This window comes from Drosophila simulans, unplaced genomic scaffold (assembly GCF_016746395.2).
Source record: "Drosophila simulans strain w501 unplaced genomic scaffold, Prin_Dsim_3.1 Segkk87_quiver_pilon, whole genome shotgun sequence".
In the NCBI taxonomy this organism is placed as follows: Eukaryota; Metazoa; Arthropoda; class Insecta; order Diptera; family Drosophilidae; genus Drosophila; species Drosophila simulans.
Genome location: NW_025416883.1, coordinates 904,118 through 976,206, shown reverse-complemented (window position 1 = coordinate 976,206; position 72,089 = coordinate 904,118). Strand labels below are relative to the sequence as shown.

The 72,089-nt window shown below is 38.4% G+C and overlaps 4 protein-coding genes across 7 annotated transcripts; 3 read left to right on the top strand and 1 right to left on the bottom strand.

Moving 5' to 3' along the window:
* Nucleotides 1-1,612: 1,612 nt before the first annotated feature.
* Nucleotides 1,613-2,329, top strand: LOC123327444. Its single transcript, XM_044923865.1, has one exon. The coding sequence runs from the start codon at nucleotides 1,613-1,615 to the stop codon at nucleotides 2,327-2,329; it is 717 nt and encodes a 238-aa protein (XP_044779800.1).
* A 33,729-nt stretch (nucleotides 2,330-36,058) lies between these two features.
* Nucleotides 36,059-45,637, top strand: LOC120284217. 3 transcript variants are annotated; one of them, XM_039298312.2, is made up of 4 exons: nucleotides 36,059-36,235; nucleotides 37,525-37,894; nucleotides 37,950-38,122; nucleotides 38,897-39,592. In XM_039298312.2, exons 2-4 carry the CDS (start codon nucleotides 37,530-37,532, stop codon nucleotides 39,421-39,423), a joined length of 1,065 nt encoding a protein of 354 aa, XP_039154246.1. In that variant the 5' UTR covers nucleotides 36,059-36,235; nucleotides 37,525-37,529; the 3' UTR covers nucleotides 39,424-39,592. The 3 variants fall into 3 exon arrangements, with proteins under 3 accessions (XP_039154246.1, XP_044779796.1, XP_044779795.1); XM_044923861.1 differs by lacking the exons at nucleotides 36,059-36,235; nucleotides 38,897-39,592 and adding an exon at nucleotides 45,273-45,637 and having other exon boundaries at nucleotides 37,439-37,894; XM_044923860.1 differs by lacking the exon at nucleotides 36,059-36,235 and having other exon boundaries at nucleotides 37,439-37,894.
* Nucleotides 44,346-47,882, top strand: LOC27206198. 2 transcript variants are annotated; one of them, XM_016168977.3, is made up of 4 exons: nucleotides 44,346-44,525; nucleotides 45,815-46,184; nucleotides 46,240-46,412; nucleotides 47,187-47,882. In XM_016168977.3, the coding sequence occupies exons 2-4, from the start codon at nucleotides 45,820-45,822 to the stop codon at nucleotides 47,711-47,713; spliced, it is 1,065 nt and encodes a 354-aa protein (XP_016022832.1). In that variant the 5' UTR covers nucleotides 44,346-44,525; nucleotides 45,815-45,819; the 3' UTR covers nucleotides 47,714-47,882. The 2 variants fall into 2 exon arrangements, with proteins under 2 accessions (XP_016022832.1, XP_039154243.2); XM_039298309.2 differs by lacking the exon at nucleotides 44,346-44,525 and having other exon boundaries at nucleotides 45,729-46,184.
* A 19,846-nt stretch (nucleotides 47,883-67,728) lies between these two features.
* LOC27208286 (cytochrome b-c1 complex subunit 6, mitochondrial) lies at nucleotides 67,729-68,344 on the bottom strand. The gene is made up of 3 exons (XM_016183877.3): nucleotides 68,206-68,344; nucleotides 68,039-68,130; nucleotides 67,729-67,980 (listed from the first exon to the last, which is right to left on the bottom strand). The coding sequence occupies exons 2-3, from the start codon at nucleotides 68,120-68,122 to the stop codon at nucleotides 67,807-67,809; spliced, it is 258 nt and encodes an 85-aa protein (XP_016025863.1). The 5' UTR covers nucleotides 68,123-68,130; nucleotides 68,206-68,344; the 3' UTR covers nucleotides 67,729-67,806.
* Between the last annotated feature and the right edge of the window lie 3,745 nt (nucleotides 68,345-72,089).

The following is a 72,089-nucleotide window of genomic DNA, read 5'->3' as shown; positions in this document are numbered from 1 at the left end:
TGCGTAGGTCAGATAAAGTTGTTGCCAGGACTGCCCCTGCTTCAAAAAACTCGTCTGGGCTGGGTTGTGTCTGGAGGCTGCGCGCGCCCTTGCGGTAGCGCCTTAATAGCTTCATGCGTTCCTTCTTCAGCCAGCATTGATGTTGATTCACTTCTGCAGCGCTTTTGAGAGGTAGAAAATTGTCCCGGCCCAATAGTTCAAGCCACTAAGAAGGAGCTAGATTGCGAGGCCCACTTTGTTAAAAATTACACCCGACTGCCAGCTGGCGATTACTCGGTACGGTTGCCGCTAAAACTCCATTTGGACTCTTTAGGAGATTCCTATCCCCAGGCTTTGCAGAGATTCTTGTCGCTGGAAAGGAAGCTTACAAAGCACCCTGGCTTGAGGGTTAAATATGCGGCCTTCATTAAGAAATATCATGATCTGGGACATATGTCGCCTGTGCCTGCCTCCGAGGTCAGCTCGTGCCGATATTTTTTGCCACATCACTGCGTCATGAAGGAGGATAGCACTACCACCAAGCTTCGCGTTGTCTTAGACGGATCAGCTGCCACTTCCACTGGTTACTCGCTTAACGATGTGTTAATAGCTGGCCCGGTCATCAAGCCCAAGCACATCATCATCACATCCTAGTTCGATTTCGCTCACACCCAGTTGCCGTTACAGGAGACATATGTAAAATGTACCCATGTGTAAGGGTCTCGCAAGAAGATAGCTATTTGCAGTGCATTGTATGGAGGGGCTCCCCGATCGATGACCTTCAAGTATACAAACTCGACACAGTTACCTACGGCACCAAACCAGCCTCCTTCTTGTCCGTAAGGGCTATGCAGCAGTTGTCAATCGATGAGCAGGCATCGCTTCCCATTGGATCAGAAATTCTTCGGCGTGATTTCTACGTGGATGATCTTATCTCCGGCTCAGGCACGGTAAAGGATGCTATTACCATAATGCAACAGACGGCTGGCATTCTTGCGAAGGGCAAGCTCAAGCTAAGGAAATGGTGCTCTAACATTCCGCTTGTGCTGGAGGGTGTGCGCTTAGCATAGCGCATAGCTCCGTTGAAGACCATAACAGTACCAAAGCTGGAGCTTTGTGGTGCGGATCTTCTGGCTAAAATCATGAGGGAAATAGTTGGCTTGAAAGTATTTAAAGGACGCTACTATTGTTGGTGCGACTCGACGTGGAACTTTCCTGGATCCGAGATGAGCCCGGCAGGTTCAACATATTTGTGGCAAATAGAGTTGCTGCCATTCAGGAGCTGACAGATGTCACGGCTTGGCGTTATGTTCCAACAGCGTTAAATCCGGCTGACATCTTATCCAGAGGATCCCTGCCGTCTGAGCTTAGCGAATCGTCACTCTGGTCGCATGGACCCGCCTATCTTACGGAGCCTGAAAGAGATTGGCCAACAGCTGTTTGTCCTGACAAACCGGTTGAGCTTCGTCGAAGTGTGTTCATCGTAAAGTCGCCGTACGTGGATGTAATTGCTAGCTCCAAATTTGCAAATTCTTACCCCTCACTGCAACGAGTGTTTGCATACATTTACAAATTTTGTAATGGAATTCGTCATCCTGGGCTCACCGTCGCACACATTCAAGAGGGTACTCATATGATGCTGCGGTTGGTGCAGCGCGCGCATTTATGGGAGGACCTGCAGTCCCATAAAACGCTGGGAAGAGTTTCCTCGTCTAGTCCCATATCATCGCTCTTGCCGTTCCTGGATCAATTTGGACTTCTTAGAGTAGGCGGTCGCCTCCGGAATTCGTCATTGGAATTTGATGGCCGCCACCCGAAAATCCTTCCAAGGTCCCATCCGGTGACTCTAGCAATTATCTCGCATTACCATGAAAGCAATCTTCATGCCGGACCTCGAGCTCTTCTGGGTGCAATTCGATCCCAATATTGGCCTATTGGGGGGAGGAAGACGGTTACTAAGGCCGTGAACAGGTGCATCAGATGTTTTCGGATTAAGCCGCGGCTGACAGAGCACATAATGGCGGACCTTCCCAAGGAGCGCTTGGAAGGATCTCACGCTTTTGAGGTTGCTGGTATAGACTTCTGTGGACCCTTCTTTCACAAGTCGGATACTCGCAACAAACCCGCGGTTAAATGCTACGTCTGCGTATTTATATGCTTTGCAACCAAGGCACTGCACCTGGAGCTGATCAAGGATCTCTCGACAGTTGCGTTTCTGTGCGGACTCAAGAGGTTCATATGCATCCGGCGGACGCCGAAGCAAATTTGGTCAGACAACGCCACCAACTTTGTCGGCGCCAAAAATGAACTTCTGGAACTTCGAAGGTTATTTCTCAGCAGCGAGCATTAAGGCTCCGTTCAGAATTTTTGCCTTTCGGAGACGATTTACTGGCGGTTCATCCCTCCACGGTCGCCCCATTTCGGTGGACTTTGGGAAGCAGCGGTGAAAACGGCCAAACATCATTTCTACCGCGCTGTGGTTCCCATTTCAGAGAACCCTTCCGACCACCAATGGTGGTCCGCCTTCGTCGTTTGACGAGCCAGATATAACGGGCCTAAACTATAATCGGCTTGACTCTTGGCAGCGCATCTCCTTTCTTCAGCATATAATTTGGTCGCGACGGAAGGAAGAATACTTGACGTTGCTCCAGCAGCGCTCCAAGTGGCGCACCTTAAAACCTGGCGTAGCCGTGGACAACGTCGTTCTTGTTAAGGACGAGAATCTACCCCCAATGAGATGGCCTTTGGCGAGAGTCATGCAGTTGATTCCTGACAGAGACGGCGTCGCTCGAGTTGCAGAATTGAGGACCGCGTCTGGAGTAATAAGGCGGGCAGTGAACAAGCTGTGTCTGCTTCCCCATGAGGACTCTGTTGGAATCCAAGCTTCCAACGGAAAGGTCATGCATGTTGGGTCATGCAGCCGCCAAAACTGTGCAGTAGACTAATCTCATACTCTTTAATATTGTAAGCCGAATTAGTCAGTGATATCATTTGCGATGCCCATAGTGCAAACCGCTGTTCTCGCACGCATTTATCTGAACGGCGCTCATTCCTTGTTCTTTTTGTTATCTACCTACGTTAAGCTTGGGCTCTGCATTTCGGCTGTCTGTCCCGCCAATTTGCCACTTCTTCGTGTTTCGGAAAAGACTAAACTTGTGTATTCGATATAGCGCCGTAAACAATTCGCAAAATAAACAGTATCGTAAAATAAACAAACTTTCTTCGGCTTTTTATTATTCGCAACAGCTATTGAAAAAGTTCAATAGCTAAACAAAAACAAATAATACATTTCAAATAATTACAATTACTAATATAATCTTAGTTGTCATAATAATATTTTATTATATTTATAAATATTAAACGTGTTTACAGCGCAGAGGTTTATTGGTAACTAAATTCAAATTATGTATACTTGCTGCACACAGGCAGCGTCAAAATATGCGAACAAAGAGTGATCGCCGATTAGTAGCGAAAACACTCAAAACGGAATTAACCGTTGCTCGCATGCGACTTGAGTGTTTGAGTACACAAGTACTTGAGTGATTCTTACATAAATACATACATCGTTGTTCATTATACATATATGTTCATTATATATTCAAAACTCCTTCTCAACGTTGTATGTTTACATATTCACTCAAAACATTCCCATTAGCTGAATACATCTATTATGCTTGATTCTACTTAAGTTCTTTGTTAACACATCCGCTATCATGTCTTCAGTGGGAACATAACTAATGTTTATATATATATATATAATGTATATATAATATACATATATAATATATATATAATGTATATATATATATATATATATATATATATATATATATATATATATATATATATATATATATATCATACATATATCTCTTCACTTGATCAGATCCCTTAAGTCCAAAGTCCATATATATATTGTATATTATATATATATATTGTATAGTTCAAGCCTCGGTATCGAGCTTTTCTGATATGGACTTTGGACTTAAGGGATCTGATCGAGTAAAGAGAAAGAGCTTTCGAGTTCCTGACTTTAATTGTCTTTGGATTTCTCTTGGATTCAAGTGCATTCGCTCTTGGATACAAGTGCTCTTAGATTCTCATTGTTTTGTTTATTGAAATCGAATACTTTTGTTTTCGGGATTGCGAGTCCGAGCTCTGAACGTGGGGACATGACGATGGGGTGAGGGCTTAGGCAAGGAATGTTTAAATTATGGGACGGATGTTTAGTCTACCAGTGGGTGACTTATTTGGAGTTGGGAATTTTCCACTCAACCCAATCTTGAGGATCATATTATTCTTATCTGGAATCCATTAGGTACATCCGGAGTAGTGTAGGGGGTATTTCGGTGTGCTGTGTAGGCATGTGCTTAAGTCTTAGGGACTTATGGATATGTCACTATATATATATATATCCTTATATATATATCTCTGACATGATGATACTTAATGTCAATGTGTTTGCTTCTTGCATGGAACCTAGGATTTTTAACTAAGCATTGCGAACTTTGGTTGTCGCTATAGATCTGCACAGTCTTGACATCTCCGAAACCCATTTCGGCAACCAACTTCCTGATATAGACCGCCTCTTTGGCAGCCGAGGAGAGAGCTATATATTCGGCCTCTGTGCTGCTCAGAGCTACAATACTTTTCTTTTTGGACTCCCAACTAAAGGCAGCACCAGCAGCAAAAAACGCCCATCCAGTATATGATTTGCGATCTGAAGAATCGCCAGCCCAGTCTGCATCCACGTAGCAGTGAATGATCTGCCCAGTTCTTCTGTAGTGTAGTCTCTTCTCAGAAGTGCCCCTCAGGTAGCGTAAGATACGCTTGGCAGCCGCCTCGTGCTCCTTATCTGGATCTGCATTCCGCTGTGCCAAATTCACAGTAGAATGCAATATGTCTGATCGAGTCGTCATCGCCAGATACAGAAGGGACCCAATCAATGACTGATAAGATTCCTTATTCACACGATCACATCCCTCGTCGTCGCATTTTATCTGATGGCCAGCCTCCAATGGAATTTGCTATGGAATGGCTTACAATTTTGCATTCCATAATTCTCCACATACTGCTTGTGGCCAATTTTGATACTTCCAGTTTCACGCTCTCTCTCAATTTCCATGCCAAGGAAATGTTTAAGATCGCAGCCGTCGACCACGTCAAACTTCTTGGAGATAAGCAACTTGATCTCGTTTAGGTCATCTTTGTTGGAGCTCGCTATGATCAAGTCATCCACGTACACCACAATTAGACCCAGATTGTCATCAACTTTGCGCACGTACAAACAAGGTTCACTAGGACAAGGATAGCACGGCATTCAGTCTCTCGTTCCATTCGCGTCCACTCTGTTTAAGGCCGTACAGTGATTTGTGGAGTCTCAGAACGCGTCTTGGAAACTGCTCATCTATAAAACCTTCAGGTTGCCTCATGTACACCACATCATGCAATTCGCTATTTAGGTAGGCTGAAGAAATGTGCATCTGGTGCATGAACATGCCATGTTCAACGATGCGATGCGATCACCAATCTTATTGTGGAGTACCTGGCAACGGGAGAAAAAGTTTCGAAATAATTAATACCCTGGCGCTGTGCGCACCCTTTGGCCACCAGTCTCGATTTGAAGCGTTCGATGTGGCCATTCTTGTCTCGTTTTAACGTAAAGACCCATCTAATTTTCTCGCCTTTCGGTAGGTCATCCAGTGACCAAGTTTTGTTTGCTCGCAGGCCATCAATCTCCTTCTGAACAGAAGCTTTCCATTTATCGCTGTGATCACCGTTCATAGCTTCTTCACAACTTCCAGGAACAGCAATGTCCTTAGTCGTCAGGACATTCAGCATCTGATATTCTTTGCGAGGTCGTCCTGGGAGACCAGATCGCACTAACTTCGGTCGTCCAGGAGCTCTTTGTGCTTCTTTTTCTTCAAGCTGTGCGTTTTTTTGGATCCACGTCTTTTGGCTCTTGTTCAATACTTGCTAGTTCGTCATCGCCTGCCTCAGGCTCTACATTAGGAGGATTATTAGACAACTCACCAACCACAAGCGTAGATTTGCCTTGGAGTTTAACCAATTTTAACTCCGTTTCACCAGGCAAGCCACTTCTGCCCAAGTCATCTTCGAAAAACATGACGTCCTGCGCTTCGATCATCTTCCTCTTCTCATGGCTATACAGTCGATACGCCTTTGCCGTTTCGGAGTAGCCAACCAGTATATGCTCCTCACCGTTCGGAGCAAACTTCGTCTTATGTGTCTTGTTCAACACGATGGCTTTGGCACCAAAGACACGGAGGTGCCCAACGTATAGCTTTCTTCCTGTCCATACCTCAATAGGAGTTAAACCAGGCAACGTTGTTGTTTCTGCACGGTTCCTCAAGTAGGATGCTGTCTTGATCGTTTCAGCCTAAAAACTTTCATCAAGGCCAGCACACAGTAACATGGTACGGGCCATTTCCACTAATGTTCTGTTTGCTCTCTCCGCTACACCATTTTGTTGGGGGGTGTGCGGCACTGTTAGCTGCCTTTTAATGCCATGACTAATAAGAAACTGTTCAAACAAGCCACTTAAATATTCACGACCATTGTCATTTCTCAAGATTTTCAATTTTTTACCCGTTTGATTTTCAACAAATGATTTGTATTCTTTAAATTTTTCAAAAACTTCATCTTGCGTTCTCATAAAATACACCGTTACGTTTCTGGATTTGTCATCAATAAAGGTCACAAAGTAACGTGCACCACCATTTGATTTTTTATTAATCAGGCCACAAATATCGGTATGCACTAGACCCAGAATTTCTTTTGCGCGATTTTCACTGGCCTTTGGAAAAAGCTTTACACTAATTTTGCCTTTTGCACACAACTCACAGGCAATGATTTCGTTAAAATTTAACTTCATGCTTTTCATCATATTTTCTTTTATCATTTTATTAAGGCTTCTGAAATTTAAATGTCTGAATCTATTATGCCATAATTGCGATGAATTTTTGTTTTGCACATTGTAACATTTATTCTTGGCATTCTCAAACAGAAACAAATTTTCACGTTTCTCTGCCTTTAGTATTACAGTTCCGTCATTCTTACACTCGCGCCTTTTTCTGAGAATTTCACGCAAAAACCTTTTTCGATCGCCTTCGACACTGACATAAAATTATATTGGAGTTCCTGTACATAAAGAACATCAACCAGCTTTATTTCGAATTATTTCACAATCACTGTGCCTCGGCCAACGGACTCAATACAGTTATTTCCCGCCAATAGAATTTTCTTTATGTTGTTTCAATTCCGAAAAAATTTCTCACTCATAACACAAATGAGCAGTGGCTCCACTATCGAGACACCATGTACCTCGCGACATTTCACTCACACTTGAGCCATAACACACTGCAGAATATGATCTCTGCTTTTTATTATTTTCAGTTTTTCTTTCTCTACACACGACCAGCACTCAAACGATTTTACACTTTGCTTTTGACGTCGTTCGTTGGAACCGTTATTTTTCGTATTGCTCTTCGAGGTAGGCTGTTCAACCCGAGTCACGTATGCCCTTTTCTCGAAAACTTCTTCGCACTCTTCGTTCACCCTAAGTCGTTCAGCTTCTTCGAGAAGCTTCAATTTTACAGTTGAAAACGGGGGCACAGTATCGCGTGTTTTTATGGCAACAACGAAATTTTCAAAGCTTTTTGGAAGTCCAGTTAGCAGCATAATCACTAGGTTATCACCTAGTAAAATATCGTTCTCCCAATTTTCCACATATTTCTACAAATGAATTTACATAGTCTGTCACATTATCACCTTGCTTCATTTTTAAGCGAATGAGTTTTTGATAGAGCTGCATTTGAATTAACGGTCCGACCGGCTTATGTATTTTTCTAAAATGTTCCACGCTTCCTTTGCAGTCACACACGACTTAATGTGCATCATTTGGGACGGTTTTAGATGCAAACTTATGCTCAACAGAGCTTTCGCGTCTTTAGTGTTCCATTTCGTATGCTCTGGCGCATCATCGGGTTCCTTCACACTACCACATACCACGTCCCATAAATCTGAAGCTATCAGTACACTACGCATGGACATTGACCAAATGTCATAATTGCTCTCATCGAGCTTATCAATGTTGACCGTAATACTCATTTTGAATTTTCATTTTTCGTAAAGACAAATTCACTTTTAATAGTCACTTTCCGAATCTTATTTTTTCGTAAAGACAAATTCACTCTAGTTACCGCACCAAACTTGTGTCTGGGCCCATAACCTATTAAACGTGTTTACAGCGCAGAGGTTTATTGGTAACTAAATTCAAATTATGTATACTTGCTGCACACAGGCAGCGTCAAAATATACGAACAAAGAGTGATCGCTGATCGCCGAAAACACTCAAAAAGGAATTAACCGTTGCTCGCAGGAGACTGGAGTGTTTGAGCACACAAGTACTTGAGTGATTCTTACATACATACTTCGTTGTTCATTATACATATATGTTCATTATATATTCAACAATAAATATAGGAATATACCTAAGAAAATTATAATCAAGTTCAAAAAATAGGCACCCACTCCTATCGAACCACCAAATATTGTAAACAATGATGTAATAGAAATCCAAAATAATACGAACCCTATTTTGTATACTAAATTATCCGCCTAAGGACGGGCTAATTTTTTAGGGCTGGGGAAGTAGCATATGTACCATAGTATACCACTTGACTACATGTACTTAGGCACACAATCAACACATACACACATACCTTCGCTACAACTAAATACAAAAAAAAATGAAGGAAGACCCAATTAGATAATAATAAGGATAATTAAACTGAAGGAAGATTCCAACGGAAACTATCGTGAGTAGAAAATAATATTAAGTCTAAAAAAAAATTAATAAGCTAAGATCAGATATAGGGAGTTCTATAAATTTTAAAATTAAAAATTACAAAATCAATTAAAGAAAACAATCTGGAAAATTTAATAGTTTTGAAAATTTAAAATTAACAATGTCAACTGGAGGTTCAGCACCAACATTTTCTGCGCGCGGGATATCCAGCGCCACCAATCTGACATTGGAATTAATTAACCGATTAATAAATGTACAATTGGGTGAAGTGACCAGAAAAATTGAAGGGATAGAAGAGCAGTTAAACTCAGAAATGTAGTGGAAGATTATAGAATCCAAACAATTGACCCAATTACAAAATGGGAAACTATCCTAATCCTCACCAAAGTTCACAGGTGAAATAACCCAATATGTAGGCTGAAGAGAAGCGGAAAAAACTGCCACGAGTCTATATAAAATTCAAAGCGAACAATATTTTATCGCTTTAACAATTCTACGTAATAATCATGGGAGCAGCTCATGATGCTCTAACTAACAATGGTACAGCTTTAAGCTTTCAAGCAATTCTTTCCAGATTGGATTTTATTTATAACGATAAAAGAGCAATCCATATTCTCGAATCAGAATTAGGCATCCTTAGACAGGGACGCTTAAGCATTACAGAATTCTACGAAGTAAACAAGAAAATTACATTACTCATAAATAAAATTGTAATAACATATGGAAAAGATAGCGAAATAACCAAAGATACGAATAAAACAATTAGGAGCAACGCTCTTATAATTTTTATTTCTGGATTGGTTCAATCTCAGAAACACATTTTTTTCCCTAAACCCACCAGGAATTAGAGTCTAACAACCTTCGGAGCCCAATTTGCAAATAGGTATTATGGATTTAGGAATGTAAATGAAAATCAGGGAAACAACCTAAGATTTAATCCAGTAGATTTCAGACAGACTAATAAATCAAATAGAATGAATAATAGTTGGAATTCTAATCAGAATAATAATCAGAACCGCCAAACGGGAACCTTGGACAAAATAATAATTGGAATTCAAAAAACAATTTTAATGTACAGATGCAGGTAGATAGTTCCATAAGGTACCAAAATCGTCCGAGTAATAACTACAATCGTCAGAGTAAGAATTATAAATGGGGCTATAATAATAAAAGCGGAATTTTAATAATTTGTCGGACAAAAAACTGAACCGCAAATCCCATTAAAAAGGGATGCAACTGGCACCGTATATCAACCAGCCCAGAAAGGTATGAGAATACATAACTTTGATGAAGATCATTTTTTAAATCAGAACCCTCATATATCATGAATAGACAGAAATACAAGAAAACAACCAAAAATATTAATTCACATAGGTGCCACATCTTGCTATATCAAAAAGGGAATTTATGAAAATAAAAAGGAATTGCCAACTTACAAGATAGTATCTACAGTTCATGGATACTCAATTACAAAATATTACCATATATTAACGATATTTGAAACAAACATATATTTTATAAAATATAAGGTTTAAAAGCCGACTTATTAATTGGGTACAATTTATTAAGGAAAATTGGAGCTAAGATAGATCCAGAAAAGGGTATATATTGGAATATAATGAAAAAAACGAACAGCTCGAATATTATCACAATGATGAAAAAAACTATTTGTGTTTATATGAGGAAAATAATACTCTTCCATTAAAAGAATATATTATAAAGAAATACTTTGATCAACAAAAAGTTTTAAAAACCGAAACGGTAATGGGTGAAGGTAGTTTATATAGCTTGGGATGACGTTGAATTATCCGTCAACAAAAAAACCAATAGTTTGGAATCCACAAGTCCTGAACACGCCGTCGTTGAATTTTCCGACAAAGAAAAAATTCATTATGTCAAAAAAATTTGAAAACAAATAAAAGATTTCGAAAATAAGATTATAAATAAAATTGAAAAAGAAGCATTCTAAAACAAATCTGCAACTTCCTTTTCGAACAGATATTCGAGGAGAAACAAATACTGATAATGTATAATAAATACTGATAATAGGTCAATTTATAGCAAGCAATATCTAATCTAATATCTAATATTATCTGCTATAAGGATATAGCATAAGGATATTCGATAGAATGTTAAAAGAACAAATTATAAGACCAATTAGAAGCCCTTATAATTCACCAGTCTTAGTGGTGCCCAAAAAGGGTCAAAATGAAGATGGAACGCAAAAGCATCGACTAGTAATTGATTATAAAAAACTAAACGAAAACACAATACCGGACAGAAACCCGATGCAACTCCCGTCTGTAATATTTCTTAGGAAAGTCAATATATTTCTAAACAATTGATTTGGAATCAGGATTCCACCAAATTTTATTGAAAGAGACAGATATTAAAACAGCCTTTGTTATAACAATGGGAAATTGGAATTCCTAAGTATGACATTTGGGTTAACAAAAGCACCTAGAATATTTCAATGAGCAATGGATGATATATTAAGAGAACAAGTCGGAAAAACTTGCCATTATATGCCATTTATATGGATGATATAATAATCTTTTTAAATACAACAACATTATCATCAACATTATACCGATCTTACTCAAATATAATAAATATAATATTTTACAAGCAAATATGAAAATCTATCTTGAAAAATATAAATTCTTAAAATTAGAAACAGCATTTCTTGGTTTCTCGAAATGTAATTAAACAGATACTGAAAATATGTAGACAATTCTGAAGTATCCGTTCCACAAAACATTAGAAAGCTTTGAAGTTTTGTAGGCCTCACTGGATATTACTAAGAATTTAACCAAATACCTTTAACCAAATACTTAGGAGGATGGTAAAATTTCTAGGAGAATGTCTACAAAAATAACAATACAGTTAGATGACCCAACTGTAAAAGCCTTGAACGAACTCAAATATAATTTAATAGCACAAGTTGAATTAGTTTAACCTTATTATAACAAAAAATTCACTTTAACGACAGACGCATCAGATGTAGCTATCGGAGCAGTTTTATCACAGGATAATAAACCAATTACTTTCATATCCAAAACTTTAAATAAAACCGAACAACTTTATGCCACAAATAAAAAAGAATTGTTGGCAATAGTTTGGGCTCTTAAAAATCTCAGGAATTACTTATATGGTGTAATTGGTATAGAAATACAAACAGACCATCAATCTTTATCTTTCACAATCTCAGATAAAAACCCGAACGTAGAAATGAAAATTATTATACTTTAATAGAACGTTTCACCCCAAAAATAATATATAAGCCCGAAACAACAAATGTCGTAGCTGACGCGACTTAGAACAATCAAACTCAGATCAAAATACACAGCATTCTGCTAAAAGTAGTTTTGAAAGTGTAATACTTGAGACCCGTAAACCGTTAAATCAGTTTCAACAACAACTGTTATTAACAACGGTGAGGTATACAATACATGAGTCATTGAGAGTTTTTGATAAGACACGACATATAATCGAATGTTATACACCAGAAAATTTAGTAGGAATATTATGAGAATATCTACGACCAACAATAACGGTAGGAATTCATTGCACTTCAGAAGATCTTTATCATATTAAATTACCTTTAAAAAATAATTTTACTAACAAATTTCTTTTTACCAAAATATTTCAGCAAGACGTAGAGAATAATGAAGATAAGGCTATCATAATAGAAGAAACACATAGTCGAGCTCATAGAGGACTAGACGAAAACTACAAATCAATAGATTATATTATTGGCCAAAGTTATTTATCAAATGAAAGGAATATATTATATTTTATATATATTTTATTTTCTTAGCTTGCATTGACGCGTCATCAAAATACCTAGTACTAAATGAAATTAAAAATAAACTAAATATCGAGAATAAAGTATTGGAATTCATTCAACAATTTCCCCACGCCAAAGTAATTATAAGTGATAACGAACCAAGCTTCATCTCTGCTCAATTTAAGTCCTTTGCACTAGATCAAAAATGGGAATAAATGAGTTAGGCACTGTTTGGAATGGTGGTTAGCTGGAACTCCGGATCACGATGATTTCATTAAAATACAGAATAAATGAGATAAAATCACTTTCCGATCGCCTTAAAAAGATTTTTATTGATCAAGAATTGCCGTTAAGAAAATATCGCTTACGATTGTTAACATTCGACTTGCAAAACATAATTGATACTAACATACCGCAAAAACTGATGTATATAACAGAAAATTGTTTAATAATGAAGAAATTAAAGAAATATTAAATCACCAACAAAAGCCTGTAATTATTGCAAATCTAATGGAAATCTCCGTATTTAATTCCTAATTATTTATATCAAATACCATGTAGTTAATTTTTTTTTTTTTGTTTTTAAGAGCGGCAGAGAGTCAAGATTACAAATAATAGGATAAAGTGTATTATAGTCAGAATATAAAACTTTGTAAGGGTCATGCAACTCATAGTTAGATCTACAATGATTTAAGATAAGGGGTATATAGTTTCTAGAGAATCTACTTGGAACCAAGAAGTTAAGCCGACTAATCAAGTCGGGACTCTCAACATCACCACGAATAAGCTTACAAATAAAGACTGTTCTAAGCATAGCTCTACGGTTAGCTAGGGACGGTAAATTAATTAAAAGTAGTCTACTGGAATAAGGAGGTAATATATGGTTTGCATCCCAATTTAGGCGCCGCAAGGCAAAAAGTAAGAAGTTTTTTTTTACCGATTCAATGCGGTCCGAGTGGACTGCGTATTGTGGACTTCAAACATGTGATCCGTACTCGAGAATCGGACGGACTAACGAAATAAATAAGGTTTTAGTCAATTAAGGGTCAAGTAAGGGTCAAATTCCTTAGACCACCTTTTTATAAAACCAAGCACACCCCTGGCCTTATTGAGAATAGACGAAATATGGTCAGAAAATTTTAGTTTTGGGTCCAGAACACCTCGTGTTATTCTGTCCAGAGAGCACCCACTTAAAGTGTAAGTCGTGCGTATTGGGTTGGCACGACAAAAGGTCATAACTTTACACTTGGAGCCATTTAAGTCTAATATGTTATCACGGCACCATATTTGAAATCGGTCTAGATCGGATTGTAAGTCCAAATGGCAAGAAGTGTCCTTGTACTGGAGGCATAATTTAACATCGTCTGCGTACATACACGCGAATGTTTTATTATTAAGGGGAGGTCGTTAATGAATAAGGTAAAAAGAAGCGGACCAAGATGGCTCCCTTGTGGGACACCGGATGTGACTCGGAGAATAGAAGATAAAGAATTTTTAAAGAGGACTTGTTGTGTCCTGCCATTCAGATAGCTTGAAATCCAATTTAGAAGATCAACAGGGAAACCTATAAGGTCAATTTTTTTTATTAGAAGGTAATGATTAACAGAGTCAAATGCTTTACTAAAATCAGTGTAGATGACATCTGTTTGAAGATTATTTTTGAAACCCTGTATTACAAAAGAAGTTAGCTCCAAGAGGCTAGTGGTTGTAGATCTACGTTTCATAAAACCGTGTTGACACGGTGATATGATTGATCTACAAAGGTGCTGCAAATGAGGAGTGATAACATTTTCGAAAAGTTTTGGGATAGCCGACAATTTAGAGATTCCTCTGTAATTGCTTGCATCCAGCTTGCTACCTTTTTTGTGAAGAGGAATCACAAAGGACCCCTTCCATATATGAGGGAATTGTGAAGATTCCAAAGATAAGGTAAACAGTTTCAGTAGAGGCTTGCACAAGGCTTCCGCACAGAATCTGAGCACACAGCCAGGGATTCCATCGGGACCTGGCGAATAGACCGGTTCAACACGCTGAAGATCGTTAAGCAGTGAGCTTTCGTTTATAGTGGGGCAAAATATTAGATTCGACTTAGATACCGCATAAGAGTATGGCTGTTCGGAATGAGGTAAAGTTGAATATGTTGTTTGAAAAAACTTGGCGAATAGATCGGCTATTGCCTGATCCGTAGTAACCGTAGTATTTTCAAAAAATAGCGAGGAAGGGTAAGAACTTGTTTTTCGCTTAGTGCTAACGAAATTATAAAACTGTTTCGGATCCTGTGCAAACTGGAACTTACAACGGTTTAAATAATTTTTGTAGCACTGAGCATTAAGCACGGTAAAGTTTAACCGAGCGCTTAAATATTTACAAAGCATTGACTCAGAACCGGTATTTTTAAATTTCATATAGAGTCTGGACTTTACATTTCTTAGGTGTGTCAACTCTTTATTAAACCAAGGAGGTTTAGAGATTGACGGATAGTACATCGGAACACAAGAGTAAAAAAATGAATTAATTGCGGTATAAAACATATTAATCGCATCCGCCATTATGTTGCAGGAGTAAAGATCGGACCAATTAAAGCCAGCTATAAAATTGTTTAGCCTCCGAAAATTTGCCTTGCGAAAACAGGGAATTCGATTTGTTGACTTCTCTGAATTTACTTTTAATACCGTACCGAAGTCGATTGCCACCTCGAAAGTAGGATGATATTGATCTTCAGGTTGAGTAAGAGGTACTACCCTGGACAGAAACACACTTTCAGGACTTGTTACAAAACATAGATCCAAAAGTCGACCAAGAGAATTTGGAATATAATTAACTTACGACAACGATAAATCGAGAAAGCCGTCAATAAAGTCATGTTGTGCTGAAGGGAGAAGGATATTCGATTGTTTTTCTGGGGACCACATTGTGCCAGGTATATTAAAATCACCTAGAACTACCAATTGGTCCCTGTCAGAAAGTTTATTCAAGATGGACTGGATAGCGGACAGATGATTCTGATATTCTGAGAATTCAGAAGACGGTGGAATATACGAGCACGTAATATAAACTGATCTGCCGGAAAATGACATCTTTACGCATATGAATTCTGAGTTACGGGACTCGACAAAAAGTAACTCGTCTGACGCGAGGGTAGATTTAACCGCAATTAAGACTCCACCTCCCCGTCTGGAGGGACGGTCAAACCTATATATAGTGTACAAGTTAACACAATCACCAAAAAGACGAAATATAGTCGTAAGCCTCAAGTGTTTTTCCTATTTACAGATTGAGCTTTACCTATAAGAAACTGTACCTTGTTATTAGTAGATTAAGCTTTAGAGATAAGAACTCTTGCTATACTTAAGTCAGTCGATTTTGGGAGATTAGAAGCGTCGGTCATCGCCACGTACTTACAATTCGCCTCATTAAGTGCAGACCGCACAAGACCTATTATAATTAATAAACCTACACTAATAAATATATTGAAAATCTATTCAACAATAATTGGTGCCCAAACGGATATAAAAACCTACGATAACTGAATAATTATAAATAAATAACAAAAGGAGGATCCGGAGACAAAACCAGCGGCATTGGCTAATCAACTCTAACCTAAAAAATAAAAATTTCCTGATTACATAAAATATAATATTAATTACCAAGACCATCTACCTTAAAATTGTTTGTTAAGCACTATTATTATATTGTAAGTATAACGCTTATTGAACGAATTAAAAATACCAATACCTTCTTATTACATAACCTATGCAAAGCGTATTGATAATAAAAATACATGAGTGACAGTGATAACCTTTTAGACGTCCTCGTGTCAAGCTTAGATAAATGGTCAGCGCACCAGGCAAGTAGGCAAAACAGTGCAGAAAAAAATAATAAGTCATCAGATAATTGGTGGTCAAAAACAAAGACAACTAGCGAAATGGAATTTGAAGCTCAGTTAAAAGCGATCGTAGAGAGTGCCGTTGCCGGTGCGCTCGCAGTCCAAAAACAATCATTTGAAAAGCAATTGCAGGAGATGAATGAGCGAATCGGGAAATTAACAGTGAACACCCCAGAGGTGGAAACTTATGTAGATGCTGAAATTAGACCAGGTGTTGTCTGTAACGAGCCTCTAGATATAATTAAATCTCTGCCAGATTTTGATGGCAAAAGTGAAACATATGTGTCGTGGAGAAAAGCGGCTCATGTCGCTTTTAAAGTTTTCAAAGACTACGAGGAAAGTTCAAGTTATGCGAAATAAAATAAAAGGTCCAGCGAATACAGTATTGGCTTCTTTTAATACTCCGTTACATTTCAAAGCAATGATCAGCCGTCTTGATTTCACATATTCTGACAAAAGGCCGATCTATCTAATCGAACAAGAGCTATCAACTTCGCGACAGGGAGACATGACTCTTACTGAATTCTACGATGAAGTCGAGAAAAAACTGACCCTACTTACCAACAAGACAATAATGACATTTGATAGTGCCTTGGCGATGTCACTGAATGAAAAGTACAGGGCGGACGCGTTACGTGTATTTGTAACCGGAGCTAAGAAATCGTTGAGCGACATTCTTTTTGCAAAAGGTCCAAAAGATTTACCAACTGCTCTCGCTTTAGCGCAAGAGGTCGAGTCGAACCATGAGCGTTACCAATTCGCCCTTATTTATTCTAAAAATATTGGAGACAGGGGTCAGAAAATCGAACAAAAGCACAGCGATAAGGATAGAAATTCAATCATGCCCATGCAAACTAAAAACCCATATTTTAGCAAGCGCCAGGTGCATACTTATGATAACCAGGAAAGACAAGATCCAGTCCAGTTTACAAATCCTGATGTATCCATGCGATCTAGAAGAACTGGAAATTTTGGACAAGCTCCATTTCCGACTCAGGGAAATATTTGGCCATCCCAACAGCAAAATTATTGGCCATCTCAACAACAATATTCTTGGCCATCCCAACAACAAAATTCATTTCGAACACAAAATCAATTCGCATCGCAACCCCAACAGCAAAACACAAGTCAGGCTCAGGGACATTTTGGGTATGCGCAAGCATCAAAAAGACCAACGAGTGGCAATGCAAGGTTTACAGCGCCAAAACAGCAGAGGATCAACCACTTACCTCATGGTCAATGTGAGGAAGACACAGACGGTTATCAAAAGGAGGCAGAAGCGGAGGTTGATGATTATGAGGACGAACTAGTGAATTACGATCATGTTCATTTTTTAGCCACAAATCCCTGCTACCGTACATAGAAAGAGAGATAGCAGGGAGAACCATAAAACTTTTGATTGACACCGGGGCTTCGAAAAATTACATACAGCCCCTCCCTGAATTAAAAAACATAATGCCGGTACAAAATAAATTCACGGTAAAATCGCTTCATGGTTGCAACACCGTCAAACAGAAATGCTTTATTAAGATATATTTTTTATTATATATTAAGATATTAAGATATTTTTATTAAGATAACACATCTGTTCAATTATTTATTCTTCCAAGTCTCTCTAGTTTTGACGCAATAATAGGACTTAACCTTTTGAAACAGGGAAATGCAACGTTAGATTTTAAGAACAAAACGTTGAATATCAACAATGAAGTGGAATCTATTCAGTTTTTGAGATGTGACAGCGTAAATTTCACCAACATAGAGAATATTGTGGTTCCAAATCAGATATCTAATAAATTCCATACAATGCTTCGAAACCGATTGGCCGTCTTTGCGGAACCGGAAGAAGCACTGCCGTATAATACCAACATTGTTGCCACAATACGTACTGAGGACGACCAACCCATTTACTCAAAACTATATCCGTACCCCATGGGCGTATCAGATTTTGTGAATAAGGAGACACGTGCTTTGTTAAAGGACGGAATTATCAGGCCCTCGTCGTCACCTTACAACAATCCGGTTTGGGTAGTCGATAAAAAAGGTACAGATGAAGAGGGAAATACTAAGAAAAGGTTGGTTATAGATTTTAGAAAACTAAATTTAAAAACAATCAACGACAAGTACCCTATACCAAACGTAGTATCCATCTTGTCAAATTTGGGAAAGGCCTTAAATCGGGGTTTCACCAAATTCTGCTCGCAGAAAAGGATAGGGAGAAAACTGCCTTTTCAGTAGGAAATGGAAAATACGAGTTTTTCCGTTTGGCTTGAAAAATGCCCCAAGTATTTTTCAACGTGCTATTGATGATGTTCTTAGGGACCGTATAGGAAAGTCATGTTATGTTTACGTTGATGACGTAATATTATTTTCAAACGGAATTGAGGACCACGTTGAGGATAAACGACGTTGCTTGGGTACTAGACAGACTGTCTGAGGCAAACATGAGGGTTTCTAAAGAGAAATCGTTTTTCTTCAAGGAAAGCGTCGAGTATCTCGGATTCATGGTGTCAAGTGGAGGTATCACAACCAGTCCTAGCAAAGTAGAGGCTATTCAGAAATATAATCAACCTACTAATCTATTTAGTGTTCGATCGTTTTTAGGGCTAGCAAGTTATTACCGCTGCTTTATTAAGGACTTCGCCTCTATTGCTAGACCACTCACTGACATTCTGAAGGGTGAAAACGGAAAGGTTTCCGCAAGCCAGTCTAAAAAGATACCAATTTCTTTCGATGAAAGACAATGTTCTGCTTTTGAGAAGCTTAAAAATGTTCTTGTCTCCGAATGTATCGATGTTATTGTATCCCGATTATAGAAAAGCCTCTGACTTAACAACAGACGCTTCGGCTTTTGGCCTGGGGGCAGTCTTATCATAGGATGGCAAGCCTGTTACAATGATTTCGAGAACTTTACAGGATAGATAACTTAATTTCGCAACAAATGAACGAGAACTTTTGGCCATCGTTTGGGCTTTAAAGTCTCTTAGGAACTATCTATATGGTGTCATAAACCTAAACATTTTTACAGATCACCAACCGTTAACATACGCCGTGTCAGATAGGAATCCAAATGCAAAAATCAAGAGATGGAAGGTGTTTATAGACGAACATAATGCTAAAATTTTCTATAAACCTGGCAAGGAGAACTATGTTGCCGATGCAACTCGACTCAACTCGAACTTTTGTTATTTTCGGAAGCAAGACGAGGCATCTAATACAATTTCTAGACTAAGAGACCTTAATCGGAAGAATTCGTGATGTGGTTAAGCCGGATGTAGTGAATGCGTAGTGAAAGCTTTCATTCAAAACAGTCTTGTAAATGAGTTTCCAGCAACGACCTTCCGACACACTATGAAAATGGTTAGCGAAATTTTTAATCAAGCTGAGCAACGGGAAATAGTGTCTTTGGAGCACAACAGAGCACATAGGGCAGCACAGGAGAATGTAAAACAAATTCTTCAATACTACTTCTTCCCTAAAATGTCACAAATAGCCGCTACCTTTGTTGCTAACTGCTTGGTTTGTCAAAAAGCCAAATACGACCGCCATCCGCAAAAGCAAATCCTCGGGAGAACACTTATTCCGTCACATGTAGGCGAGACATTGCATATTGATATATTTTCTACGGACAGGAATTACTTTTTGACATGTATTGACAAATTTTCCAAATTCGCTATTGTGCAACCAATCGGCTCTCGAACGGTAACTGATTTAGAACCTGCAATTATGCAACTAATGAACTTTTATCCCCATTCAAAGACAATATTTTGTGACAATGAACCGTCCATAAATTCCGAGTCAATCAAGTCACTTTTGAAAAATCGTTTTAATGTTGACATAGCGAACGCACCTCCACTTCATAGTACCTCAAACGGACAGGTTGAAAGGTTTCACAGCACGCTTTTAGAAATAGCTCGATGCCTGAAACTTGACAGTGGAATGAATGATACAGTCAACCTTATTCTTCAGGCAACAATAGAATACAATAAGACGGTGCACTCAGTCACCAATAGAAGACCGATCGACATTATTCATTCAACTCCTCCCGAATTGGCTAACGAGATAGTAGAAATGGTTAACGAAGCTCAGGAAAAACAGCTAAGAAGAGAAAATGTAACAAGACGAGACAGAACCTTTGAGGTGGGAGAAACCGTCATGGTAAAACAAAACAATCGCTTGGGAAATAAACTAATCCCACGGTATAGGGAAGAACTAATCGAAGCAGACCTCGGGACAACGGTCCTCATAAAAGGGAGGGTCGTACATAAAGATAATCTACGCTAGGTTTAGTATTTCTTTTCCTTTTGTGACCATCGCCAAGTTAGCAAAATACAAACGTGAAATCTGGACACTAGTAAAAGAGTTTGCAAAAATTTTTCAATTAAATATTTGTCAAATCCTACTTAGTTAATCTTTAAACATTTTGTATTATTTCCGCTTCATCATCTTTAGAAAAGTTTAAAGGTGTGTGATGAAATGCTAGACCCGAATGATTTAAAAACTTAAAATCCACGCAACCACAAATATTTCCTGAAACTACCATAGAAAATAAATGCATTACCAAAACGGCATAATAACAGTATAGCGCACTCACTCTAATTAGATTTCAAATTCCCGATTAAAAAAAACACTAATGTTATCAATACCCTTTTCTGATTCTGTTCAACTAAATAGGAAAATCAATACTTGCAATCAATAAGCGTTTTACTACATACTTTAATATCAAAAATATCTGAATGAACTTTATTATAAAATTATAATTGTTATACTTAATTATTGTCAAAACTTTAGTATTAAAACTGTAACTACCTCTTAAGTAGATGAGAAGAGTAGAAGAGGGAATTAAGATCTATCAACGTAGTATCTGCTAAACGTAAGACGTAAAGATGCGGCAACTATTTCTGCGCCTGGGTTCTGAAACGACGAACTGAATAATATCTGCCATCAGACGCCATCCAGAGTGCGTTCAACAAATACGTTTTGATGGTCAACTAGTTCAACCAAAATCAGCATCATCGTCGTCAACAAGTCGACGGTTACAATAAAGATTTTTCCAAGTTCGCTACGATCATCTCCAGAACCTTGTTACGAACCCATGACATGGAGAATCAACAGCATTTACGAACTTCTCGGATCATCCAGATATGCAGAGCTGCCTTCCCTTCGATGGTTTAACGCAGTACCAAGTTGGCAGTATGGGAACTTAGTGGCAATGAGTAAGCTGTAAGCACAGCCAATGTTACCCGTAAGATCCGCTTTCAAATAGATTTGCCAATTGTAAAAAGTCTGTGGACAGCCTTCGTCTTAGAAGGGGAGGAGTTAACACAATCACCAAACAGACGAAATATAGTCGTTAGCCTCAAATGTTTTTTCTATTTATAGATTGAGCTTTACCTATAAGAAACTGTACCTTGTTATTAGTAGATTAAGCTTTAGAGATAAGAACTCTTGCTATACTTAAGTCAGTCGATTTTGGGAGATTAGAAGCGTCGGTCATCGCCACGTACAATTCGCCTCATTAAGTGCAGACCGCACAAGCCCTATTATAATTAATAAACCTGCACTAATAAATATATTAAAAATTTATTCAACAATAATTTACATACATATAAACACTTTCTGCTGTATCAAGTTAATTCCTAAGAATCACAACATTGTCATACAAATATATTTCGCATTGTGAATGTATTTTTACCACTGTTCATGCCTGTCACATTATTAACATGTTTTGACCACGGCGCTTTCAAGACGCTGCTGCGCAATGAGTTTGCTAAATTGTGAGGTCCTTCTTAGAATTTGACTAATACGTAGAATATGACTGGCGCCAAAGTGCCGTTACGAGTGAGGCGACAGCGTTGTCGCGCTGTCACGAAGAATAAAGACAGCAGGCAGTCGATAGCCCATATCAAACACAACAGCAAGACCTTTTTCCTTCTCGAAAACTTTACAGCGACATTAAGAAAAGCGAAGCCCAAGTCAAATTAGACCCACCTACAAACTGCATTAATACCTACCCTTTGACTCCCCGAAGGTAAATCGTGGTCAGGACACAGAAAGATGGACGAGCAATACAAGGTGGATATCGATCCTTGCAGTGGAGGAACAAGGACCTGACGTGGTTGAAGGGGTCAGTGAAGTCTGAAAGGGACAGTGGAGTCAGTGGTGGGAAAAGGTGGTCCCAGGCCGAGAGTTGCCTTAACGTATGGATGATGACATCATAATAAAATTCGAGCCGGCTACGCGATCCGCGATCAGCGAAGGAGTCAGCCGTGAAAACACAATAAAGCGACTATAATCAGAACTTCTATCTTTTCCTTGGTCAGGAAATCACACAAATCATAAATGTGGTGGGACAAACACACAAACTCTCTGAGCTAGCCGTTGCAACTCGTAGCGAACAGAGACAAGAAAAACAGTTCGTTACATCTGGCGCACAACGGGATTGTCCTGATCAAGGAGGCAGCACGAGGAGACCAATTCATGCCCAAGGAGCAGGAGGAGCGTTAGGTCGGAGACGACTTCTAAAGAAGGGAGGGGGAAGACGATACTGAGTATCACAACCTTCAACTCGCGAACAGAAAAGGAAACCAGGAGGAGCAAGCTCGAGCCAGAAGAAGCTGTTTGCACCCGCACTACGGGTACGATCGCCGGCCGTTTATCTTTAGATAGCAAATGAGTCGATGATTTTTTGAACAATTAGAACACCTCCTACTTACCACAACCCAGCTTTGGCTGGGTTTTTAGCGAACTCCAGAATAGCGAACTCCAGAATATGTATCCGGTGTTATACGGTCACAGACGGTGGATTATTAATTATTTTATTCGTTTCTTTTGGCCGAAACTCAATTGAGGTGTGGCACTTTACGAGTGAAGACGGTAGCGCGAATATGCTCGAAGCCTCGTTTGCCGTAAATATATTTTGTAGGCGACAAATATGATGGCTCTATCTGCATCACTACGGGACCAGCCGCCTAAAGAATTCCTTAGTGAAAAGTTAAGTGGGCTCTCCACAATGACTTATGAAAGTTAATACTTTATAAATGAAACACTTCAAAGTAATTTCGGTGTTCTTTATTTAGATGTAAGATTGTGCCGGCGTCGGCGACAGTTGTAGCGGCGACAAAGCTGCAGATTACAAGAAACTGCTGAGTGAGAAGTTTTGGCAAATGGTCAGCAGCGGATGGCGTGTTCGCTGCAGAGGCAGTGGAAGCGGAATTTAAGTTGCACGTGCCTTGCTGAGGAAGTTATCCAGACGCAAGATCAGCTTTTTATTACAATGTAGCGAGCTGAGTTGTTGTTGTGCAATTTTTGTAGTTAACTCCTCCCTCCTTAATTTCTGCTTGTCTTCAAGCAGGCATCAGAAATATGGAATGTTGTTGAACTGTATTTGTGGATCAAGCTCCGGAAGTTTTTTTGGTTGTACCTCCTTTGGTTTATTGCCTTGGTCAAGGTCCTTGATCTGCGAACTAGGGGCCATCTTTAGTATAATATTCTTCTTTTTTCGACCGTAGGCGCGAAATATCCAAATAATTAATAAAACAAAACCAAATAGCGAGATGAGGGTGACCCGATTTATTGTGGTTTGAACATTAAGGTGGTTTAGATGTTCAGTGTTGTTGATGTGGAGTGCCTCGACTGCTTCAAGTGATAGAAAATTTAGACGTTCAACTTCTACTGGCGTTATTTGGATGATCGGGGTTCCCGGTTTCATTACAGTTACTTCTATAGCACGAAGAGAGTACCGGCGCGAGTCACGCGGTCAGCGCGCAGTCGGAACGGGGTCTGAAGGCGGAGGAGTAGGAGACAGTTAGTGAGACAGCACGATCGCGTACGGAAGAAGACCGAGCGTCGGAGTGTTAACGGAAGGAGCTCGAAAGTGAGAACGCACGGTCAAGTCAGAAGGAAAGAAACAGTGCAAGCATCGGGCGGCAAGAAGTCCGAAGGACACGGAAGGACGGTCACCACAAGCAAGTAGAGATCCTGGGAGTGGAGGAGAAGGATCTGGCGTATCGCCAGAAGGTGGAGTCAGTGGCCAGCAAAGGTGGTCCCAGGCCGAGCGTTGCCTCGCCCGTGGACGATACAGCCTGCACCATAACATCCTAAGTCCGTTCCGGCCGGCAGAAGGACCTTCAGAAGGGAAGGCAAGAACTTGGCGTGTCCGTAAAGGTCAGTGGAGACAGTGGTCGGTACAGGTGGTCCCAGGACAAGCGTGGCCTCGCACAAGGACTATACACCGTGCCCTACAACATCCTAGTCCCGGCCGGGCCGACTCGTCGTCCACGTCAAGGAGTAATCAATACCACGGAGGCAAAGCGTTGCAGGAGAAACACCGCAGGAGTAGTGAGATCTCCGAAGAAATAATATATGAAACAGTATAAACAGTATATATTAAACGGTTATACTAAGAACCCATTGCTTTTCCTTGGTCGGGCAATCACACAAATCATACATTTGGTGGGACGAACGCACAAACTCTCTGAGCTAGCCGCTGCAATCCGTAGCGAGCGAAATAAGAAAATCAGTTCGTTACATCTTACATCACGGCACCATATTTGAATGCTGTCTAGATAAGATTGTAAGTCCAAATGGCGCGAAAAGTCCTTGTACTGAAGGCATAATTTAACATCGTCTGCGTACATAAATACACGCGAATGTTTTATTACTAAGGGGAGGTTGTTAATAAATAAGGTAAAAAGAAGCGGACCAAGGTGGCTCCCTTGTGGGACACCGGATGTGACTCGGAGAATAGAAGATAGAGAATTTTTAAAGAGGACTTTTTGCGTCCTGCCATTCAGATAGCTTGAAATCCAATTTAGAAGATCAACAGGGAAACCTAATAGATCAAGTTTTTTTATTAGAAGGTAATGATTAACAGAGTCAAATGCTTTACTAAAATCAGTGTAGATGACATCTGTTTGAAGATTATTTTTGAAACCCTGTATTACAAAAGAAGTTAGCTCCAAGAGGTTGGTGGTTGTTGATCTGCGTTTCATAAAACCGGTGATATGATTGATCTACAAAGGTGCTGGAAATGAGGAGTGATAACATTTTCAAAAAAGTTTTGGGATAGCCGACAATTTAAAGATTCCTCTGTAATTGCTTGCATCCAGCTTGCTACCTTTTTTATGAAGAGGAATCACAAAGGACTCCTTCCCTATATGAGGGAACTGTTAAGATTCCAGAGATAAGGTAAACAGTTTCAGTAGAGGCTTGCACAAGGCTTCCGCAAAGAGTCTGAGCACACAGCCAAGGATTCCATCGGGACCTGGCGAATAGACCGGTTTAACACGCTGAAGATCGTTAAGCACTGAGCTTTCCTTTATAGTGGGGCAGAATATTAGATGGCTGTTCGGAATAAGGTAAAGTAGAATATGTTGTTTAAAAAAACTTGGCGAATAGATCGGCTATTGCCTGATTCGATGTTACCGTTGAGTTTTCAAAAAATAGCGAGGAAGGGTAAGAACTTGATTTTCGCTTAGTGTTAACGAAATTATAAAACTGTTTCGGATCCTGTGCGAACTGGAACTTACAACGGTTTAAATAATTCCTGTAGCACTGAACATTAAGCTCGGTAAAGTTTAACCGAGCGCTTACATATTTAGAAAGGATGGACTGAGAACCGGTATTTTTAAATTTTGTATAAAGTCTGGACTTGACATTTCTTAGGTGTGTCAACTCTTTATTAAGCCAAGGAAGTTTAGAGATTGACGGATAGTACATCGGCACACAACAGTCAAAAATGATTTAATTGTGGTATAAAAAATATTACAGGAGTAAAGATCGGACCAATTAAAGCCAGCTATAAAATTGTTTAGCCTCCGAAAATTTGCCTTGCGAAAACAGTGAATTCGCTTTGTTGATTTCACTGAATTTACTTTTAATACCGTACCTATGTCGATTGCCACCTCGATAGTAGGATGATATGGATCTTAAGGTTGAGTAAGAGGTGCTACCCTGGACAGAAACATACTTTCAGGACTTGTTACAATACATAGATCCAAGAGGGTTTCGAATATAATTAACTTACGACAACAATAAATAGAGAAAGCCGTCAATAAAGTCATGTTGTGCTAAAGGGAGAAGGATATTCGAATTTTCTTCTGGGGACCACGTTGTGCCAGGTATATTAAAATCACCTAGAACTACCAATTGGTCCCTGTCAGAAAGTTTATTCAAGATGGACTGTATAGCGGACAGATGATTCTGATATTCTGGGAATTCTGAAGATGGCGAAATATATGATCTGTCTGAAAAAGACAGCTTCACACATAAGAAATCGCCCAAAAGTAACTCCTCCGACGCGAGGGTAGATCTAACCGCAATTAAGACTCCACCTCCCCGTCTGGAGGGACGGTCAAACCTATATATAGTGTACATACCTGGGAAGACTTCGGAGTTAAGTATCTCCGGCTTTAACCAAGTCTCTGTGAGCACTATAATATGGGATGCAAATGAAAGACTATCACAGTACAGTTTGATAAATTTGCTACGCAAGCCTCTAACATTTTGATAGGAGATAGTAAGTTTTGTAGTTAGTTTTTTGAAGAGGAAGAAGATGAAGAGGCGGATGGTGCAGTGGTCTGGCCACGTGAGGGAAGTTTGATTCCCACGGGCACCTTTTTCTTATTTTTGATCTTAGCTTTTTAGCTTAGCTCTTTTACCACCATACTATCCGGCCAAAAATCACCCGAACATATGGTCGAAAAGAGCTCGTTTGCGAAAGTTATCTTGAAAGATGATATGTCCCTAGCGTAAGAGAAGTTAAATTTTTCCACTTTTATATTATCGGCTTTTGTTTTGTCTTGTATATAAGACAATACATCAGATGATGTTTGATCAGGGGAAAGCCGAGAAACGAAAATTTGTTTCTTTAGTGGAACCACCGCGAGCGGTTTTGGCCCTGCAGATTGTATTTCTGAAGTGCCAACTTGTGCCGGTAGTCCGGACTCAATGTTCTTTTTTAGCTGCCGATCTTAACAACATATGCGGATTTGCTGCGATTGACTGCTGATCAGTTGTGGAGTCCTGTTGATCATTTGCACGTGGTTGCTGGACCTTACGCAGCCTACCAACAACGGCTTTTTTGCGCTTTTATGATTCATCTAATAGCTCAAGGCCAAACTGTGAATTAAGAGCGGAAAGAATGTCATCGGCTCGACGAAAACTATCTCTAGCTATGCCAAAACTGTTGATCAGTTCTTTCAAGCCACCTTTAGTTTGGCGCATAAACAATTTCATCTCGTTCGCAACCACAATGCATGCAACACAACAGTAATTTAGATTTTGACCCTTTGCTAGGTCATGCACCATTCTATCACATAGCCAACAAATCATTTTTGGCTGCTCAGGTTTTATAACCTGTCAGCAATTTTTGTAAAAGCAGACAACATTTACTGTTTCCATATTTCCAATCAGACCGCTGTGCACGAAAACACAAAATCAAAACATTCAAGAGAGCTGTTAAAGAACCGCAAGGGAGCATCCTACACGCTGAGAAATTTTAGATTTTGTGTAGGAGAGCGAAAGAGTGAGAGCGAGAGAATAGGTGCACAGTGCAGTTTATTTGCATACGAAAACAACATCAAAAAAATACAAAGACAAAAAATGCAAAAGAGTTACTTTATTTGTTTAAACTACTGCACAAATCACAAAAAACTTTTTGGTAACTTTGTTATTTTAAGTAAAAATAATACTTGTTTTACCAGCTTACTAAATGGAAGGAAATCATTTGCACTAAAATACGAGAAAAAATATGAATATAGATATCATTCAAGAAAGTGCCATTCTAATAAATGCAAATAATATTGTATAAGATAGCACCAAAAGAATTAGCAACAACAATCTGCGAAGGCTTACACGCGCATCCGGCCTTGCACCTGCAGTAGCCAATAAAGATCAGCGTCTGGAGCACTTCTGGAGAACTTCCGTGGGAGCGGCGATGGCAGAGCCAGCAACGGATTTGGCACTGACGCTAGCAGAAGCAGCGACGGTGCTGGGGGGTATAAATACCACCAAATTTTGTACTTTAAATTTAGTTCCGATTTTTGTCAAAATAAAGACGTACCACCGGTCCTAATTACCTTTTTGTGAACATAAACAAACGTTTACTTTAACTGGCGCCCAACGTTAAAAGGGTCCTGCCGCGAAAGAAATCCTTCATCGTAACAAAAATCCAGTAAGTGCACCCCATTGGCTGCCCTAATTACGATACGCGAAAACGCAATCCAGTAAGAGCACCCCATAGGCTGCCCCGGTTCGCGAACGATAAAAACAACAAAAACAAACAAAAACAACAAATCTGTAAGAGCACCCAATTGGCTGCCAAGAACACCGTGGGACGGATCCTGCAAAGAAAGTACTCACTTACATCGGCCTGAAGGCTATCGCCGCAGACGACTGGACGGGAGTGTTACGAAGGTACCCCAGTAGCCCCCAGGATCAAAAAGGAAGAATACCAAATAACCGGTTCAGGATGTATTTTACACTGTAAGTTAAGCAAGTTAAGAGATAAGAATAAAAAAAACACAAGTGCAAAAATCTATAGGAGAAATAATCTAAAACTATAAAATATAAAACAAAAAGTAAAGGAAAAAATATTTGTAAAACACACAAAATTAAAATTAAAATCTAAAATTTTCTAAAAAAAATTTAAGGAACAAATATTTGAAACACACAAAATTTATAAGAACTAAAATTTTATTTTAAATATTTGAAAAACATTTAAAATCTATACGAGAAACACTGAGAAAATATTAAGAAAAAATATTTTATTAATAATCATGGCAAACACAAACAATCTAATTGGTCTGCCCTACTTAATAATAACACAGGCCCCGAAGTAAACCAAGCCCTTAACATAGCCAATATGAAGGAACAAATTCAGGAAATAACAGAGGAATTTTGAACCAAAAATCAGACACTGCACCACTACTTGATCAAGCAGTCCATATCAATAATGTTAATATGAGTGAATTAGAACGAGTCCCAGTAAAGTAGTAGTAAAGTTTTTAATGGAATTTTCTGGCCAAGCAGGAGAATTTAGCTCATGGAGAAAAAGCGTAGAGAATATTAAACATATATTCAACATTAGCAGGATCACCCAAATATTACGGAATTCTTAACGTTATCAGGAACAAAATTGTAGGCAACGCAGACTCAGTCCTGGAGTCTTACAACACCCCACTAAATTGGACAGCTATGGAAACATTTCGAATGTTTGACAGCACACTATGCGGATAAACGCAAGGAAATCAAAGAACAGCAGATTTCTACCAGCAAGTTTATACCCACCTATCCCATATTTTGAACAAAATTACTTGCATGGAAATGGGAAAAGAATCAATAGATCTGTTTGCCAAATCCTACAGAGACAAGGCACTTGGCGCATTCGTCAGAGGCCTGAACGGCGACTTGCCCAGACTGTTGGGAACCAAAGAGCCCGCAGATCTCCCATCAGCACTTCAGCTATGCGAGAAGTTGGAAAACCAAAAATTTAGGACGAATTACGCAAATAATAGCCAAACCCATTTAAGAAAATTCGAAGGCCCTGGTAGAGGACCATCCCTACCAAGAAAACCCGTACAACAATTCTCAAACGCAGGTCGACAACCATTCATTCCACACTTGGCTTATGTTCCACAGACCCCTAGAATAACTCATTATGTACCACAGCAACAATATGAAGGGAATTATCAACAACACTATGGCAACCTACCAACACAGCCACCAAGACTATCGGCCACAAAGCCACAACCTAGGCCAGAGCCTATGGACATAGATAGAAGTATGCAGACAAAACAAGTTAACTACATAAACAGACCCAGATTTGGACAGCAGAAAAACAGAGAAATTTTCATATCTTCGTTACCCTACTCTTCGTTACCCTACTTCCCATGTAAAGCAGGTAATGGAGAGATGATCAACATTCTGATATACACTGGATCCAACAAAAATTACTTCCAACCAAGATTAGCTAAGAAACCAATCAAAAACAACCAACCCTTTTTCGTTAACTCTATGGGCGGAAAAATTCTTATAACACACCATACAATCGCCAATCCTTTCGACCTAAAAAATACTTTTTTGCGCGAAGTAAAAGCCCAAATTAATATGCAAAAGGGGTATATTTCAATACAGAATACGAGAGCCCATTATACTCAAGACACTACCTGTACCCAGAGGCTCTTAGACCAGAATTAGAAAAACAAATACAAGAGCTACTCGCAAACGACATAATTAGACCCTCACGATCTCCATACAATTCCCCAATATGGATTGTCCCAAAAAAAATAGACGCATCAGGACAGAGAATGCACAGAATGGTAATTGACTATAGGAAATTGAACATGGTTACCATTCCAGACAGATACCCCATACCGGACATTAACAACGTACTTGCACAACTAGGACAGAATAAGTTTTTCTCAGTCATTAACCTCAAAAGCGGCTTTCATCAAATTCCAATAAGAAAATCCGATATCGAAAAAACGGCATTCTCAGTTAACCAGGGAAAATACGAGTTTACCAGACTACCGTTTGGCCTCAAAAACGCTACTTCAATTTTTCAACGGACGCTGGACGATATCCTTAGAGAACATATAGGAATAAGGTGTTTCGTATACATCAATGACATCATCATCTTTAGTTAAAATGAGGAAAACCATCTAAAAGACATCAAGATAATATTTAATATTCTAGAAGAAGCAAATATGCGAATTAAGCTTGACAAATGTGAATTCTTCAAAAAAGAAGTGGAATTCTTAGGGTTTTTAGTGGCCGATACTGGAATAAAAAAGAATCCTGAAAAAGTCAGGACTATCGAAGAATTTCCCGAGCCAAAGACCCTCAAAGATCTTCGTTCCTTTTTAGGACTCTCAGGGTTTTACCGTCGCTTTATCAAAGATTATACGAAACTTGCAAAGCCCCTTACAGCCCTTTTAAGAGGGGAAGAGGGCCGAGGCCATATTTCAAAAAATGCCTCAAACAGAACGCTAATCTACCTGGACGAAAACGCTAGGGAAGCATTCAATAAACTAAAACAAACACTAGCTTCCGAAGGAGTCATGCTGGCTTATCCAGATTATAGTAAAGAATTCCAATTGACCACCGATGCCTCCGATTATGCCATAGGAGCCGTATTAGCTCTGGAGGACAAAACAATAATGTTTATTTCTAGGACCTTAAGTAAGGCAGAAGAAAGTTACGCACCGAACAAAAAAGAAATACTGGCCATAATTTGGACAATACAAACTCTTCGAAATTTTTTGTATGGTCCAACCAAAATAGAGATATTCACAGATCACGAGTCTCTCACACACCCAACCAATCCAAAAAGCCGTAACGATGATGAAATGAAAAGATGGAAAGCAATTTTAGAAGAATACACCCACGAAATTTTGCACAAACCTGGCAAGGCAAACGTGGTTGCAGATGCATTGAGTAGACCTCCCTTGCAAACGCATGGAGAACTAAATGCTATGACAGAAACCGTGCACAGTAGTTTCAGCTCTCCCGAAAAACTAATACCCATGGCAGAAGAACCAATAAATGTTGAAAAAATGACGGTAAGAATGAATAAAAGGCGAAGCCCTCGCAGCAGCGAGACAGTTAGATTCAAACACCCGAATTGAACTCATTAAGTGTACGCACAAGTATATAGTGTGAACAGCATTTATTATCAACTACGTGAAATAACAATTCAAGATTAAATTCAGAAATTTTTACAGTGGACAGAATTTGCAAATTACTCTTGACAACATTGTCGCCTATGCCTCTCAAAACTACAAGATTATGGCGTCTCTTGCCGGCAAGCTTTACGCCAATAGTCTCTTTTATTAACGAGCATTCGGAACCAGAATCAAAGAAAAATGGAAACTTCTCACCAAACTATATTGCTGTCCCGTTCTGCTGAATTACCGCACACGTGTCGACTCTCCTCTCTATGGTTATATTCGCTGTTGCTGTTCGCGCACGCCGATGCAATATGTCCAACGTTGCCACATTTGAAACACGTAACTGTAGATCTGCCGCTGCTATCGCCTGGTCTCGTCTCGTTTCTCTCGTTCCTTTCTTCTGCTCTTCTCTTTCGGCACTCCATTGCCTTGTGTCCGAGCTTACCACAACTATGGCATCTAATCGCTGTTTGCATTTTGTGCCTCTTCTTTTCGGGACCTTGCTCGATTCCAGCGAATTCGGCATTTCTGACGAACGAGTGGGCTCTGAGTTGTTCTTGTAGCTCCGCTCGTGTCTTTACGATCGTTGTGAAAACCAAATGCTGAAGTCTGGGGTCGATTTACGATATATGTGCCAAGACCGCAATCTCTTCGTGCGTCATTTCCTTCCACTTGGTCAGTAAAGTTGTAACCAAACGGCTGGAGTACACCGAAAGGCATTCATGTTGATTTGGGCCTCCATTCAGCATGTTCAGCAACACTGCAGCCGTTGTCTCGTTGCCTTCATAGCGTTCCAAGAACAATTCCTTGAACTGCAGCCACTGCTTTTCGTTATTATTAATATTAACCGTTTTGCACTATGCAGCTGCGTCGACGTCAGCAGCTTCGGGGTTGAATGTCGGTAGAGTCGCGGAAACAGCACGTGCGCCAGGCACCGACGCTTTTAATAATTCAGCTATCACTTTTTTTTGCCTTTCGACTATCGCGCGTAAACTTTGTTCCGAATTGTTTTGTAGGTGTGGTGATCCCACTTCTGATGTTGGAGATGTATTTTCGTTAGCGTCTTTCATATTTTATGATTTATTTCACGGTCACGCAGCGAGTCGCAATGGTCACTTCTGTTCTTCTTGGAGGCCAATTCGAACTGTCTTTCATCTTCCTGTTTCTTCTTCCTCCTCACCTCCCATTGCGGCACGCTCAGCAGGGATTTTTGCTTTCCTTCCCCACAGCGCTCTCATACAGAAACTCTCATAAACGCGCTCTCTCAATATAGCGCTCTCTCTCTCTTCTCATTCCTTTTCATCATAATTTATTTCCATAGCGAATACACAGAAAGACTTGTAATTAACATTAAATCTTATAAACCAAGTATATTCCCGACATGTGTATAATAAAATTTAATAGTTTTAATTATAATAGTCAGGGCGTGAATTATTAATTTTAATTTTTTTCATCATATTGCCAAAATTCCAAATATGTAAATTCGTTTCTTCGATCAGAATTGATTTCGTCCCGAAAATCGTCTTCTAGCACAACACGCACATATATACGCGTTCTCGACTCTTGTTTTTACTCACACAAGCAAGCAAATTCTATTTTTAGATTTCTTACGCTCTTTTGTTGTTGTAAGCACGCTCAACTTCTTGATCTTAATCATTAATGTATGCAACGAAAAGATATCTGTACAAACAAGACCACCACACCCAACGCCATGAGCTAGAGCCGGCCTCTAAAGCGTACACCAGCAAGTACAGGTACTCTTGTCTTCCATCCCTTTATTTCGTTACACGTTACACCTTCCATCTCTGCTAAGTCCCAATTCTGTTAATTTTTCTCGAACCTCTGCAACTGGCAGTGCCTAAATCTTGCCTGTTCATTTTCAAACTTAACTATAGTTCTAGAAAATACCTTTAGAATATTATATTAAATATCCAGGTAATGTAAGGTATCAAACATAACAGTTTAAATCAAAAATGCCACTTGGCCAATGAAATAATACAGTTTAACTCCAAGAAATGTTAATTTAAAATACTGCAACTCTTAACACTACTTAAAATTGAACTTCCGTTAACATGGTATCATTCAGTTCTGTCTTCTTTTTGTGGCGTCTTTCGCTGGCAATCGCCTACCGCCACTCGTTAAGTTTGCTGCCAGTTGCCAATTTTGCAACTATCTGAGTGTCTCGCCAACTCACACATACAAATTCGGTCTCGCTGTCTCACCAATACTTCTCCCTATATGACGAGTTCGTTTTTTTCCAGATCTTTCTTTTTTCCAGCTACTCGGCGTCACCAATACTTCTGCAGATATATTTGTAGCTCGTTCTTCTCCTTCTCTTTCCCTACACAGCGCGTTACCAATACTGCTCTACCTTGGCCTTCTCTATCTTAGCTGCCACTTTGCATATCCAAGCGCCACCTCTTCAGATCCTCTTGTAGACTAGTGACAACATTCCCAACATTCTTGTAGATCGCTACCGCATTGTTATCGCTCCGCTTCCTTTACTTGCTTTTACTAGCCACTTGAAGTTCTCTGCTGATGCACAACTTCTGCTATCCGCCATCCACCAAAACTGATTAACGCCGTGCACCTTGTCCAGTTGACTACGTCCACAATCCTGTCTCTAGATTTTTGACGTCCACCACAAAGTCGTTACGCTGCTCTCCGATTTGGTACTCTCGCTGATCAATCGCCTTCTAGGTTGCTCACATCAATTCTCTTAGAGTCGGTTTCTCTGTCATTCCATCACGTTGCAGCAAGACAATTTCACAATATCATGCAATTCGCAAATTTGCCTTCTCGATCCCACACAAATCGTTTTCTTTGCAAATTTTGCACCAGAGTTTTATAATTTCTTTAATTACTGCCAACACCACTGCATAGCACAAAGGCTTACATACTTTTTACACACAACCTTGTTTGATGACTGATTTTTGCAAATAACCTGGTTGAGCCCCAAAATTGTGGCCCAAGGTTCCGTTTAATGGCATAAAACTCCTACGGCGACGTTGTGTTATTATAATTGTTTAATATATTATTATTAACATTTAGCATAACGTGTGGTTAGACTTTAAAGAGTTTACAACAATGTGTGGTTCATGTGTTACGCTTGAGATCTCGGCACCGACTGCCCATTAATTTTATTCATCTCTCTCTCTCTCTCTTATGCTCTCTTGTGGCGTTATTAGAACCGAAGACCACTCCGCGTCTCACGGCCTATTTGCTCTTCGAGCTTGGTTCCGATTCCTACATATGTACATAAATATCCTTCATATAGCTGTAAACGCTTCCTTCTGCCTGTTTAATACTTTTCAACGGATCTATGTAGTATGTTTTGATATTTTTCATATTATTTTAATATAATAAATTTCTATGGATTTGCACAAAACGTAAGAGTCGGTGTGACGATTAGACATAGACATAGTGCACGATAAAATTTTAGCTTTTGTTATTTCTAGCTTATTAGTTTAAAGATCTTGACTCACATGACTAGATCGAGTCTGTAATGATTCTTATCAAACTAATATACCAATTCTGTCCTTATCTTTGCCAATATGAACATTCATAAAACATTAAGGACAATTATTTGCCAAGTAAACATCACATCAAACTAAAAATCGTAATGTCGGCTTAATGTGTGTAATGTCTTCAAAAAGTTTAATCCAGATCAGTTAAACAATTTTTGAACAATTAAAAACAAATTTTAAATACTGGTCTCCCATAAAATATATAGCAGAAGAAAAAACATTGTATATAAAAAGGGAAAAAGAGGGAATCCGCTCCTTGCAGTGACTTAAAACTCAAAATTAAGTCAACATATGTTTTAAGATCTGAGTGACTTTTAAAACGAGCCTTATTATTAATACTGTATGTATAGGTACATCTCAAGTAAGTGAGAGCTGTTAAATATACAATTTATATATATACACGTAGTCGCGAATTGAGCAGAGCCAGTTCAAGCTCACCCCATTTTATGGAATAGAAAATAACAAAAAGTAGCACAAATTTTAGTTTAAGCCTAACGAACCGTGTTAACATGAAGTATACAAACAAACATTATTTAGCTTAACAACGACCTTCACGTAAGTCATTCTTTAATGATAAATATCGAAAAAAGTACCTAGTAAAGAATAAACAATATTATAAACAAATATATATATAAAATCCACCAATATTTAACTTTTACCAATTTGAGATGAACGTTGATGAACGATAAAAGTTAAAAACGATGCATTCTGGTGTTAAACGAAAACCTTTCTTAGTTTGAATTTGAATTAAGTGAAGACATATTCTGTAATGAGAGACCCCAAATAAAGGATTAACTCAAAATACACCGGCTTAAAATGCAACGGCTTTCAATTCTCTAAAAATTTAGATATGTTTAGCAGTTTATCACTAAATTAGCGCGTCTAATTTCTTTTTAGCAATCCCACTAGCCTCGACAGAAGTATCTGATAGTGGAGGAGCTGAACTATAGCGTTCTCTCTTGTTTATGTTGTAGATCACGTAGAGAATGCTTTGACTTAATAGTTTTATTGGTGATTAACAAATCCAAAGTAGTTACGGAGGATCCCTGAGAAAAGTATCCCATTTACAGTATAAAAGCTTAAATATTGCAAAGCTCCAAATAGAACTTGTTAAATAAAATTGGCAACTGTCGGGCTTCGTGATTAAACTAAATATTTTACAACGGACGAAGCTATTCTATTCTCCTAGATCAGCTTTGACTAAGTCTGTTAAGCACCATTCAAATCTGTACTCTATGAAAACTCTTCTCCTCGGAAGGCATACCTACTTTTAATGAGTTATATTTTTATGTCTTTTTCCAGGAAGTTGGAAACGGCTTGGGTTACATATCCATAAGTCTACATAAATAGCTTTAAAAACATTCTTCCATTTACCCTAAATTTTCACGTTTGTCTGTGCCACTTCCACAGATTCTTTTATATTTTGAATTCTTTGAGTAATTTTACTCTCCAGAATCCATAATCTAAGTTACTTAATATCCCGTAAAAGCACCAAACATAACATAAAAAAACTGTTGTTTTACGAAAGGTACAAACACGAATTCATACTGACCATCCATTTTTTGAGAAACGCCTTTCTGAAAAGAAGATCATTACATTTATAGGCATAACGTAAATCTTATTTATTTCTGCAGATTTAAATACGCAATTTTTTAGAAGCTACTTATAAGATATTACCATTATTACTTAATTAATAATTATAATTAAAATTATAATAATTATAATTATATTACTTACTCATGAACTCGTTATTATTTGATAATAATCGTAGACTATAAAAAAATTTATATGATAATTCAGCTTTGTTTATATTTAAATGAATATTTTGAATTCCCGACTTAAAGCATTTATGCCGGGAACGAACATGGTATTTGCAGTGAAGTGGTACTTTGCCTTCTTTTTTGCTGCTTCAATTTTTGTAATGTCGTGTAGTGGCCATGGCAGACTGGTCGAACCACCCAGTAGAGCATCAGCTTGGCGTTTTGGATTTCAGACACCACCAGACTATAATGACCATGAACTATACTGCGGAGGGCTTAGCCGGCAATGGCAAAGAAACGGCGGTAAATGTGGAGAATGTGGAGACGCGTGGGATGTTCCGGAACCACGACCCCACGAATATGGTGGCCACTGGGGAAAAGGCTTAATTGTGCGGAGCTATTTGCCTGGATCTCAAATGACGATTCGTGTAGAATTGACAGCTAGTCATATGGGGTAACTAATTTTTTTGTGTTGCTTAAAATCAGTATATACATATTTATATTTCCAGATATTTTGAGTTTCGAATATGCCCAAATCCAAATGCTAAGCAGTCATGCTTGGATAAAAATGTATTGTCAATTCTTAATGGATCTCCTTCTCAGCCAAATAAATCAGATCTAGATAACCGATTTTATCCTCGGAACGGAAGTTGCATATATGAAATTTTGGCACAGTTACCAGGTGAATATATTTTAACACTAGATCAGAATCTTACTTTGGTAGAAAAACCTGCAATTATAATCTGTCTAAGTAGATTTTACCATAAAATAAAGAATATCAATATTATATGAAATAAATTTTATCTATATAAATTAATTCATATTCAAATATAAACATGGCATATAAAGTAACATATTCTTTATATTAAAATAAAAAACAAGAGAGATTGCTATAGTCGAGTTCCCGGACTATCAGATACCCGTTACTCAGCTAGTGGGAATGCTAACGCAAATTCATAACTTTTCTGATTTGATATCAAAAGGTGAAAGGAGGGGCGTGGGCACAGTGTTTTTGGTATACCGATACAGTTGGCAAGACAAACAATAAAACGAAGAAAAATCTATACATTTTTAGTTCTGGGCGGTTCTGGGCGGCTTGTGGGCGTTAGAGTGGGCGTGGCAGTATGGATCAACAAACTTGCGTTGCGTCTATGTCTCTAGAATCTGTGTGCCTAATATAAACCTTCTGGCCTTTAAAGTTCGTGAGATCAAGGCGTTCATACAAACGGACGAACAGAAGGATATGGTCAGATCGACTGGACTATTGCTCCTGATCAATAATATATACGCTTCCTTCTGTCTGTTACATACTTTTACACGAATCTAGTATACCCTTTCACTCCACGAGTAACGGGTATAACAAAGGAGACTGCTATAGTCGACAGCAAGATATTTAAACGTAATTCTTAAAAAATGTGTTAATATAATCAAATTAACTATTTCAATAACATTGCAGATTTTACATGTGAACACTGTGTTCTGCAATGGCGTTATGTTGCAGGCAATAATTGGGGTATGTGTAGCAATGGTATAGGAGCTATTGGATGTGGTCCACAAGAAGAATTTCGTTCGTGCTCTGATATTGCCTTAACTACAGAATATTTGCACCCATATCTAGGTCCTATTAGCGCACCACCTACAAAATCTAATGGAATGCCTGCGAACACGACACATAATTCTGTTAATACACAAAGTGACAAATTAAAGTATATTTTCATCATTTTACTGCTGTCAATACTAATATTAGTTTGCCTTGTTGTTATACGTTTGAAATTCCACAATCACAACAGCTTTTGTATTCAACAATTTGTTAATAATCTTAAAAAATATTTATTTTGGAATTCATTTCAAAACAATAATTTTATATGTGATGTATTTACCCTTGGCAATGATAAATTAGGTAGCCGACCCAGTCCACTTCCACGAAATAAGAGATTAAATAATGAAGTAAAAAATGTAGTAATAGAAACAAGCACAGTATAAATACCTGTAAGTTGTAATTATTTTTGCACGTTTTTAAACACATTAATAAAATAGTTTACAATTAGTTTATGTTAAGAATGGTTATATATATCATGTGATTAAGTAAATATTTATTACAAATTGTTATTTTATATTAAGCTGTGCACTATAAAAAACCAAATTCAACGTGTCCTCATAAGTTTTGTATTTTACGCACTCAAAGGATCGATCTACGGTTTTATACGACGGGTAAGTTAATTGTTTTAAATATCATACTAGAACAAAAAGCCTTTTAATTAAAAGAATCAATGGGGCCGAATGAACCCTTTCTTGGGGTGAAGTCAAGTGGGTAGAATAGTACCACCACATACTTTCCCAAATACTGGGACAGCGACAGCTTCACAATATCCTTATTAACTACGGTGGGGACTGCCCTGGTGTACTGCAGCTGATGGTCGGCTTGGCAGCTCCAACAAGTGCCGCGGACAGCAGTAGGATAGATAAGTACTTGGCCATGACTGGGACGAAATTTGAACAGTAACGGACGACACATCGTGCGGCCCACCATAGCATCCTTGGTCTTATTGGATTTGGGTTGTCGGCGAAGATCCGAATGCACAAGCTTTCTGAGTTTACCACTGCTAGTTGCTTTACTTTGTCTTACAAATAAATGACCTGCCTTCAGGGTCAGCAAATCTGTCGAATTCTCAGTAATAAGCAGATCGCTCTGGAGTTGATGCACGTAAGCACATAGAACACATAAAACATAACATTCTACGCCTGCTTTCCAAAGGCCTATATGGCCCAAATAGTGAAGGCGCTACACTCTCTTGGAAACAAAACTACTTAAACTAAAAAACCTTTTCTAAGAGCTTGTTGAGCTAATAAGATTTTTAATAGCTGGCTTTAAAGAACCGCAAAAAAATGCCACGAATTGATATTAGTCTTGTAAATTTCATTTTTAAAAAATTGCTGGCTATTTTTTCATAATTTTATTAGTCTTGTAAGTTTCTATCGGTTTGCCAACAACTTTTTGCCAAGACTAATCTAACGCATTTAGCCGCCCAAAACCGCCACGTCCACACTTTTGAAAACTGTTTAGATTTTCCATCGTTTTATTTTTCATTCATATTCACGCCCCTCCTTTCACCTACAAAACGACCAAACCGGTCACGTCCACACCTTTGAAAATTTTTTAAGTATCTGTCGATATCCCAGATATATTATGAAATTTCGAATTCACACTAACGGATATGTGATAGGCGGGTAACTCGACTATAACATTCTCTAAAAATAAATTAAAATAAGGATCCACTAGGATATATTCCAAACACTTTCACTCTTTCCCGAAATAAGCTTTGATTTTTTAAAGAATACAAAAAAAAAACAATCTATAATGTCTGCTCTCAACACAAAAGCTGTCAGGTAATAATAGTCATAAGCTGTTATAGTTGTTCCAAGGCACAAAATATCCGCTGGTAATTGCCTGCATAAAAGGCATGACCCGCAGCATTCGGGAAGTGATCAAAAGGACTTCATCAGGACTTAATCAGTTGTCGATTGTAGCAAATCCTTAAATGTTGCTATGATCGGCAGATACAAAATTTTTAAAGCAATCCGATAAATTCGTTGTGATAGTCGCAGCACAAACTTTTCTTTCCATTATTTTTCGCCACACGTACGATAGGTGAAGTGTACTCCGAAGAAGTGTGCTTAATAATCTTTGGGTCAAGCCACTCTTGAACCAAAGACACTAGAATAACAAGATGCATAACGCCATACGAATTTTTGGCACACGATATTTTCGCCGTAGCTTTAGAGGTGGCTCCAGGCTCTCTCGAATTTTTGTTCGAGAGCGAGAGAGCGGAGTGAACAGCTCATTTCTACGTAGACAACTGTATGTGTGCACACGTATGGTCATGCATTGTAAATTTGACAAAATATGCCCTTCACCTTAGAAGTTCTTAGACTTTAAATCTATATTATTTTTCATCAATTGGCACCATGCGAAAAATTCTTGTTTTGCATTGCCTTAACGTTATTATTATTTAAGTATAGCTTAGAAATAGTAATAACCGAATCTATGTACATAATATACCAAAATAAATTTCACAAATGACTTTATATTAGAATGTTTGTCATTAGAGTATTCAGCTTGCGACGTGAGAAAAATAAATAAGGCAAGGATTGTTGAGTGCTTGTGTCCGCACTTCGTGCCTCAAGATATGACTTGTGCAACAAACTGTTTTCATATTTTTATTTATTTTATAAATGTTTATTACTTAAATTTTTAAGACTTCGGAAAACTAAAGGCACATTCTGATCTTTTTTTTAATATTTGTAAAATACACATTAAAGTTTTTTAAATATTTTAAAAAATAATAAAAAAACAAATGTGTCTAAAAAAATGTATTGTGGACAAGTGGACAAATAAATGTATATAATATGTATATATTACACATAATTAATTATCAACATAAATATAAATATGTAAAGGGTAGCTAATTCGAGCGGCGATCTTAACAAACGAATTTAAAAAACTTTAAAATTATAATAGTCAGGGCGTGAATTATTATACACACGTATACGCGTTCTCGTCTCTTGTTTTTACTCACACAAGCAAGCAAATTCTATTTTTAGATTTCTTACGCTCTTTTGTTGTTGTAAGCACGCTCAACTTCTTGATCTTAATCATTAATGTATGCAACGAAAAGATATCTGTACAAACAAGACCACCACACCCAACGCCATGAGCTAGAGCCGGCCTCTAAAGCGTACACCAGCAAGTACAGGTACTCTTGTCTTCCATCCCTTTATTTCGTTACACGTTACACCTTCCATCTCTGCTAAGTCCCAATTCTGTTAATTTTTCTCGAACCTCTGCAACTGGCAGTGCCTAAATCTTGCCTGTTCATTTTCAAACTTAACTATAGTTCTAGAAAATACCTTTAGAATATTATATTAAATATCCAGGTAATGTAAGGTATCAAACATAACAGTTTAAATCAAAAATGCCACTTGGCCAATGAAATAATACAGTTTAACTCCAAGAAATGTTAATTTAAAATACTGCAACTCTTAACACTACTTAAAATTGAACTTCCGTTAACATGGTATCATTCAGTTCTGTCTTCTTTTTGTGGCGTCTTTCGCTGGCAATCGCCTACCGCCACTCGTTAAGTTTGCTGCCAGTTGCCAATTTTGCAACTATCTGAGTGTCTCGCCAACTCACACATACAAATTCGGTCTCGCTGTCTCACCAATACTTCTCCCTATATGACGAGTTCGTTTTTTTCCAGATCTTTCTTTTTTCCAGCTACTCGGCGTCACCAATACTTCTGCAGATATATTTGTAGCTCGTTCTTCTCCTTCTCTTTCCCTACACAGCGCGTTACCAATACTGCTCTACCTTGGCCTTCTCTATCTTAGCTGCCACTTTGCATATCCAAGCGCCACCTCTTCAGATCCTCTTGTAGACTAGTGACAACATTCCCAACATTCTTGTAGATCGCTACCGCATTGTTATCGCTCCGCTTCCTTTACTTGCTTTTACTAGCCACTTGAAGTTCTCTGCTGATGCACAACTTCTGCTATCCGCCATCCACCAAAACTGATTAACGCCGTGCACCTTGTCCAGTTGACTACGTCCACAATCCTGTCTCTAGATTTTTGACGTCCACCACAAAGTCGTTACGCTGCTCTCCGATTTGGTACTCTCGCTGATCAATCGCCTTCTAGGTTGCTCACATCAATTCTCTTAGAGTCGGTTTCTCTGTCATTCCATCACGTTGCAGCAAGACAATTTCACAATATCATGCAATTCGCAAATTTGCCTTCTCGATCCCACACAAATCGTTTTCTTTGCAAATTTTGCACCAGAGTTTTATAATTTCTTTAATTACTGCCAACACCACTGCATAGCACAAAGGCTTACATACTTTTTACACACAACCTTGTTTGATGACTGATTTTTGCAAATAACCTGGTTGAGCCCCAAAATTGTGGCCCAAGGTTCCGTTTAATGGCATAAAACTCCTACGGCGACGTTGTGTTATTATAATTGTTTAATATATTATTATTAACATTTAGCATAACGTGTGGTTAGACTTTAAAGAGTTTACAACAATGTGTGGTTCATGTGTTACGCTTGAGATCTCGGCACCGACTGCCCATTAATTTTATTCATCTCTCTCTCTCTCTCTTATGCTCTCTTGTGGCGTTATTAGAACCGAAGACCACTCCGCGTCTCACGGCCTATTTGCTCTTCGAGCTTGGTTCCGATTCCTACATATGTACATAAATATCCTTCATATAGCTGTAAACGCTTCCTTCTGCCTGTTTAATACTTTTCAACGGATCTATGTAGTATGTTTTGATATTTTTCATATTATTTTAATATAATAAATTTCTATGGATTTGCACAAAACGTAAGAGTCGGTGTGACGATTAGACATAGACATAGTGCACGATAAAATTTTAGCTTTTGTTATTTCTAGCTTATTAGTTTAAAGATCTTGACTCACATGACTAGATCGAGTCTGTAATGATTCTTATCAAACTAATATACCAATTCTGTCCTTATCTTTGCCAATATGAACATTCATAAAACATTAAGGACAATTATTTGCCAAGTAAACATCACATCAAACTAAAAATCGTAATGTCGGCTTAATGTGTGTAATGTCTTCAAAAAGTTTAATCCAGATCAGTTAAACAATTTTTGAACAATTAAAAACAAATTTTAAATACTGGTCTCCCATAAAATATATAGCAGAAGAAAAAACATTGTATATAAAAAGGGAAAAAGAGGGAATCCGCTCCTTGCAGTGACTTAAAACTCAAAATTAAGTCAACATATGTTTTAAGATCTGAGTGACTTTTAAAACGAGCCTTATTATTAATACTGTATGTATAGGTACATCTCAAGTAAGTGAGAGCTGTTAAATATACAATAATTTATATATATACACGTAGTCGCGAATTGAGCAGAGCCAGTTCAAGCTCACCCCATTTTATGGAATAGAAAATAACAAAAAGTAGCACAAATTTTAGTTTAAGCCTAACGAACCGTGTTAACATGAAGTATACAAACAAACATTATTTAGCTTAACAACGACCTTCACGTAAGTCATTCTTTAATGATAAATATCGAAAAAAGTACCTAGTAAAGAATAAACAATATTATAAACAAATATATATATAAAATCCACCAATATTTAACTTTTACCAATTTGAGATGAACGTTGATGAACGATAAAAGTTAAAAACGATGCATTCTGGTGTTAAACGAAAACCTTTCTTAGTTTGAATTTGAATTAAGTGAAGACATATTCTGTAATGAGAGACCCCAAATAAAGGATTAACTCAAAATACACCGGCTTAAAATGCAACGGCTTTCAATTCTCTAAAAATTTAGATATGTTTAGCAGTTTATCACTAAATTAGCGCGTCTAATTTCTTTTTAGCAATCCCACTAGCCTCGACAGAAGTATCTGATAGTGGAGGAGCTGAACTATAGCGTTCTCTCTTGTTTATGTTGTAGATCACGTAGAGAATGCTTTGACTTAATAGTTTTATTGGTGATTAACAAATCCAAAGTAGTTACGGAGGATCCCTGAGAAAAGTATCCCATTTACAGTATAAAAGCTTAAATATTGCAAAGCTCCAAATAGAACTTGTTAAATAAAATTGGCAACTGTCGGGCTTCGTGATTAAACTAAATATTTTACAACGGACGAAGCTATTCTATTCTCCTAGATCAGCTTTGACTAAGTCTGTTAAGCACCATTCAAATCTGTACTCTATGAAAACTCTTCTCCTCGGAAGGCATACCTACTTTTAATGAGTTATATTTTTATGTCTTTTTCCAGGAAGTTGGAAACGGCTTGGGTTACATATCCATAAGTCTACATAAATAGCTTTAAAAACATTCTTCCATTTACCCTAAATTTTCACGTTTGTCTGTGCCACTTCCACAGATTCTTTTATATTTTGAATTCTTTGAGTAATTTTACTCTCCAGAATCCATAATCTAAGTTACTTAATATCCCGTAAAAGCACCAAACATAACATAAAAAAACTGTTGTTTTACGAAAGGTACAAACACGAATTCATACTGACCATCCATTTTTTGAGAAACGCCTTTCTGAAAAGAAGATCATTACATTTATAGGCATAACGTAAATCTTATTTATTTCTGCAGATTTAAATACGCAATTTTTTAGAAGCTACTTATAAGATATTACCATTATTACTTAATTAATAATTATAATTAAAATTATAATAATTATAATTATATTACTTACTCATGAACTCGTTATTATTTGATAATAATCGTAGACTATAAAAAAATTTATATGATAATTCAGCTTTGTTTATATTTAAATGAATATTTTGAATTCCCGACTTAAAGCATTTATGCCGGGAACGAACATGGTATTTGCAGTGAAGTGGTACTTTGCCTTCTTTTTTGCTGCTTCAATTTTTGTAATGTCGTGTAGTGGCCATGGCAGACTGGTCGAACCACCCAGTAGAGCATCAGCTTGGCGTTTTGGATTTCAGACACCACCAGACTATAATGACCATGAACTATACTGCGGAGGGCTTAGCCGGCAATGGCAAAGAAACGGCGGTAAATGTGGAGAATGTGGAGACGCGTGGGATGTTCCGGAACCACGACCCCACGAATATGGTGGCCACTGGGGAAAAGGCTTAATTGTGCGGAGCTATTTGCCTGGATCTCAAATGACGATTCGTGTAGAATTGACAGCTAGTCATATGGGGTAACTAATTTTTTTGTGTTGCTTAAAATCAGTATATACATATTTATATTTCCAGATATTTTGAGTTTCGAATATGCCCAAATCCAAATGCTAAGCAGTCATGCTTGGATAAAAATGTATTGTCAATTCTTAATGGATCTCCTTCTCAGCCAAATAAATCAGATCTAGATAACCGATTTTATCCTCGGAACGGAAGTTGCATATATGAAATTTTGGCACAGTTACCAGGTGAATATATTTTAACACTAGATCAGAATCTTACTTTGGTAGAAAAACCTGCAATTATAATCTGTCTAAGTAGATTTTACCATAAAATAAAGAATATCAATATTATATGAAATAAATTTTATCTATATAAATTAATTCATATTCAAATATAAACATGGCATATAAAGTAACATATTCTTTATATTAAAATAAAAAACAAGAGAGATTGCTATAGTCGAGTTCCCGGACTATCAGATACCCGTTACTCAGCTAGTGGGAATGCTAACGCAAATTCATAACTTTTCTGATTTGATATCAAAAGGTGAAAGGAGGGGCGTGGGCACAGTGTTTTTGGTATACCGATACAGTTGGCAAGACAAACAATAAAACGAAGAAAAATCTATACATTTTTAGTTCTGGGCGGTTCTGGGCGGCTTGTGGGCGTTAGAGTGGGCGTGGCAGTATGGATCAACAAACTTGCGTTGCGTCTATGTCTCTAGAATCTGTGTGCCTAATATAAACCTTCTGGCCTTTAAAGTTCGTGAGATCAAGGCGTTCATACAAACGGACGAACAGAAGGATATGGTCAGATCGACTGGACTATTGCTCCTGATCAATAATATATACGCTTCCTTCTGTCTGTTACATACTTTTACACGAATCTAGTATACCCTTTCACTCCACGAGTAACGGGTATAACAAAGGAGACTGCTATAGTCGACAGCAAGATATTTAAACGTAATTCTTAAAAAATGTGTTAATATAATCAAATTAACTATTTCAATAACATTGCAGATTTTACATGTGAACACTGTGTTCTGCAATGGCGTTATGTTGCAGGCAATAATTGGGGTATGTGTAGCAATGGTATAGGAGCTATTGGATGTGGTCCACAAGAAGAATTTCGTTCGTGCTCTGATATTGCCTTAACTACAGAATATTTGCACCCATATCTAGGTCCTATTAGCGCACCACCTACAAAATCTAATGGAATGCCTGCGAACACGACACATAATTCTGTTAATACACAAAGTGACAAATTAAAGTATATTTTCATCATTTTACTGCTGTCAATACTAATATTAGTTTGCCTTGTTGTTATACGTTTGAAATTCCACAATCACAACAGCTTTTGTATTCAACAATTTGTTAATAATCTTAAAAAATATTTATTTTGGAATTCATTTCAAAACAATAATTTTATATGTGATGTATTTACCCTTGGCAATGATAAATTAGGTAGCCGACCCAGTCCACTTCCACGAAATAAGAGATTAAATAATGAAGTAAAAAATGTAGTAATAGAAACAAGCACAGTATAAATACCTGTAAGTTGTAATTATTTTTGCACGTTTTTAAACACATTAATAAAATAGTTTACAATTAGTTTATGTTAAGAATGGTTATATATATCATGTGATTAAGTAAATATTTATTACAAATTGTTATTTTATATTAAGCTGTGCACTATAAAAAACCAAATTCAACGTGTCCTCATAAGTTTTGTATTTTACGCACTCAAAGGATCGATCTACGGTTTTATACGACGGGTAAGTTAATTGTTTTAAATATCATACTAGAACAAAAAGCCTTTTAATTAAAAGAATCAATGGGGCCGAATGAACCCTTTCTTGGGGTGAAGTCAAGTGGGTAGAAGAGTACCACCACATACTTTCCCAAATACTGGGACAGCGACAGCTTCACAATATCCTTATTAACTACGGTGGGGACTGCCCTGGTGTACTGCAGCTGATGGTCGGCTTGGCAGCTCCAACAAGTGCCGCGGACAGCAGTAGGATAGATAAGTACTTGGCCATGACTGGGACGAAATTTGAACAGTAACGGACGACACATCGTGCGGCCCACCATAGCATCCTTGGTCTTATTGGATTTGGGTTGTCGGCGAAGATCCGAATGCACAAGCTTTCTGAGTTTACCACTGCTAGTTGCTTTACTTTGTCTTACAAATAAATGACCTGCCTTCAGGGTCAGCAAATCTGTCGAATTCTCAGTAATAAGCAGATCGCTCTGGAGTTGATGCACGTAAGCACATAGAACACATAAAACATAACATTCTACGCCTGCTTTCCAAAGGCCTATATGGCCCAAATAGTGAAGGCGCTACACTCTCTTGGAAACAAAACTACTTAAACTAAAAAACCTTTTCTAAGAGCTTGTTGAGCTAATAAGATTTTTAATAGCTGGCTTTAAAGAACCGCAAAAAAATGCCACGAATTGATATTAGTCTTGTAAATTTCATTTTTAAAAAATTGCTGGCTATTTTTTCATAATTTTATTAGTCTTGTAAGTTTCTATCGGTTTGCCAACAACTTTTTGCCAAGACTAATCTAACGCATTTAGCCGCCCAAAACCGCCACGTCCACACTTTTGAAAACTGTTTAGATTTTCCATCGTTTTATTTTTCATTCATATTCACGCCCCTCCTTTCACCTACAAAACGACCAAACCGGTCACGTCCACACCTTTGAAAATTTTTTAAGTATCTGTCGATATCCCAGATATATTATGAAATTTCGAATTCACACTAACGGATATGTGATAGGCGGGTAACTCGACTATAGCATTCTCTAAAAATAAATTAAAATAAGGATCCACTAGGATATATTCCAAACACTTTCACTCTTTCCCGAAATAAGCTTTGATTTTTTAAAGAATACAAAAAAAAACAATCTATAATGTCTGCTCTCAACACAAAAGCTGTCAGGTAATAATAGTCATAAGCTGTTATAGTTGTTCCAAGGCACAAAATATCCGCTGGTAATTGCCTGCATAAAAGGCATGACCCGCAGCATTCGGGAAGTGATCAAAAGGACTTCATCAGGACTTAATCAGTTGTCGATTGTAGCAAATCCTTAAATGTTGCTATGATCGGCAGATACAAAATTTTTAAAGCAATCCGACAAATTGGTTGTGATAGTCGCAGCACAAACTTTTCTTTCCATTATTTTTCGCCACACGTACGATAGGTGAAGTGTACTCCGAAGAAGTGTGCTTAATAATCTTTGGGTCAAGCCACTCTTGAACCAAAGACACTAGAATAACAAGATGCGTAACGCCATACGAATTTTTGGCACACGATATTTTCGCCGTGGCTTTAGAGGTGGCTCCAGGCTCTCTCGAATTTTTGTTCGATCAGTGACCAAGTTTCTGGACGAAGCTGGGAAGAATTACCTACCAGCTGAAAAGTGCCAAAGGATTGCAGGTTGTCATTAAAGGAATAGAGTCATCAGTGACATCATCCGAAATTATCGCGGCACTAAAGGAGAAGAACTTCAACGCCAAAACGGTGATCAACATTCTCAACAGGAACAAAGAGCCGCAGCCACTCTTTAAAGTCGAACTGGAGCCGTCGAGTCAGAAAAACAACAAAAATTAAGTACATCCTATATATAAGCTACAGTATCTACTGCACAGAAGAATAACCGTAGAAGAGCCTCACAAGCGAAGGCAACCTGTGCAGTGCACCAACTGCCAAGAATATGGTCACACCAAAGCGTACTGCACCCTAAAATCCATCTGCGTCGTTTGCAGCGATGCCCACAGTACTGTAAGCTGTCCTAAGAATAAAAACGACAGTTCAATTAAGTTATGCAGCAACTGTGGCGAAAAACACACAGCCAACTGGCGAGGACGCATTGTTTACAAGGAACTCAAGAGTCGCCTAAGCAAACGAGTGGATTCAGCTCGAGATCGTATCACATCAACAGCTCACAAAGCAATGGAACCGACTACATCTAACATCCCTTCGTCTGCCAGCGACCGAACAATGCCAAATTCTTCCTTTGCCAGTGTACTAAAATCAGGGATCCAAGAACCGACAGCAGTCACCTCCAACGTCCAGCATAAAATTCACCAAATAAACACACAGAACATGGAACAGCAGCCTATTGGCGTTGAAGCGATTATGCTCTCGATGCAGCAAACCATGAAAGACTTAATGACCAGCAAGAAACTATGCAAGAGTTTTTGAGGAACCAGAACATCCTTATTCAAATGCTCGTTTCTTCTAAAACAGGATAATGACTCCCTTAATAATAGCTACCTGGAACGTCAATGGCGTTTCGCGGAACAAGCTAGAACTTGCTCAGTTCTTAGCCGACAGAAATACCAGCTACAACACATCGAGCGACCGTGTAGGCTTACAAGCAATAGCAAATGTACTGGGCGAGGTACAAAACATATGTTTGTTCCCATACCGGCTTTTCTAGCCCCCTGGAAACTGAGCAAGACATTGATCAATTTGCTGGTGATATAAAATCAATACTTGTCACAGCAGCAAAAGCGTCAACTCCGCAAGACAACCATGCATGCAGTACTTGAAAAACGACGACATCGAAGGGAGTGGCAGGAGCACAGATCACCTGGCGCAAAGAGTAAATTAAAAGCAGCTTCTCGCAGACTTACCAAAGCGCTTAAGAAAGAAGAAGCGGACGCTTCACTCCCACAGGCACCTACAGGCACCAACAAAAACGGTTGTACCTCTCCGTAGCTCTACAGGAAACTGGTCTCGCGGACAGAGCAAGAGTCTTCGCTGATCATCTTAAAAAAGTACTTCAACCAAACCCAGCCACTAACTCATTTACTCTCCCGCCTTTAACTGCATCTGACTGTAGAATTTCGGCCAAGCGAGATAACGAAAGTCATTAAAGAGCAACTGAAGACTGGAAAATCGTCTGGCTACGACTTAATAACCCCGAAAATTATGATCGAGCTCCCAATGTGTGCAGTACTACGAATCTGCTTGCTCTTCAACGCAATTACTAAAATTGGATACTTCCCTCAAAAGTGGAAGAAGTCAATTATAATTATGATCCCTAAGCCTGGGAAAGACACAGCCATCATCATACAGGCCAATAAGCTTACTTACTTGTCTATCCAAGTTATTTGAAAAAGTGTTGCTGCTACGCATCAGCCCCTACCTCAAAACACACAAAACACTCCCATCGCACCAATTTGGGTTTCGGGCAAAACATGGAGCCATTGAACAGGTTAACCGCATCACAACAGAAATCCGCACTGCCTTTGAACACCGTGAATATTGCACAGCTCTATTCTTAGACGTTGCAAAAGCATTCGATAGAGTATGGCTGGATGGACTTATGTTTAAAATAATCAAACTGCTGCCTCAAAACATACATAAGTTTCTAAAGTCTTACCTATATAAAAGAGTGTTCGCTGTTAGATGCAGTTCAGTCCCAACAAAGTACCAGCTAACGATGACGCTGATGACACTGCAATACTAAGTCGATCCAGATGATCAGTAAAAGCTACGATGCAACTAGCACGCCATCTAACTTGTGCAATGGCTTGCAAATTGGCGCATACGAGTAAACGAAGAAAAGTGCAAACAGGTAACATTTACCCTTAACAAACAAACCCGCCCGTACTTACATACTTGGGTATTCATCTGGACAAGCGGCTCACCTGGCGGAAACACATAGAAGCCAAGACGACGCCCCTCAGACTAAAAGCAAGGGATCTACACTGGCTTATAAACGTTCGCTCTCACCTACGCTTGGAGTACAAAGTCCTCTTATATAACTCCGGTTTAAAACCCATATGGACCTATGGCTCCGAGCTATGGGGCAACGCATCGAGAAGCAACATCGACAGAGAATCATTACTGGAGCTCCATGGTATCTTCGGAACGAGAATATACACAGAGACTTACAAATAAATCTTGTCATTGCAACAATCAGAGAAGAAAGTAAAATACATTAAAAAACTAGCCTCACATCCAAATCTCTCTCTCAAATCCTCTTGCAAGAAAACTTATTCGAGTATGCAGCCAAAGCCGAACCCGAACGACAAATCAGCCCAGCGTTAAATTTGTTAGGCCACACAGCACGAATCATTTTATAAAATGATATTTAGTTAGTTTAGAATAAGATTTGAAAACTTATTGTTAGTCTCTTAAGTAAAAGGGAACATTCAATAAATAAGGAAAAAAAAAATATTAACAACAGATGCGAGTAATGTGGCAATAGGAGCAGTATTGTCACAAGGAACACTATATTCGGATAGGCCGGTTATATTTGCAAGTAGGTATGTATTAAATCCACGGGAGGAAAGTTACTCCACGGTAGAGAAAGAAATGCTAGCAAACATTTGCGCTACGAAATACTTCCGCCCGTATCTTTTTGGTCAAAAATTTAAAATCATCACGGACCACAGACCTTTAACCTGGCTAATGAATTTGAAAGAACCAAATTCAAAATTGGTTCGATGGAAACTCCAACTGTTGGAATATAATTACGAAGTAGAGTATAAAAAAGGCCCACAGAATGTAGTAGCTGATGCGTTGAGTCGCGTAAGAATTGAAACCAATTCCATATCAAAACATAGTCTAACATCTAACGAATTACTAATAAGAACAGCTGATAGACCATTAAATGAATTGAAATCACAATACATATTCGGGCAGGGTAATGAAAACAAGACGAGAAATAACATATTGTTCAAGAACAGGCTCGATAACTAAAATCAGATACGACCTTCACACAATAACTGAGACCTTGAAAGGAATCTTAACACCTATGAGGTTACACGCTATTTTCGCTCACGACCTAATTTTTGAATTAATAAAGGCTATCAATGAATACCATTTAAAAAGTAACCATTGGGGAATTGAAGAAACGTTAAACCACCTGAAGAAAACTCTTTACATTCCATACATAAAACAAAGGATTACCCAAAACGATGCGATATGTGCCAAACGCTAAAGTATTATAGAAGACCACCCAGGCCTGAGTTTAAAAAGACCGAGACCCCGGGCGTAGCATTGCAAATTGTTCATATGGATATTTATACCATAAACGGACAGACCGTCCTTACGCTTATCGATAAATTCTCCAAATTTGCAAGTGCCTATACAATTCCAGCTAGGAGTTGTATAAGTGGTAAAATCCTTAAAAAAATTGTATTGTATTGTAGGTATACCAACAAAGCTGGTTTTTGATCAGCACGGAATTTTCTGGGAAAATGTTTACCGATTTCTGTAACCAATATAATTTTGGTACACACGTGACGTCGTTCCAACAATCGTCTAGTAATTCGCCAGTGAAAAGATTGCATTCATCGCTCACTGAAACTTACAGGATAATTTTCGAAAACGGGAAGGCTGAAAAGTTGGACTGTGACCACGAGGAAATATTATATGAAACTTTAATCACTTACAATAACGCCATACACTCAGCGACGAAGTATACACCATTCGAATTATTTTCGGGAAGAACTCACGTGTTCAATAAGGAAGTCACTTTTAATACGGAACACGATTACTTACAAAGACTAAACGAATTTCAGAATACGCCGTATCCGAGAATTGAGAATTCAGAAAAGAAAATAGGAGGAATAAGCTCACATCTCGTTTTTCTAGGCACAGAATGCTTAAGGACAATAAAATCACACTAATTTCAGCCAGGAATCAAAAATTACACAAAGCCAAGATCAAAAATAAGATTATAAATTAAACAAATAAAATATTGATTTTCCAGATTCACTTCCATCGCAGCCCAAGACTTAAAAGTCAAGCATTTAGGAAATGAAACGCCTTTACTAAAGATCAATCTGGGACAATCAAGGGTCATTCAATCCCATAAATTCCTTACTCACATAATTTATGTGAGTAATAATTAACCTCCAGGATTTCATTGATGGTACGGTCAACTTTGAAAAAGCAATTAATAAACTTGAAAGAAACCTAGATTCGAATATGCAATCGAAAATTTAGCAACAAAGGTCGGACAACTGAAATCTAGAATTGAAACATTACTACCAAAGAAGAGACAAAAGAGTGGACTAATCAATTGATTGGGAAACGTAATTAAAATAGTGACAGGGAACTTAGATGACACGGACGGACGCAAGATTCAAGATAGTTTGGAGACAATTTCAGAAAATCAAAAAGACCTTACACTAAGTGTAAACAAGCAAGAGGTAATTAATAACAACTTCAAGCGAGATTCGACAACATAACGGAGCAAATTAATAAGGAATTAATAATTTTCTGAACACTTATAAAAGTAGATTGTTCAAAACGGTTAACTCGGAACACAATCTGTTACACACACTGCAATATGTATTTAAAATTAACATGAGCTTGGATGTTTTGTCAAACTATTTAAAAAATGTTGAAGAAATTGTGTTACTAGCCAAACTAAAAATAGTACCCACTTTTATTGTATCTGAGGAGGAGGTAAACATAATCAGACATGAATTAATCGACCCGGAATTACGGGAAGTGTCAGACGAACACATATTTCAAATGTTAGAATTAGATACTTTCATGACTGGAATTTAAATAAACTTTAGAATAAGAATACCTACATTCAAGCAAAATTACTATAAGTTCACACACATTGTCCCATTACCCATAAATGAATCTAAGTTTTTAACTAAATAAATTAAATTTCCGAAAAATGTAACAAAATACACAAATACTACATCTGCGAGAACGCAATATCAGTCAGAGATAATGTTAAAACTGAATGTCTCAATAACATACTTTCGATGGAAACTGCAAATTGTAAAACCAAAGACATTGGTAATCAAGAAATTATAAAAGAAGTAGAACCAGCACACATTTTAATATTAAACACACAGAACACTACCGTTGAATCGAATTGTACCACTTAAATTTCCATAAGAGGATCCGCATTAGTAACATTCGAAAACTGCAAGGTACTGATATACCAAATTCCATACAACAAGGAGTTATCGCACTACGAGGAGAAGATAGACGCTCACATCTCAATTACAAAAAAATATAAATTTTACCGAGAACACAGAAGACACCAACCTGCGTAAGCTGAACTTAAGATCCATCCACGCTTCCAATTTAATCATTTATTGAAAAAAATTTACGACGACAAATCTCGGAGCACTATACGGATAACTATTGGTTGACGTGGTGACAACAATATGTCTCATCAAGATAAGGAGAAGAAAGGTTGCCTTCGTTGTGGCCGTCACTTGAATCCAGGGGGGGAGGAGTTACCGGTTCCTACCGGCACACAGACCCTCCACCTAAGCCACCCGGGTTACCCTAGAAGTTGTACAGAATAACCAAAATATAAACAACTGATTTTATTAGGCCACACAACGACCGCTCAGCGAACGGCCGTTGCCACCAGCGAAGAAATGTTTACATGACACTTGAACGGGAAACCCCTACTCCTCCGGACTGGGTAATAAGAGCACGACTCAGCAAAGAACTGACCCTCTCAAGAGAAGGCAAACACAGCACTTCGAGAATTTCAACCCAAAGTAGTATTTACTATTTACTCAAAAGTAGTATTTAAGACACTATTTATTTCCTATTTACTTCTCGCAGCATAGGTCTTTGCGATCTAGTATATAAGTTAACACAAGCCAACGGACTAGAACAGTTGGCTCAGTGTATGAAACATAGCCAGCGAAGGAAGCCCTTCACCTCTGGAGGATTCCGGACGACAACAGCATCGCAAGACGGTGCGATCAATCTTTGAATAATTGGCGCTTAACTAGTGGTAAAAACCACCACCCACGACCACCCAAGAGCATACGCCGCCGCCGCTTCCAAAGCGGAATCGAAAATAGACGACGATGCCGAGTATGATTCTGACTACGTCAATTTTTCAAGGGAAAATCCCTGTTACCCGTCATCAGACGAAGAATAGCAGGGGTACCAATGAATTTTCTTCTAGACACCGGCGCGTCAAAAAATTTCATCCGACCTCGCAAAGAGCTAAAGTGTATCCGCCCGGTGGACTCTCCTTTCGAAGTACACTCAATTCATGGCGCCACCACTGTAAAAAAAAAGCTTCGTCTGGATTTTAAATTTGAAAGTGACTTTTTTCATTCTACCACATTTTACAATATTCGACGGGATAATCAAGGCCGATCTTCCGCCCAACTCAAGTGGGGTAACGAAAAAATGGTATAATTCAGAAGTCGCTGTCTCCTTATAACAACCCAATATGGGTGGTTGATAAAAAAGGAACCGACGAGGCCATAGATTAGTCATAGACTTTCGTAAGCTAAACGAAAGGACTATTCCGGACAAATACCCGATGCCAGATATCTCTATGATACTGGGCAACTTGGGCAAGGCCAAATTCTTTACGACACTGGACCTTAAGTCCGGGTATCACCAGATCGTCTTAGCGGAAAATGACCGCGAAAAAAATTCCTTCTCCGTAAACGGAGGGAAGTACGAATTCAAGAGACTTCCTTCCCTTTGGCTTGAGAAATGCTGCCAGCATCTTCCAGAGAGCCATTGATGACATTCTCAGAGAACAAATCGGCAAGACTTGCTATGTCTACGTCGATGATGTACTAATCTTCTCAGAGTTTTAAAAACCATAAGCGATGCAAATAAGAGAGTCTCAGTAAAAAAGTCAAGTTTTTTTTTAAAAAAAGCGTAAACTTTCTTGGCTTTATAGTCACCAGTGATGGCACCATTACCGACCCAGAAAAGGTCAGGCCCATAAAAGAGTTCCCCGAACCAAAAACAGTATTTAAGGTTAGATCATTCCTAGGTCTCACGAGCTATTACATATGCTTTATTAAGGACTTTGTCCTCATAGCAAGGCCTATTTCGGACATCTTAAAGGGCGAAAATGGAAGTGTAAGCAGACATAGATCGCGATACATCCAAGTACAATTCAATGAGGCACAAAAAATTCCTTCGAAAAACTGCGCAACATTTTGGCATCCAAAGATGTTATGCTTACCCGGATTATAAGAAGCCATTCCATCTAACGATGATGCTTAAGCCTACGGTATTGGAGCAGAGCTTTCACAAGAGAACCGTCCTATTACAATTATCTCGAGGACATTGAAGGATAGGGAAATGAACTACGCCACAAATGAAAGAGAATTATTAGCCATCGTTTGGGCGTTGGCCAAACTGCGACACTATTTATATGTGGTGAAAGGTATAACTATCTTCACTGACCATCAGCCATTGGCATTCTCGGTATCAGATTCTAACCCTAACGCGAAAATTAAAAGGTGGAAGGGTCGCATCGAGGATACGGGTGCGAAGGTAGTGTATAAGCCGGGAAAAGAAAATTTAGTCGCTGAGGCCCTATCTAGGCAGCAAATTAATGCCATAGAAGAACAGGACGAGATTTCCCTCACCCACACCATAGAATCAACGGATAAGCCCCTAAACTGCTTCCAGAACCAACTAGTTCTAGAAGAGGCCCGCTTTCCGGTAAATCGCTCTTTCGTTCTCTTCAAAAATAAGAAACGACACGCAATCAACTTCACCGACAAGGAGTCATTACTCAATGACCTTGCGGACGTAATTGTCCCCAAGGGCGTAAACGCCCTTAGTGTGGATATTCCCGACTACAAAATTCTGGCACAGCAAAAACCGTCTTACAGACATTTTTGGGGTCGAGGAAAGAAGGGAAATCATATTAGCAGAACACAATAGGGCTCACCGGTCAGCCCAAGAAAATGTAAAACAGGTTCTCACAGAGTACTACTTCCCAAAAATGGCCAAACTAGCCAATAAAATTGTCCAAAACTGCAAAACATGCGCGAAAGCTAAATATGATAGGTTTCCGAAAAAACAAGAGATTGGCGAGTCACCGATTCCTTCTCATGTAGGAGAAATACTACACATAGACATTTTCTCAACGGACAAAAAATATTTTCTCACTTGTATTGACAAATTTTCGAAATTCGACGTCGTACAGCACGTGCCGTCAAGAACAATTGAGGATTTGAAACCGGCCATGTTACAGATCATGAATTTCTTCCCAAAGGCCAAGGTAATTTACTGCGACAACGAGCCATCGTTAAAATCGCACACGATCACGGCCATGCTAGACAACCTGTTTGGCGTCAGCATCACGAATGCGCCACCCCTTCACAGTGTCTCAAACGGGCAAGTGGAACGTTTTCACAGCACTCTTCTAGAGCTCGCCAGGTACCTAAAAATTGACAAGGGCATAAGTGATACTGTGGGAATAATCTTGTTAGTCACTATCAGATATATCAAATCAATCCATTCGGTCATCGATAAGTGGCCAGTCGACGCAATACAAGAATACACGGACGACACACAAGAACGGATTGCTGACAAAATTAAGAGTGCCCAAGATGCGCTAAGGTCTAGAGAGAATGCATCTCGACAAAACAGAGTCTTCGAAGTGGGCGAAAAAGTTTTGGTCAAAACTAATAGAAGGCTTGGCAATAAACTCACTCCCTTGTGTGAGGAAAAAGCCATACAAGCAGACCTGGGGATCACGGTTCTCATTGAAGGGAGGGTGGTCCACAAAGACAACCTAAAATGAATCTCTCGCTTGATTTTAAACTTTATATTCTTACTACATATTATCAGCAGCAAACTTCCATTTAATAGACATTATGTCCATTGCCAATGACACGATGTTTTAGTTTTAGGATAAAATTAATTGGTGATGGGATAAACCTCAGCGAACAAGAAAAAGCGACTAAAAAATACATTTCCACAGGCGCAGAATTTTCGTCCTCCTCTCACTGTCATTGGTGTCAGCGCACATCACTAACTATTCACAAGCAAGGTACATTCCCATCATAGATGGAGAGGTCCTGGTGTGGGAGGAGCTCGCGTTCGTGACCCACTCGGCAAATCTTTCGGGATACATGCGCGTAATAAAAGAAACAAGCAGCATGAACGAGATGTTTTCACAGTCTCACATGAGGAAGTTGCTAGAAGTGGACACCTCGCACCTTCGGGACACGCTGCATTCGTTAAGAGTCCACCACAGAATCGCAAGGAGTTTAGATTTTCTGGGCTCAATGCTGAGGGTTGTAGCGGGGACGCCGGATGCCGGCGATCTAGAAAGAGTTAGGTTCACAGAGTGGCAGTTGATACAGTCAAACAATAGGCAAATCAAAATTAATACTAGACTACAAAGTCGAATCAATTAACAACCACTTGCAAACACATAAAAATAGCCAAATTGACACCGGTCATTTATATAAGACACTGCTGGCTAGGAATAGAATACTAATGATGGAGTTAAAAAATTTAATGTTGGCTGTATCACTGGCGAAAAAACAATATTGTCAGTCCAAATATCCTAGATCACGCAGACTTCAAAATTAGTTTGGCTAAAAGAACCCACAGATACCCCCTAGGGGATCTTATGTCCGCATCGTTTGTAAAAATATTACAATCCTCTAACATAATACACTTCATTATCAAATTCCCCAAAATAAAATGATCTTGTGATAAGGTCACTTGCAAAGGGGTTATGCTGGGAATAACGGACAACATGGTAGAAAAGTGTGGAGAAGAAGTCCATACAATCAAAAACTGCACCCAAACACCGGGGGCTACCTTTTGCCAACTATCAACGGAAAGCTCAGGCGCCAGGGAACTACACGCAGGCGTTCTAGGGCATTGCGAGTCACAACCAAGCGACCTACACCCGCTTACCCGAGTGGATGAGGGAATCATCATCATCAATGACCGGACAGCAAGGGTCACGGTGGACAACGGAACAGAAGTCTATCTACATGGCACACATCTCATTACCTTCAACGATCGCGTCTTGATAAATGACACCACCTTTATAAATCACGACAAGGCCCAAATACGAGCTCCAGGGGTAGCTAGTTCCCCATCATAGAATATCACCGCCAACAAAAATATTCTGAGTCTCCCCTATCTTCACTAGCTTAGTGAACGTAACTTGGAGTTCACTAAAGAGTTCGGGAGAGAAATTGATACCAGTCTTTCACATCGTATAATATTTATCGCAGCAGCGATTTGTTGTTCATTGATTTGTATTTTCATCACCTGTGTACGGTTCATCGGAGCGCGGAGATCTGCAATCCAAGTAAACGGGATGATCGGCGAATTAGGACCAGCCGAGGACTGCCGTAATATTGGAGGGGAGTAGTTAACACAAGCCAATGAACTAGAACAGTTGGTTCAGTGTGTATGAAACATAATATCAAAGTGCTGACCCAGCATTGGGCCCGAAACCCGTGCGCAGCCGGCAAACACAGAATACTTGCGTGGCCGCTGCGAGTCTTTGTTAGCTTTAAGAATCATTTTAAGTTTCACTTTGAATTTGCAGAATAAAGAGCGGCAGCTCGTCAACTCCGACTAAGCGTCGTAAAACATATTTTTATTAATTACTCTGCCAGACCACAAGGCTGGCAGTTAAAAGAGGACAGTTCCTCTCAACGTAAATAATAATCTTCTACTCCCCGGAGCAGCCAACGAAGGAAGCCCTTCACCTCTGGAGGAATCCTGACGACGACCATATCGCAAGACGGTGCGATCAATCTCTAAATAATTTGTATGCGAACTTGAAATGTCATCAGTTTTCTGGGATATCGATTGATATTGGGAAATAAAATGAGAAAAAATTTAAATATTGCCATAGTTTTGCGAGTTACTTAGGCGAGTTAAATGACCGGTTGTAGCTAAACAATAAATTTGCAATTTTCTGCAGCTGATAAAACAGCTGATAGCGCTGCCAACTTGGCGCAGTGGGTGATCTTTAGCGTGAGGCGTTGCCAAATCAACGGTGAGATCAGTGCTGAGTTGCGACCGTAGGGCGCATAATTTAAAACTGAATTTAAATTTAAGTCGTCAAATTTAATTTGATACTGGTACTTTGGGAGCGTAGCATTCTTTAAGAGAGGAGAAGAGGCACAAAGGTCGCGGACAGACCGAAAATCATCCTCTTACCGTGTTGGTGCCTAAGCTGAGGCTCTGGAGGCCGAGCTTAGGCGGAACATATCTACAGCGAAAGGCCAGAAGACGATGGACTACATTGCCGTGCTATCGCAAAACGCGGGAGCTGGTTCCTCTCATCGGTCTTCGAACCTGACCACGGCTCTCCTAACGAGGATCTGAAGTGCATACTCACTAGGATGAATGTCAAGATAAAATACGCATTTGAGACTCAACGGCACGTTTAAGCGACGCTCTAGGATTTGGCCTCTGTGCGCACGGGAGCTCAGGGAATAGCACTATCCTGCAGCGGACTGAACGAGGCTACGTCAGCAGAGGAGCTCCACAGTCGCATGGTCGCTCAATTCCAAGGCCTACAGTTAAATCCAGAGGATGTCAGGGGCCTTCGCAGGATGCGGGATGGGACGCAGATAGTTTGGTGAACGCGAACGATAAGATAGCTGTCCGAAAACAGGGCACGTTAACCGTGGGATGGTCAAGGTGTCGCATAACCCAGGAAGTCTAGCCCACATAATACATCGAGCAGCACCCTGCAATGCGACTTATAGGGCAGACAGCTGTCTTAGATGCGGTGAGCGTCGGCACAAGGCAAACGGCAAAGGTTGCACCACCAAAATGCCTAATCTGCAGCAGCAAGGCGGACAAAAACCACCCGACGGGTAGCTTTGCGTGCCCGACCTATAGAGCAAGCCTAAAAGAAGCTAAGAGCCACCATAATGCACGCCCATATTAATTTAAAAATTGTTCCACAGTTTGTGCGGGACCGGTTCGTCAGCTTTAGGGCGGTAGAGTGGGCGTGGCAAAAAGTTTTTTGGTATTCGGTAGAAATTTAAAAAATAATAAAATTATGCAAAAATAATGAAAATGGTTCAGAAATGTGACCGTGGCAGTTTTGGGCGGTTTGAGGGCGTGGCAATTTTTTTTGCAAAACTATAAATATTTACAAAATTAAAAAAATTTTGAAAAAATTTTAAAAAATGGTTTAAAAATGTGGGCGGTCCAGTTTTGGGCGGGTTTAGGGCATTAGAGTGGGAGTGACAAAATTTTTTTTGCAAATCGATAGAAATTTAAAAGAGTATCAAAAAAGTGAAAAATATTAACACATTTATCAAAAGTGTGGGCCAACAATATATGTATATGTATGTAACAATATGTATCTCAACCTTTTAGCTTTTATAGTTCCTGAGATTCGACGTGCATGCGGACAGAAGGACAAGGCTAGATCGACTTGGTTATTGATCCTGATCAAGAATATATATACTTTATATAGTCGGAAACGCTTCCTTCTGTCTGTTACATACTTTTCATAGAATCTAATATACCCATTTATTCTAGGAGTGACGGATATAATTACACCCTCAGATATGTTTATTTATATTTATTTTTCATGCGTGAAGTCAGTTTTTGGGACATAAATGCACGGATTGAGGAATATTGCCAGAGGACAAGATGTTTGACATCATCCAAAATGACCCAGTTCCCCATGATGCAGATAGCGCAAGGCGTTTTGTTACATTTTGTAACTACTATAGATTTATTAAAAACTTCGCCGACTATTCACGGCACATATCTAGGTTATGTAAAAATAAAGATTCCTGTAAATAGACAGAAGACTGTCAAAAAGCGTTTTTGCATCTACAACTGATGGAACCTACTATCTTGCAATACCCTGATTTTAGTAAAGAATTTTGTATCACAATAGATTTTTTTATTTAGCTCAAATATTTTATTTTATTTATATATTTATTATTTAAAATTTATTTATAAATTAAATTTATATTTATTTTATTATGGATAAATATTAAATTTTTTAACATAGACTTAGCAGGTGAATATTACATTGTTGTTGATATTTATTCAGCGGCTCTCAAGCTCGGAAATGAGTCCTGCGCAGTCTTCGGCGTTGTTCACTATTGTCCAGTAGGGGGATGGCCGTTATGTTGGGATGCCTATGAAGCCTTTTTATGTACCGGTCGCTGCTCTTCGGTTTCTCTTCTCTGACCCAAGGGAACCCAAGGACCTCGTGGATGGTGACGTTGTCGTACAGCAGGTGAGACGCTGGTTGGCTTGATGTATCACAACAGATACGAGCAAAATGGCGTGTGGCGCAGTTTTATCTCAAAACCATAATGGCCACCAACTCCCAGGGTGAAAGCAATAAAAGCACGATGGAACAGGGGTTAGAAGCTGTACATTGGCCAATAACACACTTTAGACCCTATATTTACTGTGAACATTTTACAGTCAAAACTAACTCTGGCTCAAAATTGACTCGTATGAGACTTGAATTGGAGGAATATAGTTTCACCAAAGATACTAGAATAACATAACAACGTAACGCCATACGATTTTTTGGCGCACAATTTTTTCGGCGTGGCTCTGGAGGTGGCTCCAGGCTCTCTTTCAGAGTGAGAGAGCGGAGAGCGCTACAGCCAACAGTTCTTTTCTACGCATACAGTGATAGCAGAAAACTGTTGGTGTGCACATGTATGCTCATGCCTTGTAAATTTAACAAAATATGCCCTTTACCTTAGAAGTTCTTGGACTTTAAATCTATATTATTTTTGATCAATTGGCACCATGTGGATAATTCTTGTTTTTCATTGTCTTAACGTTATTATTATTTAAATATAGCTTAGAAATAGTAATAGCCGAATCTATGTACATACCACAAAATATATTTCAAAAATGACTTTGTATTAGAATACTTGTCATTAGAGTATTCAGCTTGCGACGTATGAAAAATAAATAAGGCGATGATTGTTGAGTGCTTGTGTCCGCACTTCGTGCCTCAAGATATGACTTTTGAAATAAATAGTTTTCAAACTTTTATTTATTTTATAATTTTTATTTTTTTTGTCAACACCTTTTTATTTTAATGATGTATATTTTTTTTGACTATTTTTGAATTCTTATTGGATAATTTACGTTTTAAATTACAGTAGTTATAATACTTTCCTTTACATTTGCTTTTATTATTTAGTATATTTATTAAGTCATGATGATTTTTATTATTTAACATTCAGATTCAGTTGAATTATTTTCTTATATTACAATTTGAAATTTGGGAAGAAATTCGCTTTTGGTTTTCTTTTAATTTCTTCTTAATCCGTTTGCTTAAAGTTGACTATAAGCAGAACTGCTCGATTTTTGAAATTTTCGCTATATAACCGAGTTTATATTCAATTAAAGTCATTTTGTTGCAATAGTAAAGTAATGAAAAATAAACTCGAAGGTCATATAAATATAGGACCCCATAACAATTGTTATGGCCTCCTCGTGGTGTTCCCTGGGTACCGATTATTACATATATTATTATATATAATACATTTTTTTAAATAAATATGTGTCGAAGAGTCATCAGGACGCCCTTCTTCCTCTTCACTATTCTCGTTGTTTGCACAACGTTTTCTGGCGCGTGAGCGAGGCATGTCTGTTCTGCTCAATGATCGATCACTGACTGACTCAATCTCTCTTCACAAAATCAGAAATATGCGTAGTTCTTAACTCTACACGCACTATTAACACATATTGGAGACCCACTCCAATGCACATGGTCCCTCCGGACCCTCATAGCCCCCGCCACATGGTCACTGCGCAGGTAACCATATTGTGTAGCTGTAGCCTTGTGAAAAATTAACTCAGAGTCTATGGTCTCTACGAGTACCTCAGTCGGCGATCTCTCGCAGTGGTCTCTACGAGTGCCTCAGTCGGCGATCTCTCGCATTGGTCTCTACGAGTGCCTCAGTCAGTGATATCTCGCATTGGTCTGCGTCTACCTCAACAGGCACCGACCATAACTATTCGTGGGCCTACTATACGTTCTTTTGCTTGTCAAAGATCTCAATACATATCGGTTACCATCAAGCTTTTCCGCCATCACATATGGCCCCCAAGCCTTGGGTTTAGCTTTGTTTGATGCCGCTCTTCACTCTTGCGCAAGATACGGTCGCTCACATTGAATCGTATTTCGAATAAAATTAAAATCAAAATTACAAATCTTTACGGCTAGAATTTGTCACGAAGCCGTTACCTATACCACTCATAAGCAAAGCACTACTAATTCATCCTTCCATGAACATTTCCGCCAATCCCTCTTTCAATATGGAATCAAAAAGAAAAGAATGGAACGGACTCACCCATCTGGTACTAGTTCCCTCTTGGATTGACAACGGCGCACATATCCACTCGTTTCTCAGTTGAATGTTTTGCTCCCATCAGCTTCCTTCTTTGCACATTGGGTAGATATGTGACCATGTTCACCGCACTTGTAGCAAGTTACACTTGATTTTCAGCGTTGATGACCATCGTGTCTGTCATGTCGTTCTTTGTTGTTGGCAAACTGATTTTGTTGATTCCTAAGTCTGCATTCAATCATTTTGTGTCCGAATTTTCCGCAGAAATGACACTCTATAGATGACTGCTTTTGCCGTTTAGGATAAGTGTCGGTTTGTTGCTCCGTGGAACCATTTTTCCGTTTTTTAAAAGTGTACGCTTTTAATTCGGACTGTAAATCGCCTCTGGTTCGAACATTTGATGTAAAACTTAATAGCTGCAAACGGTTATCAACATTTGCCAGCAACGCGAGAGTTACGGACACAGCAATTTCTTCCGTTTCCATTTGGCGCCATTTCATCGTTAGTTCTGTTACCATGCGGCTTGCATGGACTGCAAGACAATCGCCGTCAGTCGGTCGTTTAGACAACATATTTAGAAACATGGCGGCTGGTGTTTCTATAGTGTCAAAGCGATGGATAAACCGTTCTTTAAACTAGAGCCAATGGGAGAGCCATTGCGAAGCGCTGCCCTCTAGTGCTGAACTTAATGCCACTTATTCTGACTTATGGTCCATTGAAGACGTTCATTACATGGGTGCAGAATATAAGCACTCAATAATCACTGATTTATGCAAAAAACTTTAAATTAAAAATGTAACATCTACCGCTCACCACCATCAGACCAAAGACACCAGAAAAACAAAGACACAGAAAAAACAGCAGACAACTGTATGTGTGCACACGCATGCTCATGCATTGTAAATTTGACAAAATATGCCCTTCACCTTAGAAGTTCTTAGACTTTAAATCTATATTATTATTGATCAATGCATTGCCTTAACGTTTATTATTTAAATATAGCTTACAAATAGTAATAGCCGAACTTATGTACATAATATACCAAAATAAATTTCAAAAATTACTTTGATATATGCCATTAGAGTATTCAGCTTGCGACGTATGCAAAATGAATAAGGCAATGATTGTTGAGTGCTTGTGTCCAGACTTCGTGCCTCAAGATCTAACTTTTGCAATAAACAGTTTTCATATTTTTATTTATTATATAAAATTTTATTACTATAGACTCGGACTTCGGGAAACTAAAGGCACCATCTGTTTTTTTTTAACATTTGTAAAATACACATTAAAGTTTTTGAAAATTTTTAAAAATAATAAAAATAAATAATATAAGAAAAATTATTGTTGAGCAATGCATTACATTAAGTACACAAATGAAAGCAGTGCTTTCTTATTATGGTTTTATGTAAATAATGAATGTTATATATATTACACTTAATTAATTAGCAACATAAATATAAAAATCTAAACGGTAGCTAATTCGAACGGCGATCTTATCAAGCAAATTTAAATACTTTAAAAATTATAATAGTCAGGGCGTGAATTTATAATTATTATTTTAGTTCATCATATTGCTACGAAATTGGACAAAACTCCAAACTCAGACAGTAGGTATAGTCGAAATAAGTCATAGAACTTTAAAAAATACATACGATCATACATATCGGTTGATATAACTGATTGGGACGTGTGGCTTCAGTATTTCGTCTATTGTTTTAATAAAACCCTCTCTATGGTACATAATTTTTGTCCATATGAATTAGTTTTTGGTAGAGCAAATAACTTACCCAAAAAAAATAGTACAACCGTTATAATATAGATGATTATGAGAAGGAAAGTAAATTTAGATTGGAAGTAGCATATAAGAGAGCTAAAACTATGCTCGAAAAGCATACAAAAAATAATAGTGAAAATTATGACTTACACCAAAGAATATAGAAATAGCATTAAGAAATAAAGTAGGTCATAAACTAATTTAAAATACACGGGACCCTATAAGGTAGATAAGATAACAGAAAGAAACAATGTTATAATATTAAGCAATAAAAACAAAAAATTCATGAAAAAAAATTTAATAAAAATAAGTTACGTTTTTTTTTTAGCAAAAGGAGGAAGATGTGGTATGTGGAAGACATTGAGTGTACTCAGGTACTCGTATTACTGTACTCAGTACAAATACTTAAATGTATTATAAATACACACATTTGCAGCGCATTCGCATTGCATAAATGCATAGTCAGCATTCTCACGATGGCAACGGCAAACATGGGCAAACGTTCCAGCTTTTAAATTTCCAAAATCCGAGTTTTTAGAATCCGGCTTCTGGGAGCGCTATGGAACAGCTTTGGGCTTACCATAGGCAGTAAGTGAAGTTTTAATGTACTAGGAGGATTGGACAAATGTATCATACAAGAGAGGTTTAAGGTACCTAGCATTACCTACCCAATTTCGCTTCTAATCACCAAATGGTACAAAACACGTATAAAACTCGATAAAGAGATTTGTTTATTTATGTTCTTATTTTAAGCACTGCCCTTTCCTTTAATAGAATTGACTTTAATGGTATTTACTTTAGCTTTGTAAAAAGACTGTGCGAAACGCAATGATCTAACTCAGCAACATAGTCAAATAATTCCTCGATGCAAGTCTCAGTTGTTTTGGATCGCCCATTCACACGATCATTACACTCTTGGTACTTATTGTACAAAGATTCTATGTGACCTTTAGCTTGACATTTTTCCTGTTGCATAAAATTCAGTTACATGTTATATTAAATGATGTAAGGAAGTCTTTTTTACCCGTAAAACTGCTTGCGGGTCAACTAAGTCCTCTTCGTCATCAGCTCTGACGGCGGGAATCGAAAACCAGTTCCTATAAGCCATTATTAATGCTAAAAAGAAAATAAACTCATAAGTCTTTAAAAGCATAAATATTATCAAATTTTATAAATATGAAAAATTATAACCTTTAAGACCGCTATGATGCAATCACAGTGTTTTTTATGAATGCCTGAATTATAAAGGGCCAGACCAACAAAAATAGATTATTTTATGCATACATATCAATTAGCTTAGCTTATAGCCCAGCCCCAATAGAATACATCTTTATGAACCGTTTGCAATTTTACCTAGATGTGAAAATCTGTTCACACAAGTACCTTGAGTAAGCAATTTAAATCATTTTTGGCTAATGGTCCGAAGTGATAATTTTTTCTTTGTAAATATTTCGCATAAACTCGAATTATTTCATAATTTTATGTTTTGCGTCTGTGCATTGTGGTTGTTGCTGCATGATCTCTTACCCGTTACAATACCTTTGGAGCGGGGCGACAATGATGCCTCGCCTGTCTAGCTGCACGACTATGCAACGCGACGTTGTCGCCGAGTGTGGTTCGTGGTAATTGCGGCCCAGTTAGAAAAACGAGCAGATCAAAATGCTTGAGTTATCGCCTGCGAAAACATCCAAGCGCTCTAAGCTCTAATAGAGGACGAGCATACTTCGACATCAAAAGTGTGATCGGGCCCTGTATCTTCAACAGCAGATGAACCATGGCTTACCATCACGGAATTTTAAAATACAAATTTAAGCGGTTTTATGTAATAGGCGATGATTATATGCCAAACGATAAATACTAAATCAGGGTTTTGAGATTGTCATTTCTTGAAGCGAATTTAAAATAAAAAAGAGCCAAAATAAATAATTTATTCACCGGCATTGAGTCAGCCGATATTGATACTGAACTTTTTAAACAGATAAAATAAAACTACATTCATTGTTAGCAAAGTACTCAAATTCTTTTATAAAGGGTATCCTATGTACTAAAGTTAATGTTGGCGAAATGAAAATAATATTAATTGATTTAAGAAAGATAGTTCAAAGAAGGCCATATCAATTAAGCCCATGTGAGCGAGATTTAGTTCGAGAAAAAATGTACGAATGGCTGAAATGTAATATAATTAGACCAGCTGTTCACCTTATGCAAACCCTTTATTGCTGGTAGAAAAAAAAGAATGGTTCGGATAGAGTTTGTATTTAGGCGCACAAAGTAGGAGAATGTGTGCTCCTTAAAAGCGAAGAAAAGCATCAAACCAAGTTGAATCCGAAATTGAAGGGGCCTTAAGAAATAATACAGGTTCTTGAGGGTGATAGGTAGATAGATAGATACCTTATAGTCCTTAACCAATAAAAGAAATTACAAATATGTTCATGAAAATTTGTGAAAAATGGCAGAGGGGCAAGTGCTCGAGGAGCTGAATGTGTATGGTGATTTTAATAATATTGTTAAGAGCGATAAAACAGTTGCAGACGATGTAGAGAGCGAAAATAAAAATATTGAAAATGTTGAAGCCACTGAAGAATGTGAAGGCACCAATAAGGGTGACAAACGTTTTACTGCTAGGCAAGGATAATGGCAGAGTAATCAGACTACATAAAAAAATGCAAGAGCAAAACAAACTGATGTTTGTTTTGATCATGGCGTGTGGGGAAACTCTAATGTTGAATGAAGGAGAATAATTTATCTTGTTTAAAATTACTATAATAAAAATTATGCGAAGATGTTGGTTAAGGAGGCTTTCTACTGTTTTGTGAAATTAACTTGATAAGTTTATACGAATTGAAATGGAAATATTAAGTCTTTTGTTTGAAAAAAACCAAAAAATAAATAAAAAAAAATAGAATGACAATTGAATGATGGCCTTCACCACACGAGGTCGTGTTAAAGTCAGGATGGCCGTGTCGGACCGTGTATACAGATTGCTGGTTTCTTAAAGTGTAAATATTTCGCATAAGCTCTGCTTCGACGCACACAGCAGCAGAGAGACCGCACTCCGTAGACGGCCGATGAAACATCTGCTTAAATCTTCGCAAACCCCGACTGCTTCTTCCCTGAAGTACACACACATCCTGCAGGAACTTTTACTGCTAAAGACCTTGAAGCAGCTCTGAATCTCTGGATGCAGTGGTCACTTAGGCGGCGGCATCGAAGATTAGACGTATTTTGCCAGGTTCATTTTGATTCTGGACACCGAAGTGTGGCAGACGCTCTAGTCGTCGTACGCATCCTTTCTTGACGTTGACGATCCTCTCGAGCGCCATGTTATAGCTGTCTGCCAGTCTCACCTCGTAATTCTTCCAAATCAGACCAGTTTAGGATCGTTGGCCAACATGCCGGTCCGTCTCGTTTTAATTTCCCAAGGCTCGTGAATATCCACTATCTGCAACTAGTGAAGTAAAGTTGGCTTCACTAGTTGCAGATAGTTTCCGAAGTTTTCTATTTCAAAATATTTCATGAACATCTTGTCCAGAAGATGATCCTGTGGAACTCCATGGAGTTAAGTTATCATATTCAGTAAACTTAATTCCCTCTTTCCCAAAGAACCGTGCCAAAATGTCCCTCTTCTAGGCACACAAAATAAATTCAATGTTTTTTTTATAGTTTCTTTGAAACATTAGAGAAGCATGATTAAACTCCTTGCCGTTCACATATTGGGCATATTTTGAATCGCTCGTTGTGCCGGCCCTTTACATATGGTACTTGCTCTCGACGTCTGTAACAGTGCACACCACCTGAACAAGCTCGTTCAGACATTTACTGATGTGAGTAGAATCCTAGTCCAGCGGAGTGACTAGCCCAGTGCCATTTTTTCCTTATGATAAGCTTGCCGATCAGCTTCTTCATCAGGAATGCCGGCAATGGTCAACTCAATAGCGGTTGCAACCTTAACAGTGCATTATTTTTATAATTCCCGAAGATCTATTTACTTGGAAAACGATTTAAAGCAGCGGGGTACTTACTACAACGTAAAAAACACGAATTGGAGATCTCGACATGAGACCCCTTGGGAGAGGCAACTATATAACGACATTATTAAAACAAACTGCAAAACGTTTCACCAAGTGGTCCAAATTAGGTGCCGACAGATCCTAGACAGCTTCATTTAATTTGTGTGCTGTGACAAAAAATATCTTCCGCAATTAAGTAACATCGAAAACGCACCTGGACAAATCATGACTTACGTCATCCAGCTACCAGAGAAACGCAATTTTATCATTTTTCTGGTATATCGATAGATATTAGGGAATTAAATTGGAAAAACTTTAAAAATGGTTCAAAAGTGTTTTTTGACTGTTTTGTTGGTGTAAAGAGGGAGGTGACCAAAGTGTCTTTGGTATACCGATAAATATTGGCAAGACAAACAATGAAACGAAGAAAACTCAAACATTTTTCAATAGTCTGGTCGAGCGGCTTGTGGGCGTTAGATTGGGGATGGCAAACATGTTTTTTGGAAAATCGATACAAATTTACAAGACTTATAAAAATATGAAATAATATAAAATTATTTTTTAAAAGTGTGGGCGTGAAAAAAAGTTTTTAGTCCAATCTATAGGAATTAACAAAACTAATACTGTTTAACTAATAAGCTCTTTTATTAGCTATTTTCGAGCAATGAAAAGACGATTTCCATGCGGCGATCTCGAACGACTATGTTTATTGTTAAACTATATTCTGCATCGATGCTTATATGCATAATATACAAAAGCGTTGCAGAGCTTTATAGGTGAGACAGTACTAGAGAAAGCTCGAGCGAAGTAATATTTCGTTTTGGCTTGACGCACAGCAGTTCGTAGAAAAGACTGGCGCAAATCAGTGCCAAACGATGACACTTTGGGTCCGGGGGCTTAAGATTTAGGGGTATGTTTCGGCTGTAAATGTGACGCCTTTTTTTTTTTTTTGTAGCTTGCGTTTGTTTATTTAAGATCTGTCCGAGAGGACAATAATTAAATGGTTTGGCGGGTGACTTAACTTAGGGGAAATTTAAATTTAAATTTATTTGTTATTGTTGTGGT

What these genes read in the sequence shown, in the direction of transcription:
- LOC123327444 (XM_044923865.1), top strand. Translation starts at nt 1,613, where the DNA reads ATGATGCTGCGGTTGGTGCAGCGCGCGCATTTATGGGAGGACCTGCAG.
- LOC120284217 (XM_044923860.1), top strand. Translation starts at nt 37,497, where the DNA reads ATGAATATTTTGAATTCCCGACTTAAAGCATTTATGCCGGGAACGAAC. An exon ending in TTGACAGCTAGTCATATGGG is followed by an intron (nt 37,895 to 37,949) that starts GTAACTAATTTT and finishes TTATATTTCCAG; the next exon opens with ATATTTTGAGTTTCGAATAT. An exon ending in AATTTTGGCACAGTTACCAG is followed by an intron (nt 38,123 to 38,896) that starts GTGAATATATTT and finishes ATAACATTGCAG; the next exon opens with ATTTTACATGTGAACACTGT.
- LOC27206198 (XM_039298309.2), top strand. Translation starts at nt 45,787, where the DNA reads ATGAATATTTTGAATTCCCGACTTAAAGCATTTATGCCGGGAACGAAC. An exon ending in TTGACAGCTAGTCATATGGG is followed by an intron (nt 46,185 to 46,239) that starts GTAACTAATTTT and finishes TTATATTTCCAG; the next exon opens with ATATTTTGAGTTTCGAATAT. An exon ending in AATTTTGGCACAGTTACCAG is followed by an intron (nt 46,413 to 47,186) that starts GTGAATATATTT and finishes ATAACATTGCAG; the next exon opens with ATTTTACATGTGAACACTGT.
- LOC27208286 (XM_016183877.3), bottom strand. Translation starts at nt 68,122, where the DNA reads ATGGCTTATAGGAACTGGTTTTCGATTCCCGCCGTCAGAGCTGATGAC. An exon ending in ACCCGCAAGCAGTTTTACGG is followed by an intron (nt 67,981 to 68,038) that starts GTAAAAAAGACT and finishes TTTATGCAACAG; the next exon opens with GAAAAATGTCAAGCTAAAGG.